The sequence below is a fragment of the Sciurus carolinensis genome, chromosome 10 (assembly GCF_902686445.1).
Source record: "Sciurus carolinensis chromosome 10, mSciCar1.2, whole genome shotgun sequence".
Lineage (NCBI taxonomy): Eukaryota > Metazoa > Chordata > Mammalia > Rodentia > Sciuridae > Sciurus > Sciurus carolinensis.
The window spans coordinates 28,895,809-28,967,658 of NC_062222.1; the positions used below are offsets into that span (position 1 = coordinate 28,895,809).

The 71,850-nt window shown below is 42.0% G+C and overlaps 2 protein-coding genes across 5 annotated transcripts; both read right to left on the reverse strand.

Annotated features, from left to right (window-relative positions):
• Positions 1-519: 519 nt before the first annotated feature.
• On the reverse strand, positions 520-45,899 carry Rnf175 (ring finger protein 175). Of its 4 annotated transcripts, XM_047565710.1 has the most exons (10): positions 45,480-45,899; positions 44,996-45,222; positions 35,148-35,185; positions 32,139-32,280; positions 21,822-21,976; positions 17,457-17,564; positions 13,838-13,958; positions 7,961-8,094; positions 4,233-4,334; positions 520-2,674 (listed from the first exon to the last, which is right to left on the reverse strand). In XM_047565710.1, the coding sequence occupies exons 4-10, from the start codon at positions 32,262-32,264 to the stop codon at positions 2,554-2,556; spliced, it is 867 nt and encodes a 288-aa protein (XP_047421666.1). In that variant the 5' UTR covers positions 32,265-32,280; positions 35,148-35,185; positions 44,996-45,222; positions 45,480-45,899; the 3' UTR covers positions 520-2,553. The 4 variants fall into 4 exon arrangements, with proteins under 4 accessions (XP_047421666.1, XP_047421665.1, XP_047421667.1 ...); XM_047565709.1 differs by lacking the exon at positions 44,996-45,222; XM_047565711.1 differs by lacking the exons at positions 44,996-45,222; positions 45,480-45,899 and adding an exon at positions 41,506-41,598.
• A 17,236-nt stretch (positions 45,900-63,135) lies between these two features.
• On the reverse strand, positions 63,136-71,305 carry Sfrp2 (secreted frizzled related protein 2). Its single transcript, XM_047566990.1, has 3 exons — positions 70,576-71,305; positions 68,186-68,266; positions 63,136-64,228 (listed from the first exon to the last, which is right to left on the reverse strand). The coding sequence occupies exons 1-3, from the start codon at positions 71,075-71,077 to the stop codon at positions 63,924-63,926; spliced, it is 888 nt and encodes a 295-aa protein (XP_047422946.1). The 5' UTR covers positions 71,078-71,305; the 3' UTR covers positions 63,136-63,923.
• Between the last annotated feature and the right edge of the window lie 545 nt (positions 71,306-71,850).

Consider the following 71,850-nt stretch of genomic DNA (forward strand, 5'->3'; position numbering starts at 1 on the left):
GCCTTGAACTTGTAATCCTCCTGATTCACCCTCCCAAGTCACTGGGATTATAGGCATGTGCCATCATATTATAATTGACACTTAATTGTACATATGTATTGGGTCCAGCATGATATTTCAATATGTGTATATAATGTGCAATGATCAGATTAGCATATAATTGGAATATCCATCACCTCAAATATTTATTATTTCTTGGCATTAGAGGAATTTAAATCTTCCTTACTGTTTTTAAATATACACAAATAAGTGCTGTTAACCATAGTTATCCTACTGTGCTACAGAACACGAGTCATACAGATACCCCTGTACCTGCTTAACCATCCTCTCTCCATTCCTCTCTCCTCCACATCCTTCCAGACACTAATCTCTCTGCTTGTATGAGATCAACTTTTTTTTTTTTTTTTTTTTTTTTTGTGGTGCTAGGGATTGACCCCAGGGCCTTGCACATGCCAGACAAGCACTCTTCCATCAAGCTATACCCCCAGTTTTAGGAGATCAACTTTTTAGCTTCTCTATATAAGTGAGAACATATGGTATTTATCTTTTTCTTCCTGACTTACTTTGCTTTTAACATGATATTCTTCAATTCTGTTCATTTTGCTGCAAAGGACAGAATTTGATTTTTGTGGCTAAATAGTATTCCATTGTGTATATGTCTCACTTTTTCTTTATCCATTTATCCATTGATGGACACCTTGGTTGATTCCACATTTTGTCCATTATGCATAGTGCTTCAGTAAACATGGGAGTGCAGTATCTTCAACATACTGATTTTCTTCCCTTTGGCTATATACCCAGTATTGGTATATAATCCAGTGGGATTGCTGGATCATATGGAAGTTTTGTTTCTAGTTTTTTGAGAGGAGCCTATCATTTTTAATAGCTGAGTAGTACTCCATTCTATGAGCAGGCAATAATTTAATCGGTTCTATGGCGTTGAAATTTGGGGGAGGGATTAAAATTTTTATGGGAATATTCATACATAATTGTAGAATAGTATAATTCTGCATACACATCAATATAGAACTTTGAATAACACTAAGAACACTACCAATATTTGGATGAGGAAAATAACAGTTGATGTGTTCCTTCCTCCTTCATGCAAGTGATGCATGAGTAGGTGTTCTCAAGTGTTGCGAAGTAGGTGTCTAGTGTTCTATATGCAATGTTGACTGTTTAACAAATAACAGTAATGTTAACAATTTTGGGAGTTCAGCCTGTCATTCTTGGGCTAATTCTTTCCGACTGTTGTTCCATGTTCAATTAATTTTGTTCTCTCCTGTCAAATTGATAGGGAATAAGACATATAAAATTCTCTGCCTTCATGGAGTAGAAGAAAGTAATAAAAGTATGCTGTGATTTCCGGTATGAAAAAAAAATAACAGTAGGGTACAGAAACAGAATGATGGCCTCTGTCTGCTAGGGTTTGGATTTGGTGTGTCCCCCAAAAGCTCATGTGTGGAAGACGTGGTCCCCATGCAGTAATGTGCACAAGTGGTGCTTTCAGGAAATGACTGGATCATGAAGCCTCTAACTTCATCAGTGGATTATCCATTGGGTGGATTAATAATTTGAATGAACTAGCCAGAGGAGGTAGGCGGGGCATGGTTAGGGGAAGTATGTCACTGGGGGGTGTCCCAATCAGGACTATATCTTGTCTCTGGCTCCTTCCTCTCTTTCTCTCTGATTCCTAATTTCCGTAAGATGAGTACCAGGCCGTGCCCTTCTACCATGTATTCTGCCTCATGTCGGGTCCAAAGCAATGGAGCCAGCCAACCATGGACTGAAACCTCTGAGACTGCAAGTCACAATAGACCTTAGTTATGCCAGGTTGTTTGTGTCAGATATTTTGGTCACAGGAACACATAAGCTAACACCAGTGTCCTTGTGTATGTGCACACGTGTGTGTGGGCGAGCACGCAGAGAGTAACACTGAAGCCGAGTGACTCTTTCCCCTGTAGAGCAACGCTTGGGTGGTTCAGGGCATTTGGCAGCCCCGAGGATCCCAGGGCAGCTGTGGCCCACTGGGGAAGCGTGGCAGCAGGTACGCCAGCTTTGGGAGTCGTGCCTTCTGTAAGTGCTCTGTGGGTGCAGAGCTGCCACATGGGACAAGCACACAGCAGAGAAGACAGAATCCCTAAGCCACAGATAACTAGCTTATTTGAAGACACTGAACTGATGAGATGGCACTGATTCTAACTCCATGCTCTATGTGACAAGTACTTTGCAAACATCTGAAACACTTTACAGGTGAGACTGATATCAACCACAGGCAGGGTGTAACCAATGTGTCGCATGCATGGGTTTCTAGAAAACAATTATAATAGGGAAGATGTGAAAGCACACTTCATTTGTTCCACCATTAAGCTTCTCTTTAATTCTCTGCACAGAGATAAATTGCTTTAAGGGTGATGCCAAATTTTATTTAGTTTTCTGAACTTTTGGGGTCATCTCTAAAATTAAAAAGGAGTATCAATATTAAATGCAGTATCAAGGATTTTAAAATATTTCAGCCAAGCAGTACACTGCTGCTGGGGTAAGTCCGCTGCACTATTCCAGTCCTAGTGAATAGTTAATGCCTTGAACTACTCCTATGACCACAGGTTGCCAGGCCACCAAATATCGAAGCCAATCCAGGATTTGTCCATACAAAAAATGCGTGCGTTCCCAGCTGAGACTCTGTTAAGGAGGCTGTTCTATATACAACCAAGTAACAGAAATAGTCATAAATATAATATATAATATAATAATATAATAAGCAAACATAATATAATAAGCATAATGAATGTTTGTTTCCTTTCTTGTTAATTCTATGTGCTCAATTAAAAGTTCTTCCTGTGCTGTCATGGTGTTGTGTGCAGACCCAGCTGCTAAGAAGTCTGCGGCAGGAGGATTGCTTGAGCCCAGGGGTTTGGGGCCAACTTGGGCAAAATAGTGAGGCTGTGTCTCTTTATTTAATTAATTAATTTATTTTTGGTACTGGGGATTGAACTCCGGAGCACTCCACCACTGAGCCACATCCCCAGCCCTATTTTGTATTACTTTAGAGACAACGTTTCACTGAGTTGCTTAGGGCCTTGCTTTTGCAAGGCTGGCTTTGAACTCGCGATCCTCCTGCCTCAGCCTCTGGAGCTGCTGGGATTACAGGCGTGCACCACTGCGCCCAGCTATTATCAATAACTTTATAACCAAGGTTTGCGTATTGCAGTCTTACAAGTTATGAACTGGAAGCTGTTCTGGACTCTATCTCCTCATCTACATCAGGGACAGTGGATGGAAAGGAAGGAGGGGACAGGGTCTTGTGCCCTCAGCCCTGAGTTGGCTGCAGTGGCACTGATTTTCAGCTGCAGGCCGGGCCCGTGAGTGGATCAGGTGGCTGCTGAGCTGGTCTCTGTTGCACAGCATGGCCTGAGCTCCAAAGGCCCGGATGCTGCCTCCTGTTCTCATGCCCAATGTGGCAGTCTCCACCTTTGCCGTGCCAGGGATGGTGCACTGCTGTCGGCAGCCACCCTGAGACCACACATTCAGGGCTGCTGAGGAGGCAGGAGCAAGGAGGCTGCTTCCTTAGCTTGAAAGGGTTAGGCGACAGTTAGCAAGTGTGTCTTGTGGAAAGAGAGTATGTGGCAGAGGTCCTCAGTGCCCTTCTGCATAAGGGGGGACTTGCCATGAGCTGAGTCTGTTTCCTGTCAATGTCATTATCACCAGGATCTAGCCTAAGAGATTAGGCATGCTAAGGAATCTAAAAAGCTAACATCCAGGGTGGGGAGAAACCTACTCTTTTCTGGTGGTAATCAAGTTTGGTACACCCTAAAAATATTCCTCTATAGTCTAATTCACATTTGGTGCTTTTAAATTTCCCAGTTTTCCTATTGATAAAGGTGCCCACCTATTCAGCCCAACCATTTAAATATCAGTCCATCTATTCGTCCATCTGTCTGGATTATTCTTCCGTAGAATTTACTTATCTTTTACATTGTCTCATCAGATTTCCACTAAATCCCTTAATGTGGAAAAGATGAAACACAAAGAGTAGGATACTGGGGAATATTCCCTCACCAGAATATTAATCATGTAGGCACAGACAAGAAAAGAGATTTTAAAGGTTTTGAAATAGGTTGCTAGAGACAACGAAAAGTTTTCTGCTGTAACTACAAAGATAATGAACGTTAGATTGAAGAGCACATCCCTAGACATTTAAGATACGTGCATAACGCTTTTTAAAAGGATACGGGTTACTGATCATCCTCTTCAAGTCGACCTTCTCTTTGCAGTAAGGGCAGGTCTGCTTCTTACCAACAATACACCAACCTCGGATGCAGAATTCATGAAAGCTGAAGCCTGTTGTTAGGGAAGCTTCTGGATATTCAATGGCAACATCTGGCTCAGGGAGATGTGGAAATGATCCACCTTTAGAGGCCAGCGGTGGAGGACGAGAACGGCTGTCAGTCACGGCTGGATCGTGCACAGTGCTTCTGCAGGGCCTTCTCTAGGACAAGGCGACCCCAAGGACAAAGAGCCTGGTGTGGGAGCCGCCTTAGCTTTCTGACCCTGAGGAATCTACTCAGGTGCTTGCCTTGCTTGTTCCTGCCTCACTTGATTCTGGTAAGAGTCAGATAAAGGATGTGAGGATGCTTTTTTACAGAGGTGTCTCATGTGAACCTATTGTATTTCACTACCTTCTTTATTTTCCGTTTCTCATGGGATCACCACAGCGTCTCCCGATTCTACTTTTTGTGCATTACTTGTGGTTTTCTGTGCACCCAGCCTTGTCTTAGACACTTTGGCAAGTTTAAATTATTTGTGGACATAAACTTATAGATATATCTTTTCTTTTTCCCCCTGTTTTGGTGCCAGGGATTGAACCCAGGGCCTCACACGTGCTAGGCATATGCTCTACCACTGAGCCACACCCATTTCTAAACTTACATATATTTTTATTGACTTTTAAGTTTTTCTCAAATTTTTTTAAATTACTGATAAGGAGCTAATTATTTTTAATTGAATATAAACTCAATTATCTGAACTTCTCAAACTCTAGCCATTTACAAATTCATCTGCATACGTCACCCTTTCTAGAAAGTCGGACTCTTTGCTCTTAAAGCTGAGAGTGAACCCTGTGTTTTTGCACAGTGCAGGGACTGATTCCAATGGATCATGACTTTCTGTGTACATACATGTCTCTCTTAGGCCACACCTTACCTGTGGGACTATGACTCACTCATCTCTGTATCTCCAGCACCTTAAGGTCCCCAAGAAATATTGTCTGAATGAATATCTGAATGGATCATTCAAAATCAATTATTTTTGGAAAAAAAGCATTTCAAGGTTCCCCAGTATTGCAGATTTGAGCAAAATGATGAACTACAGTGAGATCCATCCTACTGATTTATTTACTGCTAAAATCACTGTTTCCAGTGTGATTTTCTGAGCCAAGATTACATGGTCTTCTGACCAGGCTGCTACACTCCCATGTTAATAGCAATGATGTAGAAGGTCCCTCCCTAACAAGGGGAGGACCACAGAGGAATAACCCCTTGAGGGTCATGTACACAATTCCTCAATACTAGATGTCTGTGCAACTCAGAGTTTCCACTACTTTATGTTCTTGGAGTTGGGGTCATCTTTGCAATATGCTTGGATTAAAAAAATGCTTATATTACAACAAAGATTTTAAACCAAAATCCATATAGCTCTTCATTTAAAAGGGACGGAGTAAAGGTCTCATCTTTCAGATGGGTTTGAAGGTCAGGGGTCATAGAGTCAGTACCAAAATATCCACTTCTCTTAACATGCTATTTCATCTTAAAAATCTCCATCCTGAAAAACCTGCTCATGGCAGAACTGGCACAGAGCAATACTTAGATAACCCCTGCTTGTTAATATGACTCACGGTTGCCCACTCCTCACTAATATGACTCATGCTAAAATGGGCCATTAAAAATACTCCCTGCAAGCACATTTAAAGGCGACTACATTTTAGATTACATATACACACATGTACCATACTCTCTAAGGACTTTTAAAGGTGGAAAGAGAAAATATTTCCACTTGCAAATGGAAGAAGGGGCTCTGTTCCAACATTTGCAAAGTAAATCATATTTAAAACTAAGGCCAGACTTGGAAAATTTTGACTTAGAATGATAGTTTTTTGGGAAAGGTAGCATACTGAAAAACCACTATAGAATTCCATATGGGATATCTTTGTGTTTCTTCCCTTAAAATTTTAAGGCTTACATGTTGGAGAAAAGGCTCCTATTACATTTGAGATGCATTTGGACCAGTTTCTGATTCTATTCTCAGGATTGAATAAGTGGAAACCATCCAGATTAAACAGAATTGAATCACAGGCCCTGCACATCGAAGGCATTAGGTATTAGTGACTGAATTAGGCGGGTGTCAGTGCTAAAGGACAGCTGGTGTAACCGTCTCACGATGCCAGAACTTTGATCTGACTGGGTATACAGAGATAATGTTATAAAATTGATACTGTATTATAAAATAAAGATAAATGATTTTTTTTATTTAGGAACAAATTAAAATATGGACTGTTGGCCAACCCAAACACAACTTAGATATCCATAGTCACATGCTTGGATGGCCCATGCTTCGTTCGGGGGTCTTAGTGCCAGCATTTTTCAATGCACTGAGGCCCTTCTCAGGGGTGCCTGGAGTTCCCAGAGAATGCTGGTTTCCAGGTCCGGCTTGCCTGATACCTCCCACATCAAGATTCCTCACTCAGTAGCTCTCTGATGGGGGAGGAAACCATAGGCACAAGAGTCAAACAATTAAAGAGCAAGATGTCACATTTGGTCCTTCCTTTTGCAATCCAAGGTGTCCTGCTGCTTGTGGCATTATTATTTTTAAGACTTCTTCCCAGGAAAGGGCTTGGTTTTCTCCCTTGGCCACCCCTGTGATTCCTGTTTCTACAAGGGTTCCTGGGATTTTCTCTAGGCAAAGCACACTTTAGATTTCTTGATCCACCAAGTTTCAGACAACAGGCTGGGTGTAGTGGCACGCACCTGTAATCCCAGCAGCTCAGGAGGATCGTGAGTTCAAAGCCATCCTCAGCAACTAAGTGAGGCCCTAAGCAACTTAGTAAGACCCTGTCTGAAAAAAAAAATAATAAAAAAAAAATAAATAAAAACCGATGGGGATGTGGCTCAGTGGTTAAGCAACCCTGGGTTCAATCCATGGAACAAACAAAAAGATTTAAACACTGGTCTCCCCTTGAATAGTCTTGAGTTCTTCCCTTCATCTGACACTTTGCTTGTGTTTTTTTTTTGTTGTTGTTGTTGTTGTTGTTTGGTTTGTTTTGATTTTGGTGCTGGGGATGGAACCCAGGCCCTCATGCATACTAATGGTGCTCTATGCCTGAACTATACCTCCAACCCCCAACATTTTACTCTTTTCTCACCCTTTTAACCCCTTCTTTCCCTGGTCCTTCTTGGCTATGGCTCACTTGGGGCTTCTACCAGCTTCCACAGGCAGCACCCTGCTCAGGAGCTGCGGCCTTTCTGGCCGTGTGGTATTAAGAGTCCTCTTTAAAAAGAAAATTACTGGCCAGGTGTGGTGATGCACATCTGTAATCTAAGTGACCCAGGAGACTGAAATTGCAAGTTCAAGGCCAGCCTCAGCAACTCAGCGAGACCCTGTGTCAAAATAAAAATAAAAGGGCTAGGGATATAGCTCAGTGGTAAAGCACCCTTGGGTTCAATCCCCAGTACCGCCACCCACCCCCCAAAAAGGAAATTACTGGAGTTCTTTTAATTGGCAGTTCCTTAATCAGCAGAGATTTTCAGAAAGTCTCTAAAGACTGGGCTGGAGGACAAAGGTCTGGGATTTGGAGGTGGAAACTAAGCAAGACAGAAAAGACAGAGGAGATGGGGACAGGAGGAGGAGAGGGAGGGAAGACAGAGGCCCGGGGAGGAGAAGGCCACAGGTCCCTAGGGAAGGATACACGTGATTACACGACAGCTGGTAGGTGTTCTCAATGAGCCCCTCTTCATCAAGCTCCACGATGATCCTCTGCCCACAGACGGCGCAGATGTCGTCAGCCAAGCTCCTCGTGGGCATCCCGCTGACGCTGTAGAACTGGTGGGGGAAAACAGAGCACCGCTGGACAGGAGAGCAGCGGCCACCGGCTGCAGGGCAGCCACGCCAGGTGCTGGGACAGGCAGCCCTTGGTGCGTGGCGTCTTCACAGCTTCTAAGTTGTTGAGAACTTGACATCTTTCCCTGAGGGAACCATGCTGCAGAGGAGTGAACGCTGCCAGGTGGAGCCCTGAATCCCAAGTGGGCCCCAAGTGATCATCACCTCTAACCACCCTGTGAACACTGGCATTTCGGGATGCCTTGAAATGGATTGCTTTCATCCAGAGTGGCAGTGCAGAATCCTAAGGGAAGTTTTCAGTTTATCCTTCAACTGGCCCTTCTCTTTATTCTCCTGGAGATTCCCTTGCAGGGATCTGGAGAAAAATCCTGGCATTTTTTTTTTCTCTCCCTGATTCCCACATTCTGATTGGGACACACAGACTACTCACAACTCTAACTTGGAATACTGTGTCTCCTAGTACTGTGGATGGGAGGTGGTTCTCAGCATTGGCAGAACATTAGAGTTCGTAGGAAGTACTTATTTAAAGAAATAAAATATTCATTTTATAAAGTTGATTTAAAGAAAACAGCACAGACCACCCATGTGCCACACACCCCATTTCCTCTAGTATTATTTCTGATTTATTTTAAGGACTTGACCCAGACGTTTGTGGGACCTGGCGTGTTAGAAACCTGCAGGGAAGGCTAGCAGGCTGGAGACCCTGGTCAGAGTTGGTGCTGCTGTCTTGAGGCAGGTTCCTTCTTCTCCAGGAAGCCTCAGGTTTTGCTTTTTAGGCCTTTAATTGATTGGATGAAGTTCACCCATATTATCAAGGGTAATCTCCTTTGCTTAAGTCAGCTGATGACAGAAGTTAATTATATCCATAGCTTCCCTTCATAGCAACATCTGGACCAGTGTTTAACAAACAACTGAGCACCACAGCCCAGGTGAATGGACACATAAAGTTCAACCATCACAACCTCCATGAGGAGCATCAGTTATGTGGAATTATTCCTCCTGGATTTATCTATTCTCCATTTATTTATTTATTTATTTGGTCACTTATTTATATGAATATGGTCACATGGCTATTTATTTTATACTTGGCTCTGTGGGACTTGGGATCTGTAATGTCTCCCAAGGCTCATGTGTTGAAGTCTTAGTTCCAATGCAGCAATGTTTAGAGGTAGGGCTTTCAGGAAATAATGGGATCATGAGGGTTTTAGCCTCATCAGTGCATTAATCCATTTGATGGATGTTTTAGTCAGTTTTTTTTTTTTTTTTTTTAACCTGATGAGAACAATTTCAATGAGGAAAAGTTTCTTTGAGACTCTTGGCTTCAGAGGTTCAGTCCATGACCAGGTAACTTCATAGCTTTGGGACTGAGGTGTGGCAAATCATGATGGAAGAGCAATAGAAGAAAGTGGCTTAGGACATAGAAACTAGGAAGCAAAGGGAGACCTCTGCTCACCAGGGACAAAATTGAACCCCAAAGTCACATCCCCAGTGACTTGCTTCCACCAGTCACACCCTACCTGCCTTTAGTTAATCCATCAGTGAATTGATCCACTGATTAGGGTACAGTTCTCTTAATCTAATCATTTAATCTCTGAAAATTCTTGCATTTGAGCTTTGGGGGATGATTGACATCTAAACCATAACAATGACTTGGTAATTTGAATGCACTGTTGGGTGGTGTTGGAAACTGTGGGCAGGATGGGCAGAGCTGGAGAAAGCAATTCACTGGAGGTGTGTCTTTGGGGATTGTATCTTGTCCGTTGCCTCTTTCCCCCTCTCTCTGTTACCATGGGCTGAGCAGCTTTCTTCTACGCACCTTTCTAACATGGTATTCTGCCTAACTTCAGGCCCAAAGCAATGGAGCCAGCTAACTATGGACTGAAACTTCTGAAACCCTGCGTTAGAATAAACTTTTCCTCCTTTAAGGTGTTTTATTAGGTACTTTTGTCACAGTGATGAACAGTTGACTGACAGTGTTATAACCCAGCACTGTTACTATTTTGTGGTTCAACTTCCAGCTTTGGCTACAAGGAACGCTTCTAGTTTGCTCCTGTGGCTCTTTGACATCCCCGTCCTTGTGGGGAGTTTTGGTCTTGGTCTTACTTTCTAGTACTACAGGATGCTCCAGGCTCTTGCATATTCCTTGTTCAGATCTATAATGAAGTCATTTCCCCAAGGAGCCCTGGTTCCTTTTATTGTAGAATGGTACTAGAAACCAACACCTGGGTACTAGGTGTGTTACTGGAGTGTCATTGCTTCTGGAACCTCTTAGCTGACAGAACAAGGAAATATATCTATGTGTACCAGCTGTGTATGTACACATACCTATAAATGCTTCTATATGTATCCATCTGCGTCCTCTTTAAGCTAAACAGGAATTCACACTAACATCTCTAATTCATTCTAACTCATTACTATACAGATCATTCTAGCCTCTTCTCTTCGCTTGGCTGGAGTCTCTCATTAAGATGGTGAGAAACCTAGCTTCCATTATTAGCCATCCACTTACTGGTTCACTTTCAGAATACATGAATAGTAGTAACAAAATTGTTAATCCATAGCCTTAGGGCAATGGGCAATGACTTTATCAATTAGAGTACAGTGCTTATTCACAATTTCTTTTGCTTTTAGTCTTATAATCTCCATGCATTACAGTTACTTGGGATATCACATTCTGCCCCCCTTTTCAGTGAGGTAATTTCACTTATTTGTAATGCATGTAGATTCTTTTGTCACACTCTACCCTGGGTTTCTCTGACCTCTGATATAATTTTTAAATTTTGCATGCATAAAGGTTCATCTTTTCTGTGACATAGTTTTATGGGTTTTGAAAAATGCAGTGTCATGTATCCACCATTCTAGTATCAAACAGAAGTTTTCCACTAATATAAAAAAATTCTCTGTGCTTCACCTATTAAACCTTGCTCCTTCACTAAGGCCCTGGCAACCCCTGATGTGTTTAGCAGTTCTGTAGTTGTGCCTTTTCCAAAATGTCATATAAACGGAATCATACAGCATGGAGCCTTTTTGGACAGGTTCCTCTCCCTCAGCAATATGCATTTAAGATTCATCCCTGTTTTTGGATGGCTTAATAGTTCATTCCTTTTCCTAAGGAGTCTTTTAAAACAAAGCAGATGCACTGGCTTCACTCCCAGAGATTCTGACTTAATTGATCTGTTGTGGGCTCAGGCACTGGTATGGGAAGAGCCCTTGCTCCCCCTTTGCTTCTTTCTTCCCTCAGTCCCAGCGCGCGTGCACGTGCCTGCACACACACACACACACACCATTGGTCCAAGTCATTGGTGGCTGTGCCAATAGCTTGGGGCAGTGACTTTTACAGATCTGGCAAGTGGAATGAAGATGACAGAGGATGACAAGATGTTGAGGACCAGAGGTGTGAGATCAGGTGAGAAGTCTGCAGAAAGTTGGTGCTTAAACACTTGGCTGCCTCACCAGGCGAAGTCCTGGAAAACAGAGCACATGCGATCCTTCTCGTCCTCTCCTGAACAAGCACAAGAGGCTTTGGGAATTGTCATGGGGGAGTGACTTCTTGCTTTTGCTGGAAATGAGAGTGGAAAAGCTCCTCCGGTGCTCACCTTGGACCTGGTAAGAAATGCAGTCGACCCACAGAGGACACCCTGCAGAGGAATTCCGAAGGTCATGAACTACACCACAGCAGTCGGGACGCAGACTCCAGAGGAGGGTCTGATTGAGCCTTTGGTGGAGCAGAAGGACAAACGGGTGAAGATGAAGTCGAAGTCATGTCCATTTAGGTTCTGCCCCACAAATGGGAAGAGGACAGTCAAGAAGTCCACTCCTCTCTTGCTATGTACACTAATTTTGTCGCTGCCCGCAGCAACAATCCTGTGGATATTTGTTACCACCTGCAGCAACAATTGTGCGGGTATTTATTGGAGGTGGACTGGAAATAAACTACTTCTATTCCTGTGCTGCTTCCTTGCTTGCTTGCTTATTCTCTAGCTTATAGAGGAAAAGAGGCTTACTTGATTTTAGAGGAAGAGATGCTTTGAGAGGAAGATAGGCTTTGCTTATAGAGGAAGTTTTAGAGAAAGACAGGCTTCTATGCTTATCAGAGATCTCTTTCTTCTTAGAGTTCTGCTGCTGCTTCTTAGAGGTGCGTCCTGCATCCTGTGAACTAAAGGTGTATACTAGAGGTGCGTGCTAAAGGTGCTGTCTATCTGAGGTGCTTCTTAGTGATGCCTCCTGCGTACTGTGATCTGTGATCTGCAACCTAGAGGTGTGTTCTCAGTTCTCTGCCCAGCGACCTGCCATCTGCCTTCTGCCTGCTGCCTCCTGCTTGCTGCTTACTGCTGCTGCTTTCTGCTTGCTGCTCCTTCTTTCTGCTAGCTGCTTCTTTTTATCTTCTACCTACTGCCTGCTTATATTACCTCCAGGAGGCGGAGGGCGGGGCCACACCAGTTGAGATCAGGCGAGGAGCCAGCTGCCCTATCACGGCAAAGGTTAAAATGAGCAGGCACGAGCAGGAGCACTCGGGAACACCTGTGCATGCGTTGTGTGCGTGAACTTAATTGAATACGGCCAATGATAAATCACCTGGGTGTGCTCGTATTAACCTCCTTACCGCCAATGTGATCAAAACAACTTCTGGCTGGCTACCAGGCGCCATCTTGGCACAGCCCCCATGGCATAGCCCCCAACAAATTTTTCCATTTTGCATCTGGCTGTGTACCCAGAGACATGTAGAGGACACGTTGTGGAATACCTGAAACCTGAAGCCCTTTGTTTGGAAGCACATGTGCATGTGCCAGGCACAGATGAATGTTCCTAAGATTTGAACCTGGAATCCATCTAATCAGAAAGTATATCCATTCCAAATTTCAATTTTCAGAGAGTTTGGGAAAAAACCCACAAGTATTTGAGATTTAAAACAAATTCTAGTCACCAACATACAATATACAGTCAGAACACATTTAGCACATTTTTCTATCTTCTATTTCTTCAGATGCTGTGTTATAACAACCAATCTTTATGATAAGTATTACCCTATGTTATTGTTGAGTGTGAAGTGTTTTATGTAGTATCAAGTGTGATTTGATTTTCAATGATGGGGATCAAATCCAGGACCTTATGCTTGTTAGGCAAGTGCTCTCCTACTTAGCTATATTCCAGTCTCTCAAATAAGATTTTTATTTGCATTAGGCAGCATATTTTTTCCAGGCAGAGATACAGGGTTTATTTTTTTTATGATTGATCTTTTTTTCTTTTGCACAGGACTTGAACACAGGGTTGCTTAACCACTGAATCACATCCCTAGACCTTCTTTACTTTATTTTGAGACAATGTTTCACTAAGTCCTTAGGGCCTCACTAAGTTGCTAAGACTGGTCTCAAATTTGCAATCCTCCTGCCTCAGCCTCCTGAGTTGCAGGAGTTGCAGGTGTGCACCACTGCACCTGGCAGGTTGATCTTTTATTAATCCTTTAAATGTTGCCAACTATAGGATGCTAGATATGACGACTCAAATAGTCAGCATATTTCAGAAGATGCCTTATTCCCCCACCATTCTGTATATAAAATGTACTTTCCAATTAATTTAAAAAAGAATTTTTTGATGCAAGGAGTATCCAGGGAACAATGAGATTAGAATAATCAAAACAGAACCAAAGGAAATTTGGCAGATATGTAAGATGAGATTATTTCTCCTTGTGTCATAAGTGGTTTTAAACAACAAAAGCCATACTTACCCCGATAGTAGAAGCCATGTAATCCGAGCAGATCTCGGCAAAGTCTCTCCCCATTACTCCATAGTAGAGGCCATAGAACAAGGATACAATGCCAAAATCCATGGAATCTCTAGCTTTGATTCTATGGAAACAGTAAAAGGAAATAATGAAGTGGCCTTGGGGGAACAGAGCAGGGCTGGAGCTTGGAAAACATCTCCTGCCATAGTGTGTAAAATGAGCCCTGTGGATATATACTTTTTTGTTTATTTATTTTGTTTTTCTTTTTTTAAATGAAAGATTTTTAAATTCTCTAAATTCCTTTCCGACTGTACCACTCAGTGCCAACGGACAAAAGAATCCTTGAATAGTCCCCTTTATTCTCAGGTGATATGTTCTGAGATCACCAGTAGATGCATGAAATCTGGACTAGTGCTGAACTTTATATGCACTATTTTTTTTCCACACACATACTTAAGAGAAAGTTTAATTTATCAATCAGGCACAGTAAGAAGTTAACAATGATAACCGATAATAGAATAAGTGCAACAATCTATTATAATAAAATTTTGTGCTTTGAGGTCATTATTAAATAAAAGAAGGATTACTTGAACACAAGCATGGTGATATCATGACAGAAGATGGGGTAACTGAGTTGATTACTAAGTGACTAATGTGAGGGTAGCATATATAGCATGGATACACTACACAAAGGGGTGATTTACATCCTGAGTGGGATGGTACAAGATTTCATCAGGCTACTTAGGACAGTGTGCAATTTAAAATTATTTATTTCAGGAATTTTCCATTTAATATTTAGGATTACAGTAGACTGTAGGTAACTGAAACCAAAGAAGGTGAAACCACAGGTCAAGGGATCCTACCAGAGTTCTTCAGTGTTTCTTAGGTTTTCGATGTCAGATAAGCCCATTCTAACCAGGAGTCTCAAGGTTGGTTGAATGTATAAAAGTCTCCATGTCTAGGCCACACACAGCTCAATTACATCAGAATCTCTGGGGATGGGACCTGTCAGCAAGGATTTTTAAAGCTCCTGTACATCAGGTGATGCAAACAGACAGCTAATGTTAAAAACCATTAGAGAGATGCTTTGCACCATGAAACCCAGATTAGAATCGCCTGGGGAAATCTAAAAATATACTGGTGCATGAGTGGCCCATCACGAGGACTCCAGCTTAACTGGTCTGGGTGGGGTCTGGACAGTAGTGTTTTTCAAGATCCTGCAGGTTACTATCGTACAGGAAGAGTATAGCCCTTAGATTCTAGAGTGCCTTCACATACTTCATATACAAATGTTTTAAATATTATTCTCATGTGAAAACATGCCGACTTAGAGAGAAACATTATTTGCTTCACATGACAGTTGGCCCATAACAAAGCTAGGAATTAAGCTCAGATTTTGAGACCCTTTACTATTATGCCATTGTTGCTATGCATGAACAACAACAAAATTTCCTGCAAGTTGAATTGTATTTTAAATACACTAGGATTCTTTGGGATGATGACCCTCCTTTTTAAGGGAAAGAGATCTTTCAACAAGTGAATAATTAGCCTTTATTAATTTAATTGATGAATCTTAATCCTTGCACATTTACTCCATTAACTTTGTAAGACAATCTCCAGTGCCTGGGTGACCTGCTGGGACTGACTGACTCAGGAGACAGTGGGGCATGGAGCAGGGTTGGGTGGTCTGTGTCTGGAATCTCTTTTTGATTGCTTTTGTACTCTGTTAATTTAAGGAGAAGATGGTAAAGACAGAGAGCTTTGTAGATTAGGAGATGCAGATTTGTGTGTGTGTGTGTGTGTGTGTGTGTGTGTGTGTGATGTGAACCAGGATTTCCAATACAGGCGATGGTTTATCCTTTCAGGATTTGCCTGGGTGCATTTGTGGATTAGGGCAGTGGAGGGATAAGAACCATCTTCCCTCCACCTGCAGGGCAGTTTGGATTTAAAAGGTCGTTGATAAAAAGTATAGTAACAGACCTGTGGCTCATAGAAAAGAATCTTAATACCAGAACAACCATTAGCAGTGAAAAAATAGCTCCCTCCCAATCTGAAGAGTTCAATTCTTGCTATGCCTTATTGTAGGAGAGTCCACGGATAAGGATCTTAAAAATCTTCTGAAGCGATGGTCTTGGGACAACCTTAGTCCCAAGTGATTTAATGAAAATCTTTAGGAATATTTTTACATTCACAAAAATAAAGCATTATAGATATATGCTTTTAAAAAGTGTCTTTCTGAACTATCTTAAACTATCGTAATAGATCTGGACAATTACTTGCAGTCCTTTTCTTCTACAAAAGCTAGGAAGCCCCTTTCAGGAGGTTCCATAAAACACTTGTAAAACCATCTTAAAAAATGGGCTTTTCCGATGGCAATGCAGGGCTGTTTTCCTTTTTTGATTTTATAAGTTGAAGTTTGCTGATTTCTGCTTTAATTTCTGTTATGCTCTCAGATCAGAATAACTTCTGTGTGCGAGGCATTCTGGGGAATTTCATTTGAGCTTCTTTCAGAGCTGTGTGCTGTGCAGGTCTCTGCTTCAGAGCACAGGCTGGGCCCATGGCCTCAGCTCTGCGTGTGAGAGCATCACAGCACAACCCGGAACTCGGCAAGCCCCTTCCTAACGAAGCACAGATCTGAGTCACAGACGCCATTATCCCAGTTTCCATTATTTCTCGAAAGCTTTTCTCTTCTGTTATTCCTTTACTTCTTTTTCTTTCTAAGTACTCACTTCTTTCTTTTTTCAACTGTCACCAACAAAAGAGATTTCATGATACCAACAACAAAATTCTGGCATATCTCCATTGGAGACCAGTGTTGCCCAGTGGAAATATAGCTACACACATGCACTGCATAATGGTATTTCAATTATGAACCTCATGGCTCCTGGTGGTTCCATAAGAATCTATCACCTGGTGACATGGTAGCTGTCTTGTTTGTGTAAATACGCCACGTGAGGGCTGTACAATAACGAAATTGCCTCACAACACTTTTCTCAAAACGTATTCCCATTATTAAGTGATAGATACATGACTGCAATTTTAAATCTTTGGGTGTCCACATTAAAAGAGTAAAAAGAAATAGGTGAAATTTGTCCCACCTGCATTTAAAGTACTATCATTCCAACATGTATTCAATATAAATTTTTTTCATACTGTTTTTCAAATCCAGTGTGGGTTTCACACTTAATGGAGCATTTTATTTCATCTTTAAAATGCTTGGTGGTCACATGACTACCATATTGGCCAGGGAAGTTTTAAGGAAGAAGATGTGTGGAGGAGGTCTGGACTCCAGAATTTCAGAAGGGAAACTTGTAGTTCAGTCAGGATTACTCTACCACCACTGGAGACCCACTTCCTATAGTAAAGTTTTAAATATGTAGATCAGGTATATAGATTCTCTTTAAAGGACCTAGTTTAATTTTTTTGTTTTGTTTTGTAGAGTGCTCCTTTTCTTGCTGTTTTAGGAATTCTCCTGATAATTAGATGATGTGTGGATATCTACTATAAAAATTCTGTGCATGGAGCATGAGAGGGCCAGATGCTTCCAGATGAGAGGACACAGTCAGGTGACTGTTTCAAGTGAGTGTTGGAGACAGCTGTGCTTTAAAGTGGACACACTTACTTGAAAAATAAGTTGAATCCACACATTGTAAACATGATAGCCAAGTAACCCACAACGCCGAACGCATAGCTGAGTTTATAGATTAGAAGAAACCATTTGTAGACCAATCTGTGAATGAAAAATAGGGAGAAATATGGAACGTGACGTATTATTTTATCTTTTTCAAACATTGTTAAAAATCCATTTTTAGTTTCTAGAATTTGATGTAGTACATACTATACAGAACCTAAGTATAGAAGTATATACATGTAAATCTACCTGTGTGTGTGTGTGTATTGAGTTCTAGAATAATCTGCAGTTTTAATCTAATAGCAGCAAGTAGATAAATGCTACTATCAGGCTCATGTGTTTCTTTGTGTAAACATTTTAGTTTCTTATGTCCCTTGTGTAAAAAATGAACTTCAGGAAATGATCCTGAGCCTGGTACCCTGGCTTCCCCTCCCCATCCTCTCGTGTGGCTAAAGGCTCAGCTTAGAGTGGTTTTGGCAGGAGTGCTTTGAGGCAGGCAAATTATCCTGGGAGAAGTCCAGAGAGGAGAGCTCCCCTCCAGCAGCCCCATCCTCTGGCCCCGAGCCCTTCCCTTCTCGGCTGGCTCCCCGTTGGGGCCCAGGTACCGAAGGCTGCTCTATGGTGTCACTGTTGCAAGCTTTCATTGTCGTTTTAAAAGATGCTTTGTCTTATCATGTTCCAGTGAGACGGGCCTTTCTGTACCCTTAAGGCTTAATGGGGCTTGCGGCCAGCCTGAGTTGTCACCTCCATCACTTCTGCAGTGAAGTGCTTTCTCCTTTTCAAGTCACTGACACCTGAGGGCCTTGTGTGCTGGCACTTCCTCCCTGGGCGCTCTCCTGTCCTGCGGGAGTGGCAGGCCATGGTGGACTCTGCAGAGTCAGGCACTTGGCTGCACTGGGTGGGCTTCAGGTGCTGTGAGGTGGGGCAGGCAGGGAGGGCTTTTGGGGTCTGGAGGCCACGGGGACACTTGAGCCACAGGTTCTTTTGATTTGCTTGTGTTGTGCAGTTTGGATCGCTGCTCAGTGCAGCTGGATCAAGGTGGGGGTTTCCTAAAAGGGGTGATGATGGGGAAGTGGGCAAGGTCTGAGGGGTCCTCCTGCCTGGTCCCCACAGCCAGCTGGCACCAGGCTGTGTTCCTTGCACCCACATGTACTGGGCACGCCCTCTTCCTGCCTTGAGGGGCCTCTCTCAAAGTTGTGCCCAAATGCAAGAGGTTCCAGAACTAACAGCTTTTTGAACTGCAAGGTCTGTCTGTGCAGAGTAGTTTGTTGATTTAATGAAGCCACCCCCAGCTGCTGGGAGCAGTAGCTTTGCGGTTGAGTCATCTTTGGTTGACCCTGGGCTTGCCCCTCACCACTTGTGGAGTTTGGTCAACATACGGCTTATTCCTATGACTGCCTTATTTGTAAAGTAAGGTTGACATACTGCCAGCTCTTGACATCCGAGTGAAGATTATGTGAGATGATGAATTCGTGTTTAAAAGATCTCATATGAACAGATAAAGAAATCATAGTATAGATACACAATGGAATATTACTCAGCCTTAAAGAAGAATGAAATTATGGCATTTGCCAGTAAATGGAGGGAGCTGGAGAAAATCATGCTAAGTGAAATAAACCAATCCCAAAAAACCAAAGGCCAAATGTTTTCTCTGATATGCAGATATACTAATTCACAATAGGCTAGGTGGGGGGCGGCTAGGGGAGAATAGAGGTACTTTGGATTAGGCAGAGGGGAATGAAGGGAGGGAAGGGGGTCTAGGGGTAGGAAAGATAGTAGAATGAATTGAACATTAATACCCTATGTGCAGATATGATTACACAACTGATGTGATTCTACATCATGTAAACCAGAAGAATGAGAAATTATACTCCATTTATACATCATGTGTTAAAATGCATTCTTCTGTCATGTAAAACTAATTAGAACCTAAATTTTTAAAAATGTTAAAATAAAAAAAAAGACAAAAAGACATGGTGAATGCTTGTAATCCCAGTGGCTTGGGAGGCTGAGGCAGGAGGATTGCAAGTTCTAGGCTAGCCTTAGCAACTAGGTGAGGCCCTAATCACTTACTGAGACCCTGACTCAAAAGCAAAATTAGAAAGGATTGGAGATGTGGCTCAGTAGTTAAGCGCCCTGGGTTCTGTCTCTAATAACAACAACAATAAAAAGGCCTAGGACATTAATGCTCAATGTGCTTCATCATTGTTATGGACGTGTTAAATTTTCTACCTCCCAGGCTTCATGCTTATTGGAATACAAGTTTCCAAAAATAGTAGAGTCCAGAACTTCCTCTCTACTCAAATGTACACCTCTGAAGCTGTTAAGCAATTGTGTTATTAGAGGCCAAGCAGCATCCAAACGAGAGCTTAACCTCGGGTTACAACCGATGTGGCCAACCTCAGTTCTTTGTGGCTTGTGTGGCCTGTTTTTTTGAGCCTAAACTTCCTTGCTTGCCAAACAACCCAACTACAACCCAACTAAGTAGAGAGGAAATACACTTCCCCTTCTCTGGTACTCTGTTCCTCAGCAGGGGCTTGGTGTGCTCTAGAGGAGGAACAGCTGAGTTTCAAACTCTGTTGGTGCTGCAGACCACACTTCTTGGGTTTGCCTTTTGCACGAATGTTGATTTGCTTTGCCTGCTTTCCTAACCTGGAAGGAAATCCTCTGCTTCCAAGGGGAAGGCAGCTGAGATCTGAGCCCTAAGATGTGACGCTGGGGCCTACTACCACTCACAGAGAGGGTCTCCTTCGTCTTGCTGCTTTTCTGGAACAGGCCCTTGTGAGCCTCTCCCATTTTTGTCTCTTCCAATGGCAGCTGGATCTAATGACAGCTCTTGGCTCTCAGATGTTACTCTGGCGGGCAGAGCTGGGCAGGCAGGAAGAAGCTGAGGTGGATGTGCCGTGTGCAGACGGTGTGGAACCTTGGCCATGTGAAATGTCAGCCATGAAGAATGATGCAGCGGCATGTGGTGTTTCTTGTAATGAAGTTGCTCCTCTGCACTGGGTGAGCCGATGTGCCCGGAAACGCTGCGTTTAGCTAGGGTGACCCATTGTACAGCGGGAACACGGGTCTTCTCATTCAAATACAATATGGATCACATTCTGTTCCATGAACATATATAGATGGGTACATCTGGATACATCCAAAGCTCAGAGCACTTTCACAAATCTTAATTAACTTACAGCATATTGTAAGAAGGAGAAAGGTTTCTGTCTCCATTTTACTGATGGGTGATGAGATGGTACAATGGCTGCAAGACCCCGACCTGGCCAGTGTTAGAAGACCTAACACTGCCACAAAGCTCTTCCCAAAGGGGAATTAAAATAGTCATCAACCTGAATTGATGCATTTGAATTTCAACTTTTATCCTCATATTTACTTCTATGATTTATCTCACTGTTCTAGTTCTCCAAACTAGAAGGGAAGGTTTAATGTTTATCTCTTCTGCTATTTTAGAGGATAATAAAACATATCTAAATGGCTAAGTAATCATGAAAGTATTTCACAGAAGCTTATGATTTATTCTCCACAGAAAGTCAGAATTGGACATCATCTTGTTGCAGTTTTATAGACTTTTTCATTATCTCCTTGTAGTTTCATCTTGGTGATTTGTATCTTGCCCACAGAACAAGCATAGCAAGAACAAACCTGTAGGTACATTATAAGCTCTTAAGATCTGTGCATGATAAAACAATTCTATCACTCTGAAGAAGTTAACCATGGCAATCAAATGATCTTTATGAGATGGGCACAGTGGTACACACCTGTAATCCCAGTGGCTTAGGAGGCTGAGGCAGGAGAATTGTGAGTTCAAGGTTAGCCTCAGCAACTTAGCAAGGCCCTAAGCAACTCAGTGAGACTCTGTCTCTAAATAAAATATAAAAAGGGCTGGGGATGCGGCTCAGGGGTTAGTGCCCCTGGGTTCAATTCCTGGTACCAAAAAAAAAAAAAGAAAAAAAATCCTTATAAGAGTAATGTTTGCCTCTTACTTATGATATATTAGATATTTTCAGGTTGAAACATAAACTTTCAACTCTTCTCTAGTTGCTGAGCTAAAACTAAACATGCAAAACGTGCTCTAGAAAAATTTTTAAAAGTTTCACTTCTCTTTCTCCTGACCTTCATGAGCTAATATCTGAAGTTATACATTTTACAGACATGTCTGTATCACCATTAGATAACGAATGTGAATTAACAGTAGTATAGCTAATTTCCAAATAGTTTTGATACCAAAAGTAAAAGTTCAGAGAAAGTGTAATGACCCCAACCCTTCCTAGGGAAAAGGAAGTCCAATATACCTTTTAATTTTTAAAATAAAGGGGGTTCTGGGGAAGGAATGAATGGAATACATACCGTGGTGTTCTCCCTGACAGGGGTTTTCGGGTCGCTCTGAAGAGGATATAACTGGTGACAACTGAGAACATTCCCCACATGGATAGAAACCGCCACCAGTAAAGCTTTATTGTGAAATACAAAGGGACGACCCACATCTGCAACAAGGTCACCAGCTGTCAGAGAAACAAATAGAAAGTCTCCTTCAGTGACTGAGGATCTGAATGACATCTCCATTATTGCTTTTCTACAGTTGTCTTTTGGTACTGAGGATGGAACCCGGGCCTCTTGCATGCTAAGCACCAGCTCTGCCACCGAGTTAACCTTAACCCCAGCATCTCCGTGACACTCAGAATCTGCTCTGTGGGGGAACTGCCTTTACAATAAGGCTGCGCCATGCAACGGGTTCACCATTCAACCATGAGCTGCTCCTGGACATGCCAAGCCATGGAGTGAATTGGTGCAATCATCTGACATTCAAATGGGAGCCCATTCAGAATACCCATCTTCTGTCACCTCCCTTCATCTATTTCAGGCAAAAGCCATTTGGGGCCTCAACAGTGATATGATTTTGGACATACAGGTCTCATTAGAGATATAAAATTAGGGATACTGATGCCTGTGCTGATCAAAGGAGATCCTGGGCAGGAAACACTGAGAAGCACGCTGTATTACACAGAGCTCTCATGTGCCCATGTGAAAGTGCACAGAGGTGTCAAAGGAGGAAGTGGCGGTCAGTGACAGCAGCTCCAGGACCCGTTCTGGCTGCCGTCCCGGGGTGCTCTGCAGGCTAGCCACCTTGCTTTTGACCACTGGATCTGCATCTCACCAGTTTCCTTCTCTCTCTCTTCTTTAGTTGCTGGTACCTTTTCCAGGCAGCCCAACCTGTGGATTATGCTCTTTTCCTTCTCTGAATAACCCCTTTCTGGCATTTGTGGACTATCATTGACCTGAGTTCAAGGAGCCTCCAGAGGGTCCTTTAACCTGGCCCCCATCTCATGCTTAGGAAGCTGATGGGCTGTGTGGGTCACTGACTTGATAAGGTGCCATAGCAATAATCCTTTTCAGAGAAGGCTAAGACCAGCCGGGCGCCTCTCTTAGGCGAGGGAGGCAGGTTTGGACAATAGCAGTAACCTCTGGTCTTTCATGTTGTTACCACATTCAGACTAACTACCAGTTTTTTTTTTTTTTTGCTCAGAAGGAATATAAAGGGAACTGCAAAGAGGTTTTGTCTCCAAGTGTATTAGTTAATTAATTTTTAGTGGTACCCTGCAGTGCTCTGTGGAGGGTTCTGAGTCTGGATCCTGGTTTGGCAGTGAAGAGGCCCAGGACTGGTAAAGGACACACCTGCCTGCGATGTGGGAAGGGTGCTTCGCCTTTGAACATCATCCTGAGTATAAAAAAGACTGATACCATTTGTTTCCTAAAACATCTTAACCTTTGTGGTGAAAGGAGAAGGCTTAGGAGTAAAGTCTGTGTGTATATTTTTGGCTTCTTTAAATAAGGGCTTGACCTTGACTTGTAAGGTCAACAACAGAAACTACTGGACAGGTCTTCAAGATGTGAGCTGAAAAGACAACATCACGGCCGTCTGCTTTCATTGTTAGACCAGATGTTTCCCAGGTTCTTTGTTCTCATTTTGTTGCCCCATCCCTGAAAACTGAAGATCATGAATCTTCGAATAGCTTTAGTCTTTCAGAGAACACTAAGATTGTTATTAAACATACGCATTTGAACAAATCTGATATGAATATGTGGAGAGTTCAAGGGGGAGAATCCTAAAACCTAATTTTTGTTTTGATTTTGAATTTCAGGAAATATTTTCATGGGAAAAGAAATATTCTTTTACTCTTTTCTGAATTAGTCAGATAATTGCTTTAATTTTCCATCCTATTGGGTGGGTGTGGTCCAAGTTAATGACTGAGTTACACTCTTTATTTATGACACCAAGATAAGTATATTTATACAAGTGGGAGAATTTTTACTCAAGGAGGCAGAATAGTTTTCATGAAGATCTGGAAACACATCTAGATGAGTAGAATTCAAGATATACTGACCTCACACTCAGCATTAGCAATTCTCTGCTATTGGTAATAAAATTTGCAGCCCCTTAGAAAGATCTCATCAGTATTTTTGGTCATTTATTTCATGCAGATGATTACAGAGATAGTTATCTATCTTAAATTATACATGCTCTAACTTTTTAAACTCTATTACTTTTGATATTAAAGGAGATAAGCATGATAAATTTCATCTTTCAAATTGGATCATCTGTCATTTGTATTTTTCATCTAATAACTTGATTCATTTTTATCTTTCCCCCATAAAAATGATGAGTTCTTTGAATAAAAGTTGAGTCAGTTCAATTTAATTCAGCAAAATGACTGTGCTCTTGTATTTTATGCTTTGGATCATGAGCCAAATTTTATAAGACAATCAATTTCTTCAAATCTAGAGAGTTACAATCTATACAATAGTTTGGAGCTACAGTTGGACTATACTTTTATAAAAACAATTTCCCTCCCTGTGGATTTATAAGAATGAACCATTTCTAGAAGATTCCAAATTGCTCTTAGTTGATATCTGGATTTAATTAACAATGAATAACAATGTTCAAAGTATAGGCACACTACTTTTTAAAATAGGCTTTGGAGATCAAAATGAAAGCTAAAAATCATTATAATGCATTAAATATGCAAATATTGAATTCCTCAACTATCTTTAAAGTGTATACCCAGCACCATATTTTCTCAACAAGCAAAGGGTCAGAAATTTGCATTATGGATTCAATAGTTGTATGACAAGTCATTTTGAAATGAGGGCCATATTTCATAGCAATTGCAATGATTATCAATTTCCAGAGCAGTTAAAACTTCTCATTTTTAATAGTAACTGCCACATATGAAGTGTAGGAATGCTGTGCCTCATAAATAAACACATGAAAATGTGAAATCGAGGCACATACATGCAAAGGAGGAAGCCTGGCATCTGGAACATATTAAAAATGCCAGAGGGGTCACCATCTGGGCATGTGTGTATAAAACACATCTGCATTACTGGCGAAGGGCAGCCTGTGCATCTGGATCATATCACCCACGTTCTCCCCACCCATACATCATAGTGGGGGGAATTTCCTGACGAATCAGATGGTGCCCAAAGGTACCATGTTTTTTTCCCCTGTTGCCATGCATGTGCATGTGAAAAGGATCGCAGATCAAGTCAAAACGAAGGTATCTTTCATTTGTCTAATCGTACAGAATGATGAACGCCATGCAATATCAAAAAGGGAAAGGAAGAATTTGTGCAATGCTCATTTCCTCTGCACTGCAAATAGCCAACTATTTGCAACCATTTGTGTGTGTGTGGTTGGGGTTCAGGGAGAGCAGGGGGGATGCTCAGAGGTAAGCGGAAAAATATGATGGAAGTACACGACTCCAGGAGACATTGCTGCTACCAGAAGAAAGGTAACAGATTAAAGTGTGGACCTAAATCCAGCAAGAAGAACGTAAGGAATCTCTGTGCCCTTAGAAATTCAGTTGATCCATACTTCTATCTCCAAACCAATCCCCATAGTTGATTTTGCCATTTAACTCTTAAAGAAGATTCTGTAATCTTGTGTACATATATAAGCACATATGTAAGAATGTATATATTTGTGCCTTGCCACATTTAAAAAAGATTTCCTACTGTTTCAAGGCTATTAATAGACAGGAAGTTTGATTTAAACAGAGCAATGTTTCAATCTGTGACAAATTATTTGCCTGTGTATTGAGGCAAGTTAATAGTGTGTCTGAAACTGAAATTCTGTGGAGATAATTGTAAGGCCTTCTTTTGATTTGAAGAGTAATAGGATTTCTTTCTTGGCACCTTGCTCCCTGCTTCCTGCAAATAGGAAAAGTAGGTGCACTTAAGGGAGGGTGGAGAGAGTGGTATTGAAATAAATTTTATTTTTAATTAAATGCTATTAAAAGCATTTGGAAATAATTTAGCTTTGAAGCTCTGCCAATGTCTGTACCATATCAAGATTACCAGCTGGAATAAGAAAAATTCAAATATTCAGATGGTTGGTCTACATGGTGCTAAAAATGCAGCTATTTGGAAAAATGCAGGTATTTGGCTGTATCCCAGGCAAAATACAAATTTTTCTCCTTCTACTCGCTTTCTATCTGCACTTTTTGGCATCACAAAGGAACAGTTAATATATTTTTAAACTTTATTTTCTAAGTAAGTCATTTCCTTTGCTTTGGGTATTTATAATAAGCTGCTCCGAATTACACAGCTCCTACAGACCACAGAACATAATCTTTCTGGACAAATTCAGTGATTGCTTTAGAAGGGGGACATATTTGTGAAAAGTTGTATCTGAAAATGTTCTGAGCTTTATGAATTAGTGCCTCTCTTCTTAAGTATGTGGTCTGAATTATACTTGAAATAATGTGAAAATAATACCTTCAGGTTATAAATAATTTGTACCAGTGGCAATACTGTCAGCATACAGAGATATTCACATGTGTGCATTTCTTACTTTTTTTCCTAATTTCCATCCTTGTGTAAATATAAACTCTCACTCTATTGGCAAATAAGCTGGCTTCCATTATGTGTCATCTATTTACTTAATTGTTCCATTCCAGTATACACATACAGCTCTGTTAGGACTGCTAAGCCCTTCTCCCTTGGGAAATAACTTTATCAACTAGAGTACAGTGCTTATGTGCAGTTCCCATTGCCTTAATTTTCAGATGGTTCATTTCCAAAGTTACTTAGATCTGTACCCCCACCCCCACTTACCATCCTCTTTATCAAAGTTGTTTCAGACCCTTGTAATGCAGTTAGATTCTTTTGTCAGGGTCTGCATTTCTCCCAGAGATTCTCCAACCTCCTGCCTGACTTTTTAAAAGTCCATACTTTAAGGTCCACTTTTGGCAACATATAGTCTATGGGACTTGACAAATGCATCATGTCTCATTCCACAATTACATTATCAGACAGAATAACTTTACTGCCCTGCTTACACCCCTTCTTCCCTATGAAACACTGGCAACCACGGATCAATTTACTGTATGGTTTTATTTTTCAGAATGTCATATGTTTATTTTTCAGAATGTGCAGTAGGTAGCCTTTTCATACTGGTTTGGATCCCTGAGGTTTCTTCATGTCTTTTCATGACCTGACAGCTTCTTTCCTTTTATTGTTGATGAGTATTTCACTGCATGGTTGTACCCTAGTTTCTTGTATATTCAGCTTTCAAAGGACATCTTAGTTGCTTCCGTTTTGAGTGACCATGAATAAAGGTGCTGTAAGTATTTGCATGCAGGTTTTTGTGTGCACATAGACTCTTCTTTTCAACGGGGTAAATATCCACTACAGTGACAGTTGGAACATATGGTAAAACTATGATTAGCTTTGTAGGAGAGTATCAAATTTCCTCAAAAATTGCCTTCCTAATTTTTTATTCTCAACAAGAGCTCCTGATGTTCCACATTCTTATTACCATTTGCTATTGTCAGGTTCTTGGATTTTAGCCATGTATTTGTATCTCATTGTTTTACTTCGCAATTTCCCATGACATATGCTGATGAGCTTCTTTTCATATACTTACTTGCTATCTGTACATCTTTTTTGATAAGGTGTCTTTTCAGATCTTTTGCCATGTTTTAAATTAGTTGCTTTTTTTAGGTGGAGTTTTAAGTATATTTTGGATATCAACCTGTTATTTAAAATGTTTGACTGCAAATATTTTCTCCCAGTTTGTGGCTTGTTTTTAATTATCAGTATCTTCCACAGAACAGTTTTTAATTTCAATAAAATCCAACTAACCAATTTTCTTTCATGGATTATGCTTTCAATGTCATGTCTAAACACTTGTCACAAAACCCAAGTTCACCCAGATTTTTTTCCTGTCATCTCCTGTAAGTTTTACATTTTACATTGAGATCAAAGATCCATTTTGAGTTAATTTGTGTAAAAAATATTGATTTCATATCAAGATTAATTTTATTTTTTTGCATATGGAAGGTCAATTGTCCCATCACCATTTGGAAAGACTCTTCTTTGTCCATGGAAGTATCTCTGATTCTTTGTCATGGAATGAGTTGACCATGTATGGGTCTATCTGTGGGCCCTTCATTTTAGGCCAGCAATCTAATGTCTATTATTTGCCAATACCACACTGATTACTGCTGTACCTGTGCAGTAAGTCTTGAAGTTGTTTAGTGTTATTCCTTCCACTTTACTTTTCTTCAGTGCTGTATTATCTATTTTGTGTCTTTTACTTTTCCATATAAACTATAGAATCATTTTGCTATGTTTCATATACACAGACTAGTTTACCAGAATTTTGATTTGGTTAATCTTGAATCTATAGATCAATTTGGGAGGACTTAATAGCTTAACAGTACTGAATCTTCCAATTCATGAACACAGAATATCTTTCCATTTATTTTAGAACTTCTTGGTTTTCTGCATATAGATCCTGTACATATTTTGTTTGAGTTATACTTGAGTATTTCCCTTTTATAGTGTTTTAATACAAATTCCAATTGCTTGTTGCTAGCAAATAAGAAATTACTCGATTTTTGTATTTTGATCTTGTGTCTTGTGACTTTGCTATAATCTCTTCTTAGTTCTAGGAGTTTTTGTTGATTCTTTGGGGTTTTCTATGTAGACAATCATGTAATCTGCAATGAAAGATCTTTTTTCTGCTTCATTCCCAATCTGTATACTTTTTATTTCCTTTTTTTATTGCACTACCTGTTCCCAGTACAATGTTGAATAGAAGTGGTGAGGAGACAGTCTTCCCTTTGTTTTTCACCAGTAAGTATGTTATCTGCAGGTTTTTTGTAGGCATTCTTTATCAGGTTGAGGAAGCTACCCCTATTCTCAGTTTGTTGAGAATTTTTATATAAATGAGTGTTGGGCCTTGTTCGACACTTTTTCTATGTCTATTGATAAGCAATATGACTTTCTTCTAAAGACTTTCAATATGATTGATTACATAAATTGATTTTTAATTGCTGAACTAGCTTTTCATACAGGGGATAAATCTCATTTGGTTCAAGTGTATAATGTTGTTATACATTATTACATTGGATTTGCTCATATTCAGTTGAGGGTTTTTGAATTTATGTTTGTAAGAGATATTGGTTTATACTTTCCCTTTCTTATAATCTGGTTTTGACAGGAGAGTAATTCTGGCATCAGTGAATGAGTTTGCTTCTAACTTCTGGAAGAGAATGTAGAAAACAAGTATTATTTCTTCTTTAAATGTTTGGTAGGATGGCTATAATACTAATTTCTTTAAAAAATGTTAATATATGGTAATTTTATACATTATATAGTGATAACTAATAATTATGAGTATTATTATGATATATATTAATACGTTACTAATAAATTAGTGGGGGCTATAATATCAAATCATGGAAATAAACTTTATTATATGGCCCATCATAGAAAAGAGCCAAAAACTGCATGAATCATATTACTAATAAATTAGTGGGGCTACAATATCAAATCATGGAAATAAACTTTATTATATGGCCCATCACAGAAAAGAGCCAAAAACTGCATGAATCATAAATGTGTTCAGAGTTCTCAGCAGGGCTGGGAGGTCCCACATAATCTTAGGTGCCAAGAGAAATAATTTAAAAGATGGATGGGCTTTTTAGGCCACATTTGTGGAAATATGTCCATTGAAATCCAGCCCAAAGACATTAAACTGGGTAGTACCTTTGGTAAGGTTTTTAAAAAATATTGTTCATGTGGAGTACAATAAGAAAACAGTGTTAGAATAAGCTGCTGGTGCTCTGGGAACTGTTTCCAGCTCAAATGGTTGCAGATGTCACTGAGGCTTCCTGAAATGGCTGTGCTCGGATGCCTGGCCCTGGAGGTGAATTTCCAAGAAGGGATGCAAAATGTAAGTTAAAGTCAAGGCTCCATCTTGGGAAAACTTGGCCTCACATACTGGCTCTCAGCTTGAGCAATGAGTATCACAGAGACATGCAGAGGAAAGAGGCTACTCAACTTACTCCTTTGGGACAATGTCAATAATAGATGGGCTCGTGGGCAAAGGAGTGGAAAATATTCCAGAGTCTGACCAAGTCTCTAAGCTAATGCAGCCGTGTCCCAGTAGGGCCATCATGAGACCCAAATCTGTCCTTGACTACTGTGGAAGTACCTCCTGGCTTTGTCAAAGTGCCAGACAACATCATCTCAAGAGAGGCCATGATCAAGTCACTTGGTCATCTCCAGGGTGATCCTTAGGATCACAGAGTCCTCTAGGTAGCCACAAAACAGAGGAGCTGTGCAATACTTGGGAGCAAAACAGGGGTGATGGAGGGGGTCTGGGAGGCTGCCAAAAGCAACATCTGTGGGAGACATTCCAGGTGGTACAGCTGGCAAGTGACAAGGGGAAATGACTCACATGCTCCAGAGAACTGCTGTGATCAGGTTCCAAAATGTCAGCCTGGGTCCAGCACAGGCGTCATTAGGGTCAGGCCCAATGATGGCCACGTGTCTTCACAGAGGTCTTGCCTGCTGGGCACATCTGCCTGTGGTCAGGTGTGAGGTCAGTGTGTGAGGTCTACACTTACTGGTGTAATGACACATCCTTAGAGGTGACACAGGAGCAACTTCTTCAAACACAAGACAAGGACAGAGACTTTTTGTCTGTCCATTCAAATGCCATCAGATAAGAACTGCAGAGGAGTGGTGTGGCACTGTAAGTCAACTGGATCATGTGGCATTGTTTCCTTCCAAGGGCGGGGGTTTCCGAGGCCAAACTCACACCTGTTACCATGGAAGAACTTTTTTTCCTATTTCTAATCTAGAGATGATTATCAGTTATAAAGAAAAGATAGAATACAGGTATGAACTAATTTCTCAGGAATCTGGTTCCTTTTTACATAAGACTTCCAGAAATTGTACCTTAGTTATTTTGCAGATAGGGAAACTATAATGAAGATATATTGAAATAGCTTCTCTTTGATATGAGAATGAATAACTAGCAAGGTTTGATTCTAAGCTCTTTCATTTAAAAATATTAGCCAAGTGCAATATGAAGGGTGATTATTTTAATTGACATGACAAAAACAAAATGAAATGAGATTTCTGTTCAATAAAATATTTAAAATTTCCTAAACTTAAATTTTATACAGTATAGAGAATTATTTTAAACCCTGTACTTCACAGGAAATAATGTTTATGCTGGGTAAAAATACACAAAAAATCCTGGTCTCGGCTAAGACTTCATATTTCACAGGGATGTCTTCTTAATGTAGTGATCAGTGTGAGATCCACTGTCATGAAGTGTGTTCTTTGAGGACCTTCTCCTTTGTGAGGTCTCCATTTAGGCCATGCTTGAGTCTATGGTTCTCAAAGAATGGTCCCAGAACCAGCGGCAGCTTCAGCGCCACCTGGGAACTTGTTAGACATGTAAATTACTGGATCAGAAACTGGGGGTGGGACCTAGGAATCTGATTTAACAAGCCCTGCAGGTGATTGTGATGCACCCCAGGATCTGAGAACCACTGCTCTAGACCCTGCAGTGGCAAGGTCTCAAGTCCAAGAAGGACCAGAGCATGACTCAGGCCTGAAGTAGGAAAGTTCCAGTGGTAATGCCGCAGTGGGATGGTTGTGACAATGAGATACTTCTTTGTGTTGATGAGGTGTTTGCTGTGGACACATTTCCACAGATATGCATAAGGACAAGAGAGCTGCTAATATTTATTTATGACTACTTATTTATTGCTGATGGAACAACATGAGAGGGCTGGGTCTATAGCTCAGTGGTAGAGTGACTGCCTTGCACGTGTGAGGCACTGTATTCAATCCTCGGCACTGCATGGAAATCAATGAATAAATAAAGATATTGTGTCCATCTACCACTAAAAAATTATTTAAAAAAAAAAAAACATGAGACAGCCTCATCAATCTTTCTTTTCCTGAGTCGTTGGCAGAAGGCATTCATACACAAAAGAAAAACTGGTTTTACTTAAAGCAGGTTGTCTCAACTTGCCGTGATTGACATTTGGGTCAGATAAGTTTTACTTAGGGGAGCTGTCCTACCTTGTAGGAAGTTGACCAGAATCCTTGGACTCGACCCACCAGATGCCAGTAGCAGTTCCCCTCCTCCACCCTGATCCCCCATCTAAATGATGACCATCGGGAATGTCTCCAGACACTATCAAATATCTCTTGGGGGCAAAATCGTTCCTGGTTAAGAACCACTGATTTAAGCCAAAGCAGTCCCTCAGAGTGGTCACAAAGGAGCAATGTGGCAGTGCAAAGACAGTCAGTTGACAAGCTGGGGCAGGCTTCCAGCAGCCAGGGGCGACTCACATTGTAGGACCGGCCGTGCCTCTGTCTCCACTGCACCAGCACTACCTGGGCGATGACCAGGGTGCAGAGGAAGATCAGGATCATCTCCACGTGCATGGACTCATGGCCCCGGTGCATCTTGTACATCCTCTCCTGCTGCAGACTGGAACCAGCAAATGAGGTTATCTGAAAAAGCCCTCAACCTTTGCACATTTAGCAAAAGAGAAAATAACAGGTTGGGCTCATAGGAAGACGAGGTGGTAAGCTTTGGTTACAATGCCTCTCTCGATTTCTCCCCTTCCCCTTCCCCTTAGGTTTGGGAAAAGGACAGTGGATTCTATCAGCAAAACCAGTTCCTCTCAGCTCTTTGCTTTCCCATGTGATTTTGAGATCAGTTTTTTTTTTTTCAAATTAAGTAATGAAGTTGAAAAGCATGATGCGCCTTGGGAAGACAGGTTCTAGTCCCTTATGGGCCCCTTCATTGATTCTTATCCTTGGAAAGTTATTTATCCTCAGTTTCCTCATCTGTAAATTTAAGATAATCCCTCTATACCTCATGGTACTTATGATGTAGGACTGTAAAGCACATGTTATTTATAGCTGTATGAGGAAAAATAAATATTATCAGGTTGAGTCATATGAAACTGCCATTTTCTGAAAGTCAAAAGCAGTAGAATGTTTGTCATTTCCATCATTTTTTGCTAAAAGGATATTCTGCAGAAGGAGCCGGTGCCCAAATGGGAGCATATTATCCAGGGGGCAACTGAAAGATCCAGAGCGAGCTTGTGTATAAATTATTATACAACTATTATAGGAAGACAGAATAGGGGTAAGCATTTTCTTAGAGTGCACAAACATCCAGATGATAGCTGGATTTTCAATTTTAAAAATTTTCGAACACTTAATTTTTCACAGTGCTAGAGAAAGTGACTAGAATCATATGGCATCTGGTTTGAAGTCCTAGAACAGAAGTAACTTTGAAGAAAACCTACAGCAGTGGTTCCTGACTTTTACTGTCACTTAAAATCATTAGGGAGTTCTAAACATCCCAGTATCCCGGATCAATCAAGTGATCTTTGCTGGGTGTTATGAGCTGAACTGGGTCCTGCACTCCAGAACTTATGTGTTAAAGGTACATCCCTACGTCACCCTGCCAGTCCAAACTCACCAATGCCTTGATCTTGGGCTTGGAGGCTACAGAACTATGACAAAATAAGTTTCTGTTATTTAAGCCGCCCAATCTGTGCCATATTGTCATGGCAGCCTAGCAGACTAATACAGATGTTCAGGATGGAAACTAGCCATTGGTGATTAATTTTTTAAATTTAAATTTATTTTGAACTGATACATAAGAACATAAAAATGTGGAGAGGAATGGGGTACCATATGATGTTTTGATAGACGTCTGCACAGTGTGATGTTTAAGGTACCAGTAATTTTTAAAGCTTTCCACAGGATTTTAAGGGGCAACCAAGATTGAGAGCCAGCCTCTGGCCTAGAGGAAGAGAGAGGCCCAGATCGAAGGTTAGAGAAAGAGGGAAATTTATGAATAATGCCATTCATAAATTCCTCTAATTCATAAACCTTCTATTCATAAACATTCATATTAATTCCTATTAATTCATTAATATTAATCCTATTAATATTAATCCTATTAATTCATAAACATTCATAAACCTTCTCTCACCAGGAGTGGAGCAGCACCATAGTCACAAAATCTCTTAAAAGTGAACCTTTCATTTAAGATTGGTGATAGCGTGCAATTAGTGTCTCAATCTGCGAACACTGCAAGGGACTATTCTGTGCCAAAAGACTGGTTTTTTTAAAGGCACTTGATAGGTGAGCAGTTGGGTCGCTCCCCTATCAGCATTTCTATGGAGCCTGAAGTAAGTACCCTTCAGAAAAAGTACCCATGCAAATCCCAGGGGTGCCCCTGCTGGAGAAGGCATAGAAATGAATCAGTAAATATTCCTGCTTCACTCCAGCTCTTAGACTCTTTGAATGTTACTGCTGGAAGGCATAAATAGGTAGACTGAAAGCCGTTCATTCATCAATAGAAGAAGCTGGAGTGTAGATCAGGGAATCGACTTGAATAAAATGACATGACTTTTAGTTTCCGTTGAAAGCTGCATTCAGGAGACAGGAATGATTTCTAGAAACTCACATAAAAAAAGAAAAAATGCATTTGTTCCTCAAAAGAAATGAAAGTGAAAAAAAATTAAAAGGGTGCAAGAGGTTAGTTATGGTTTTTACACACCCGGATCCAAAATAAATATTAATATTCTATGTAATTAACGGACTTCCAACTAGGTCATGTAGATAGAGGAGTGAATTCATCATTGATCTAAAACAGGACTTGCACAGATAGACAACAAAATATGCTTTATGATATTAATTCATTTTTGTGAGTACATGTGTATATGTACATACAAATATACACATATATTGAAAGCACATATCAATGGGTTAATCTATGTGAAAGAACTTTGAAGATCATAAATTAACATGCAAATGTAATAAGTATTTCCTTTTTTTTTTTTTGTGGTGCTGGGGATTGAACTTAGGACCTTGTACTTGCAAGGCAAGCACTCTATCAACTGAGCTATCTCCCCAGCCCCAGTATTTCCTGTTTTGAGTAGGGATACATTCATAATTGATTACTATAATGCAAAAAGGGAAGAAATCATTCCTTTTCTCTCATGTGGTGTTCACAGTGCCCAATAGTCCCAGCACATAAAGAAATTCATATGTATCACATGCCTAAAATAAATAGCCCCTCGATATTTCCATATTTTGAAGGCTATGTTAATCCAGCTTCGTGGGACTGCGTGGATCACAAAGCAAACACATGAAATCCTTGCAGACTTGGTTTCAAGTACCTTTTTGCTGTAGACACACAGCTGCCTTAGTCCACCTTCTTTGTCCCAGGGAATATACAAATGAAATGATGCCTTCATTCAGTTTCTCAAACTGTTAAGATAGGAATCTAATTTATTAATAAAGCAATTATAAAAAATACCAGTCACTTACTTCCACTCATCATCCGCAGAAAGTTTTGTGTGAGAGATCTGAAAAACATAAAAAGCACCCTGGTTAAAAATCTCATTTTCTCAGCTTTTATTTTACAGCTTATATTTTAAAGCATTATATGAGAAACCCAAACTGTGAAAACCAGCTATATTCCCTAGTACTGGAATAATTTAGGATGAAAATTCTAATAAAATAAAATACATGTTACATTGTACACACAGTGTAATATGTATCAAAACATCGTATTACCCTGTTAATGTGTACATTTATATTTTATGTATCGGTTCAAAATAAATTTAATTTAAATTTAAAAAAATTACTGAAGGCTAGTTCCCACCTTGGAAATCTGTATTAGTCTGCTAGGCTGCCATGATAATATGGCAGAGACTGGACGGTTTAAATAACATAAACGTATTTTGTTGTAGTTCTGTAGGCTCCAAGTCCAGGATCAAGGCATTAGTGAGTTTGGGCTGGCAGGGTGAAGTACTAGGGATGAAGCCTTTAACTTTATCTGGGGGTGTTATAAAACTGAAACAAAACAAACAAATGAATAACAAGAACAAAACACCAGTGATCAAGTCATTGTTGATAAATATTTGGTTCTACTCCTAAGTCAGAGAACAAGATGCAGTTCCACTCCTGCCCATGTGTTCTGGCAGATCACTCAAGGTTGCAGAGAGTGGCCTCCCCATAGGTACAGCCACTTTGGTTCCTAGGCTATGATGTATGAATTCAGTATCCATAAAAAAAAAAAAATCTATTTTGTTGATGTCTTAAATAATGCCAGTGAGGGAACATGGCTCCAAGTTCAAGGTTTTAGAGACTGAGCAGAACAAAGGCTTCTGTGTCCTCCTGAAAAATGAGGCATCATTTTGAAGGGGTGACTCTGGCCTTGTGCCCTAGCTGATTGAGCTGGCAGCTCCGAGACCATTCCCAGGACAGAGTCCATCCATGTGCTGCTTCCCTTGGTTCCTGCTAACCTACTATATTTGGTTATTTGAAATCCTGGGCAGTAGTCACCAGAAAGACACAATCTTACAACTATCACAGAGAGCACAGACAACCTAATCCCTAGTCCAGCAGTGTTAAAAGATACTGTTTGAAAGCCCAAATCCCCAAAGATGGCAAAGAAAAGGGAAAGCAAATAAAATACCTGTTAAACGAATCTCATATTAACCAAATTTGTCCCCTATTTTTTTCCTTCAAATGGTATAAGCAATCTGGGAAGACAGAAAGAAACAAATACCATCTATGACTCAGTCTAGGATTTCTCTGATTGGAGATAAAGGCTCCATGAGAACATCTATGCTTCTGTCAGAGGCATGAAGACAGAACGAGGCTTCAGAGGCTTCAGATGACATGGGTAAGAGTCACAGACAGGCTTAGGAGAGACTTGGACAATGCCAGGAAAAGAGGACATAGGTGGTGCTGTGACTGAGGCTGGCAGCTTCTCCGTGGCTCCCTACCCACAGGTGATCCCACAGGTGGGTCTTTACTACTCAGATGGAGGTCACAGCAGTGGGGCTCACGTGAGAATAAGTGAATTAGGATGATGGTGGTGGTGGTGGCGATGATGATATTCTTAGACAGCTCTTGTCTAGTTATAGTTCCCAGTAGTACAGTATTTTCCCCTTGGGATGGGTTCCAATTTGGGGAAAATATTTTGTGATATATTACTTTACAAGTCCATTTGAAATCCTATGAGGATTTACTTTGGAAATGAAAAAATGACACTCAAGTTCATCTGGAAATATAAGCATATAAGGATACCCAGGAAAGTTTGGAAGAATAAAGACTAAGGCCTTGGCTTACCAGACTCTGCAATCCAGAATAAAGCCTTGGAAATCAAGTGAAAGCAGAAGATGAGTGAACAGAACACAGAATCCAGGAACAGACTCAACTGCACATGACAGATAAGTTACTTCAAATCAAAGAAGGAAAATGTACTGTTCAATACACAGCGCTGGGACAACTGGCTAGGCATTTGGGAAAAGACAAAGCTGGATCCATCTATAACACATTCCTTGCTTCAGAATAAATTTCAGATGGATCAAATATTTAACTATAAGGAAGAAAATCTTAAAAGCACTAGAAGAAAATGTGGGTAAACATTTTTATAATATTGCAGTGGAGAAGGCATTTCTAAGTATGATGCAGAGTCCAGAAATGATAAAGTAAAAAAAAAAAAAAAAACAGATTTTGAGGACATAAAATTTGAATATGATCATCTCTACTTGAAAGACAAATTCAAAACTGGGGAAAATGTGACCTATGAAAGAAGCAGAAAGTCAATAAATTAAATATAAAAAGAGCTTTTCACAATATAATAAGAAAAACATTCCAAAGAACAAAGTACTTGAATAAGAAATTTGCAAAAGCAATATAAATAACCAATATATTTAGGGAAAGATGTTTAAACTCACTAATTACTATGAATTAAAAAAAAAAAAAAGCAAGTACAAACAAGAACTTCTAGTGAAACATGATAAATTTTTATGGTTTAATATGAGGTGTCCCCAAAAGCTCCTGTGTTAATGCAGGAATGTTCAGAGGTGAAATGACTGGATTATGAGAGCTGTAACCTAATCAGCGGATCAATAGGTTAATAATTTGAATGGAATGCTGGGTGGCAACTGTAGATAGGTAGGGTGCTGCTAAAAGAAGTAGATCATTGGGGCATGCCCTCGGGGATTATATCTTGTTCCCCTCGCTTCTCTCTCTCTCTCTTCTTCCTAGTCACCGTGAGCTGAGCAGCATTCCTCCATATCAAGGTGTCCTGCCTCACCCTGGGCCCAGAGTAATGGAGACTGCTGACCATGAACGGAACCTCTGACACTGAACCAAAATATACTTTTCCTTCTCTAAGTTGTGCTTGTAGGTATTTTGTTCACAGGGACAAAAACCTAATACAGAAACCACATACATGCATTTACCTCCTTTCCTTCCCCAAACATCACTAGAATGACTGCAAAAGAATAAAAATAACATAAACCAACAAGTACAAGAATAGGTGAAGAGTCTAAGCAATCTCTTTTGGAAACTGGAAAGCGGATGGTCTTGTGGACAGTGACTGCAGAGCAGAGGGCTCTGGCACGTGCTGGCAGCAGGGGGTGCAAGAGAGAGCCAACCATGCCAAGAACTTCAGGAAGGCAGAGGGACACAGGGTCCCAGGACTTCTGGAGGTGGGTTCAAGTGGGATTGATAACAAAGTGCATCTGAGAATCAGTTTAAAGTCCCCACACTGGCAGGCATGGGCTCAGAGGTGCCCGGCATGCAAAGAGGGCAGATGGCACCAGAAGTCCTCTGAACAGAGTCCTCTGTGGCACATCATCCCTGATCAGGCTGCAGGGTTCTGCCCTGCTTTAGAAGACAAACCCAGAAACACAGAATCATGTAAGCTTCTGTTTATCTTAAGTCTTTTCTGTGTCTTATATTTCAAAAGTTTGGTAATTGAGTAGAAATTAGAAATAACAGGGGGATGATACCCCCAAGGGAATTGGGATGGGGGAGGGGAGATAGCCTGTGCTCTGGAAAATGAGCTGTTGTTTGGGAATAGCTTAGAACTGCCTGGAAATCCTGAATCTCAAATGAATGTGTGGCAGATCCTACCTGCCATTGGTCTCCTGGGAGTCAACGGGGTCAGTCCTCATCCCTGCTTTAGGCACTATCATGTGTCCCGCCTCCAAAGATATATCTGAATCCTAACTCCCATTGCCTTATTTGAAACTAGGGTCTTTGCAGATGTAATTAAGGATCTCAGGATGAGATCATCCTGGATTCAGGGTGGATCCTTAATCCAAAGACTGGCTTCCTTGTAAGAAAAAGGAGTGGGAGATGTGCTACCCAGAGACGCACAGACCCTGGGAGTGAAGACTGGAGTCATGCGACCTCAAGCCAACAGCACCTGCAGCCACCAGAGCTGGAAGAGGTAGGTAGGGTCTCTCTAGAGTCAGGGTCCTGCCTGTACCCACCCTCTGACCCCCACAGCTGCGTGACGTTTCTGTTGTATGGCAGCCCTAGGAAACGAATATAGGCACCTTCAAACTTCTACCGTCCAGTTCCTTGCTACCACCCAAGCTTGCAGTCAGCAGTGCACACCGGAAGAACGCGGCCCCTACGGCCTCTGGTCAAGAACACTGTGAGGCCAGGAGAGGATGTGCAGCAAGGCTGTAAGCGCAGACTGGTTTGTAATGACGAGCCGCAGGGCACACAGACCTCCACTCGTGCTCTTGGGGGCCTGGGTATGCCAGACGTGGACTTGTCTCGGAGGCCTGGATCGCTGATGACCAGACTCATGCCTCGTGCGGGGAAGACTGGATTTACTTCTGGAGAACTATCCAAGTCAAGAGACAAGAACTCTAGATATGGACAATCCTTGATCTCCCTATGAAAGGCCCAGCCAGGTCAGCCGTCAGCCCAGACCGCCTGTCAACAAGCCCTCCCTGCCAACAAGAGCTTCCAAACCGTGCGCAGTGTCTCCCCTAAGGAGAGGCTAACAGCTAAAGATCACTAGAGGTTTGAGACAGAAGTTTCTGCACCCATAGCAACCAGAACACCGAGCTAGTCCACCTTCTGTTGCTGTGACCAAAGTTCCTGAGGAGGAATGATTTATTTTGGCTCACAGTTTCAGAGGCTTCAGTTCATGGTCTTCTGGCTCAATACTCTGGGCCTGAGATGAGGCAGAATATCATGAAGAAAGCTGCTTAGCTCTTGATGGCTGGGAGGCAGAGGTGGGGGAGAGGGGGACAAGATAGAGTGCCTAGGGCACGTTCTCAGTGACTGACTTCCTCCAACCATGCCCCGTCCTCCTACAGTTTCCACCCAGTAGTCCGTTCAAAACATTAATCTATCGAATGGATTAATCCATTTATTTATTTATTTATTTAAAACCTTCTTAGTTGTAGATGACACAATACCTTTGTTATTTTATTTATTTATTTTTATGTGGTGCTGAGGATCGAACCCAGTGCCTCTCACGTGCTAGGCAAGCGCTCTACCACTGAGTGACAATCCCACCCCCTGGATTAATCCATTTATAAGGTCAGAGTCCCCGTGATCCAATTGTTTCCTAAAAGTCCCTCCTCTGGACATAGCTGCATTACTTAACACATGAGTTTCTGGGGGCCATTCCGGATCCAAACCCTAACAAATACCTTGCTTTATAAAGAAACCAACAAAAGTTCTCAAAATTAAAAACAAGAGGACACAAATAAAAAATCTCATGAAAGGATTAAAGGTAAATTGAAGAATTCTCTCAGAAAAAAAATGAAAAACTCTAAGAGAGGGGACATAGGAAAGAAAGTACAAATTCTGCAAGAAAATTTCCAAGGACTGAAAAATACCTGTTTCCAAAATGAAACACTCACCAACTGCCCAGCACGATGGATGAGAAAGAGCCACATCTTTGTGTTTGCTTTTGAGAAGTCTATAACATTTTAAAAATGATAATGCAGATCCATATTTACTGACATAGAATTCCATGACTCATTGTTATAAGATAATGCAGCCTTCAAAGTAGTTGTCCATAGTATGAGCCCATTTATATAAATGCATAGTTTCATAAAGAGACATCAGAAGAAGACATGCAGAAGACATCACCAAAATGGTACCAGCAATGCTCTATTGGTGGTGATATATATTGAAATATTTACTTTCCTTTTTATGCTTTTCTATGTCAAATACATTCTACATGAACAGTGACACCTAGACAGAACAGTTCAAAAGTGACCTTTTACTCTACCCTCCTCAGTTCCTTCTCTTTTCTAATCAGTCGCCAAGTCCTTTCTTCCCAATCTCCATGCCATCATTTGATCTACCTCACCTCTTTCTTTTTATTCAGCCAAATCTCACTTTTGAGCTTACGTGCTTCGTATCTCCTCACGGATGTCCCTCAGATATGTGAATTAATCTGCCTCAAACTGAACACAGTGATTTTCCCCCAAAGTGCACTCCTGATGATGTCTCCAATTTCACTCAGTATTCCCACATCTTGTCTAACAAACAGAAAAACCGGGGCACCATTCTTGTCCTTGTACCCCAACCAATCACCTTTCTGTTGACCCTATCTCTAAATACTACCTCACACACATGTCCACTTCTTTCAGTCCCCTATGGCCTCTACCCATACATTTTTCATTCATTCGACAAATACATATTGGCTGTCTCCTCTGCGCTAGGCACCAGGTTGAGAGGTGGCACGCAGGTGAGGACAGGTGAGCTTCCTGTTCTCATGAATTCAGCCTGTGTTCTAGAGAAAACAATGGGCAATAAACAAAGAAATAGCCTAATGTAGTAACTTCTATGAAGAAAATAAACAGAAAGTGTGATAGAAAATAGCACAGCAGGCAGAGGGACCCACGCTCTTCAGCTCGGACGACTAGGGAAGGCTCCCTGGGGCCTCAGGGCTGCACACAGTGACATCTCCCTGGGATGTTGCCGCCATGGTTTAGATGTGAGGTGTCCCCGAGAAACTCATGTACGAGACAGTGAAAGAAGGTTCAGAGGAGAAATAAGTGGGTTGTGAGAATCTTAACCCAATCAGTGAATTAATCCCCTGATGGCATTAACTGACTGGTAACTGAAGTGGTGGGGTGTGTCTGGAGGAGGTGGGCATTGGGGGCGTGGCTTTGGGGTACATATTTTGTGTCTGGTCAGCAGAGTCTCTCTGCTTCCTGATCACCATGTGAGCTGCTTCGCTCCTCCATACTCTTCAGCCATGATGTTCCGCCTCCCTTCAAACCCTGAAGAATGGAACCTGCTGTCTACGGACTGAGACCTCTGAAACCATGAGACCCCAAATAAACTCTTCCTCCTCTATAGTTGTTCTGGTCAGGTGGTTTAGTCACAGCAGCAAAAAGGCTGACTGAACCACTGGTCTTCACTCTTCTCTTCAAATTGTAAGGGAGACTGCATGAAAGCAAACTAATCCATATTATTACCTTCCTGCTTGAAGTTCTTGTTGTTGACATGATTCTGTTAACAGGGTCCTGTGATTTCTCTCTACTGTCCCTGCACATCTCCTGCTCTAGCCAACCAGAACATTCCTGTCCCCTGGATGCATTTCCTCCAGCCCTAGCTTCTATGTGGGGGCGCCTCACTCCTGCTTATCCTTGGGCCCCACTTCCTCCAGGAAGCCCTTTGGGTTCCGGCCCTCCCATATGTCCATGGCACTCTCCTGAATACTGTTTCCAGACTGTACCCTTGATAAATTATTTACTTATCTGAATCGGCAGGAGGGCAGGCTGGGCCTTACCCACCACTGAATCCCGATGTCTGGCACGGCACACGCTCAGTGTATTTGTGAAGGTCACCTTGCTGGCACTACCTTTCAACATCTGAGCTACTGTCTCCAGGCTGATTTTCTCACTTTCAACTCTTCCCTCACAAAATCCTTCTGTTAGAAAAACCTTTCTGAAACAAGTGGCAAAGCCAGAACAATGAACTTAGAAACTATTACTGTTCCTGTGCCGTGTGTGTGTGTGTGTGTGTGTGTGTGTGTGTGTGTGTGTATGTGTGTTGGGGTGAGGGGGAGAGGAGTGCTGTACTCACTGATGAGAATTCAAGTTACAGGGTATGGAACTCAAACAGGTAAAGGCAGATTGAGGTATCCCAAAATACTAGGTGAAGAGAACATGAAAGACTTGGTCCTGTGCAAGCTGCTATAGCCTGCTGTGGACATCCTGGGTTTTCATTTTCATTAGAGTAGAACATTCCAGTCCTATAGACAGCTACCAGGGTCTTTTCCCAAGAATTTCTTTTTTGTTTTCTTTCTGGTGCTAGGGATAGAGCCCTTCTTCCTTCTTCCCTTTCTGAGAACTACTTTATATCTATATCTATATCTGTATCTTCTTTTTTTTTTTTTTTTTCCAATTGCTGGGGATGGAACCCAGGGCCTCGGGCATGCTAAGCAAGTGTTCTTCTCTGAGCCCCACTTCCAGCCCTAGGTGAATTCTTTAAATCACTCAATCCCTTTCTTATAAGATAGCTTGCTATGCTGCCTACACCAATCTAAATTCTTGAAAAATAACTGATATATAATTCCTCTCTCTACTTGTGGAATATTTGCCTTTAAAACTTGTTTAAAATCTGTAAGACGCCATAATATATTTCAGCCAGTCTGAAATTTGTTGTCTCTTGAGCTGTGACTCTGATCAGTACAAATAAACTCGTTGTTTCTTAATCAATTTGTGCCTCGTTTTCTCTTAAGAAGGTCAAGGTTGCCAACGGACAGACATATTTTACTCCAAGGCAGGGAGCTGATTTTCTCCTTTTGGTAGAAATCAGAGCCTGGAAAGCAGGCCTCAGACAAGTTCCTAAACTCATGCTTTCCACTCTCTTTGAGGAGTCTCAAAGTTACCTAAGGTGTAACTGCTCAGCAGACTGCAGGATGTGTGGCTGAGGAGGGAGGACGGAGAATAGGGAGCTGGTGTCTAAACAGGAAGGTACATTGGGAGCTGGGGCACCAGATCATGAGATTGTATGTTACTATTCATTCATTCACCCACTTATTCATTTAATAAATATGTAATTGAGGTCTTGCTATTTATCAGACTAGCTTCTGGGTATAGCAGCTAATGAGATAGAACATGACCAGCTCTCCTGGAGCTTCCAGGTTGATGAAGGCTCTCAGACAATCAAATGTGCAAGTAGACATTCTTCAGGTAGCGTGAAGGGTGGTGAAGGAAAATAAAAGAGAATGAGGTTTAGAGTAATGGAAAGCTATTACCTATTGGCTGGTCAGTAATGACACTGCTTTGCCTTTTATTATCCTTAGCTCTTGTAAAGTCTGGTTGAAACCAGTTCTTCTCAAACTTTAAGCGCACAGTAAAATCTTGGGGTCTGGTTAAAATGCAGATTCGGATTCAATAGGTATAGACTGGGGATTGAGACTGCATTTCTGACAGGTGATGCTTTGACTGCTGGTCCCTGGGCCACATTATCTTCCAACATGGGATTACAGGAAAAGCTGCAAGTCCCCCTTATGGCAGAATTAACGGGGGTGCACACCTCCTAAGTGTTGTGGATGAGGTAGAGATGCCAGCTTTGAGGGAGGGCAAACATCAGCAGCAAAGTTGGCACTGTGAGGTCCTCTGCCTCTCCTGGGATGCAGAGTTCTCAATTCATAGTCCCTTTGGATGATACTGGTTTGAAATCTGCCAGAAAGTCATGGAGTTTGCCCAGAGGCTCCCTCATTTTAGAAAAGTAACCCCACACGCACAGTTTGGTACACACGGTCCTCCATGGCCTGGCTCTTCCCTGGCTGCTGTGAGTCTTCATGAACCCTGGGTTTCTGCCAACATACTGTATGGTTCCCGATTCCCATCTTTTCCTATGGCCAATCCCCCAGCAATTTCTTCCCCCCATTCTCCAAACAATTTAGTACTTCTCTTGGTCCATCTGGAATTCTAATTCCCTCTCAACACCACGTGGCCAGATCCTATTTGTTCTTCAAAGCCAGTTCAAAGGACACCCCCTCTGCAGCCCTACCAGAGTCTTCCCAGTCAGAAACAAAGCCTCACCAATCAGAAATTCTAGAACTCTTTGCCCCAGCCTGTTTTGAGGCACTAATGTCTTCCTGTGAGTTACTTTTGTTCTTGTTTTAAGGATGTGAGTTCCTGAACAAAGGCCCACCTCTGGATTGTGTATCCCCTTTGTCCACCCCAGCACAGATCCTGTATCTGGTCAGAGCCTACGAACTGTCCTATGAATTAAAAATAAAGTAGGAATGGATTTGTAATCACCGGTTGGAGGAAGAAAGGACTAACCTAGAGGTTCTCAAACATAAGCCGCACCCAGAAGCTAATCAGACAAGTTATTTAATGATCAGGCTGAAATCCAAAAGTACCCACCAGAAAGCCTAGGGGCAGAGCCCATTAATCTGTCTTTTAAAGGGCCCCAGGGTGATGCTGATGCACACTCAAGTATGGGAACCCCGGCAGTCCAGCCAAAGGCCTGAAGTCCAATCTTCACTCTCCCTTAGTCGCCCTCTTTCAATGACCCTTTACTCTAGGTCCCCGGGGGCTGTTGCCGAGGAGAGAGGCAGCCAGTTTGGAGCACAGGAATGGATGGGGTCATCCTGGAAGCCAAAGGGAGAGGATAGGGGAGAGGGATGGAGAGAAGGAAGGAAAGCAAGCGGGCACCAGGGAGGAGAGGAAGAACGCGGAGGGGATAGGCAGCCCGGGGTAGCACCTTCCAGAAGGTCATCCATCCCTCTCCAGGCCCGACTCTCACCGGCGGGCGCGGGGGGCTTGGAGACGTGCCCGCGCGCCCCGCCCCGCCCCGCCCCAGCGGCGCCCCAGGACCCTGGCCGCGCCTCCCCGGCCGCGCCGGTACCTGCTCCTGCTGCGGAGGCGCCGCCATGCCGCCGTGTCCCCGCGCTGCCCGGCGGCGTGCGGCGCACCGAGACCCACGCGCCCTCGGCCCGGGTGGGGACCCAGCGGGCTGCCCGGCCCCGAGCGGCGCGGGGCGGATGCGGGCGCCGGCGGCCGCCGCCTGGCCCTGGGCACGCGCAGCGCCTCCTCCGCGGCCGGGCGGCTCACAGGGGCGTCTTTGGATCCGGGGCGCCCTTTGGGCCTTGAGGCGGAGAAGCTCTCCGGTCAGCCGGGTCTGCAAGGAAAACGTCCAGCGACCCGCCCCGGGAGCTTGGCACGAACCAGTGGTTTGGTTATCAGGGGACGCGGCTGGAGGAGGGGTCCGGGACAGGTAGGTAGCAAGAGAAAGTGTTGTAGAGAGAGTGAGAAATAGAAGAGAGCGGAAGAGGAAGGGGAGGGGGGAGGGAGAGAGAGGAGGGGGAGGGGGAGAGAGGAGGGGGAAGGGGAGAGAGGAGGGGGAGGGGAGACCTAAGAAAGAGGTAGAGGAGGGAGAGGGAGGAGCAGGAGGCTGGAGAGGGAGAGAAGAGGCGAAGCAGCGAGAGGGGCGGGGGAGGGAAGGTAGAGAGAAAGAGGTTTTCGCTGCAGGTCTTCCCCAGAAATGACTTTTAGTAGGCAGGATTTCCCGTGGTTGTCCAAATTCAGAGAATGAACCTCTTCTGCGTCCCCCGCCTCGTTAAGTTTCTTCAAAGATGACAAAGAGCACACAGACCTCGGTGACCGCCGTGGTGCTCCAGAGCCTGCAGGGCCTCCTGGGGAATGGCTCATAGCTGTCCTTTGCCCTCTTCCTTTCACTTAGGCCTAAGCCTGCAGTCAAGGCTGGGAACAAGCTGGAATTATTTAGGTAAGCCTTTGGAAAGACTTGACTCTTAATGGAGGGAAACAGACAATGAAGGAACACACAGTTAAATCATCTGGTCGACAAAACAAGGTTTTCTCCGTTTCAATTTGTGGTGGCTCTTAGTTTTCAGCATCCACAAGGAGCTGCCAGTGAAGATTAACTGGTCAACAAGCTGCAAGTATCTCTGCTGTGGAGGGACTTACAGTCTAATGGGGTAGAGACAGATAAACATCTAAGGACATATACTGTGGTAAATGAATCAGGTTTCCAGCTCTGTCTGTGCATCAGACTCCCATACAGGACTGTTAAAACTTGGATTGCCCACCCCAGGTTGATGTTGGAGGTCTGGGCTGGAACCTGAGAATTCGTGTTTTTTAACAAGCTTCCTGGTGGGATGCTACTACTGTTGTCCACTTCCAAAGATTACCTTCTAGCGTGATCAGGGTTTTGGAAAGAGTGTTCCAGATGGAGGGAACAGGAGATGCCAAGGCCTGGAGGCTGGAGAAAGCACAGTGAACTGGAGAAACTAAAATAAAAGGACTAGTTGACCGCTAATAGAAAGCTCACTATGTGCCCTGTCTGTTCCAAGCACTTTACATGCATTAACTCATTCAGTTCTCCCAACAACTCCCTAAGGGAGCTGTTGTTAATATCTCCATTTGACACATGGGAACACTGAAGCAGAGAGGTTCTGAAGTTTGTTCAAGTTTCAACGCTAATAGGCAGTGCCATGGGAATTTGAATCCAGAGAAGTCTGACTTCATGGTCTGAGCTCTTAATCGCTCAAGAAAGTGACTGTTGGATCCAGAAGGACTCTGCATATGTGAAACAGATTGGATGGTGGCCTTGGGAGAGTGGGAAGCCCTTACAGAGTTTTAAGCAAGGAAATAACATTATTAGACTTGCCTTAAGGAGGGGGAAGGGGAGGCTCTGACTGTGACTCAAGACAGAGACCAGTCAGAAAGCCATTGCTGTCGTTCCTCTAAAGATGACCGTGGCCTTGGTGGTGGTATGTGAGTGTGTGCAGGGATGGGGTGGAGGAGAGATGGAGAGATATGGATGGAGCCAGGAGATTTAGATGGTAGAATCAATGAGACTTGACTGATCTTCATTGATGATGCCGGGGCACAGGACTTGAGCGCCATCCCTGAGAAGGGTATGTGCGGATGGCAGCCGATGTGGGGAGAAGAAAGGTAGAGAGTTCATGTGGACAAGCTGCGTTCCTACCTAGCTTCTGGTGTACCTTTATGTGGTGGTAAAATCCAAGGTTTTATCTAGCCCAGGAAGTCGTCACATTTTATCTGTATTCCAATTCAGCCAAAGAAATAATGAAATAAAATATTCCAGGTGGAAATGGCAGTTCCTTTTCCTGTGAAATTCTGGCTCATTAGCACTATAAAAGATCTGTCTTCCTGATAGGAGATACTCTTTCTTGGTTGAAGGCTGCCATAAAAACCCACATATGTTACTATAGATACATCCAAACACAAAAGTAGGCATCCATCTTCTGGCTTCAGCTCAACAATCATATCAGAATAAAACTCAAGAAGTCTATTTCCTCCTGTCACCAATACGATGGGTTTCTTCTAATCTTTTCTCATACCTACTTCCTTTTGCAATCAAATTCCAACCAACCAGAACCAATAGCTGATTTCCCTGTAGGTTAAGTTCTGCTTTATGCAATAGTTCATGGAGTCAAAGTGCTGTGATTTGGTTAAGGTTTCAGCGAGTCCCCAAAAGGGTCTTGAGCTGGAAGTTTGGTCCTCAGTGAGGCAGTGTGGAAAGTGATGGAAACTTTAAGAGGTGGGTAGTGGTTAGGTTCTCTGGGAACCCTGGAAAAGCTTCTAGTTACAAAAAGGCGAGAGTCTGGGCCCTGAATCTCAACATCTGGACACGTTGCATTCCTACCTAGTGTCTAGTCTGCTTTTCTGTGGCAAAGACCAATGTTTTTATCCAGCCCAAGAGGTCCTCAGATTGTTTTTTGAATTCTTCCAAGTTAGCCAAATAAGTAATAAAATATTCCAGATGCAATAAAAGTTCCTTTTTCATAAAATTCTGGTCCTGTCTCACTATTGTGAAGCTGTCCACCATGAGGCCTTCACCAGAGGCTGAACAGATGGGACTGCTCAATCTTGAACTTTCAGCCTCTAAGACTATGGGCTAAATAGCCACTTTTCTTTATAAAGTACCCAGCCTCAGGTATTTTGTTATAGCAACAGATAATGAACTAATATACAAAGTTAATTAATTTGTAACTTTGCTTCCCAAATCAATTCTAGAATAGATGAACTGTATTCCTGTTGTTTAGTACAAATCTCTTCAGCATATTAGCTGCCACCTGTGCTTCCTTCTTTCGTCTTCTATAGTCCAGAGCTCTGAGGTGATTGCATTAATGTAATGGAAGAAATGGGTAAATGTAGCAGAGGTGTTGGGAAAATGCAGAGGCCAAGAAGAGCTAACCAATTAAATATGGTATTTGGTATAGTAATGGACAAATGGATGCATGGAACAGAGTTGAAGGTCCCCAGATGGGCATGTGCATTTATGGGAAACAAATTTTTATGAATGAAATGGCTACTTGATAGTGAAAGGATGAGCTTTCCCCTCCCTCTGCCAGTGGTTGGCTTATTCATATGAAAAAAATTTTACCATACCTATTTCAAATAGGAGGCTAGAAAGCAAAAGTTTAAGATGATTGAAAAGAATATGATCTCAAGATAGAAACAGATATGTCAAATGATACTCAAAAAGAACAAGAGTGGGGGATGTAGCTCAGTGGTAAAGCTCTTATGTAGCATATGTGGGACCCTGGGTTTGATCCCTAGTGCTGCAAAACAAACAAACAAACAAACAAACAAAAAAACCAAAACAAAACAAAAAAGGAAAAAATTAATAACTTAGTTTATGTTAAAACTGAAGATTTCTGTACAATTAAAGTTTTTAATGTTACCATTAAAAAGAAGAGAGAGACAAGCCATGGACTACAAGAAAATATTTTCACGTATCTAAATAATGAAGGATTAATACTCAGAACAAATATATCCTACTAGAAATTAATTTTTTAAAAGCCTAAGTCAGGGCTGGTAATGTCACTTAGTATTAAAGTGCTTGCCTAGCTTGCATAAGGCTATGGGCTCAATCCTCGGCACTGCAAAAATAGAATAAAATAAAAAAGCATAACTCAACAGAAGATGAATAAGGGACATAATCTGATTTGAAGAAATAAAATTAGGAGATTTTTGTGATTATTTTTGAGGGAATTAATAGTTGCATTTATGTATATGTGCATTAAAGTAGAGTACATTTCTTAGAAATGTGTGTCAGTGATAAACTGTTTATTCCACAGTGACTCCTTTCAGCCTTCCTGCTCACACCCTCTGCACTTACTTTAGATTTCTGCTTTTCTTCACTTTCTGGTGCAACCAAACTACTTTGGGCTGATGATGCCCCCTGATGTTTAGATCTTGCAAATCTAAGATCTTGCTCTACATGACAACTGATTCCCCCCACCCCCAATTTTTCCTTTCCTTTCCTTTCCTCTCTCTCTCTCTCTCTCTTTCTCTCTTTCATTTCTTTCTTTCCATATTGACAGACAAAATGTACTTTTGATCTTCAGCATTAATTAAAATAAGTGGTTCAAAATGTGTTCACCCAGGTGCAGTGCTGGCCACCTTTGGAGTATGGTGGCAGAGGGAGGATCCAGACAAATGACTGGGTGGAGATGGCTCTCCTCTGTAAAGGGGGAGACAAGCAGATTCAGTCTCAGTGGGGACAGGGGCCTATCAAACTCAAAACCATCTAGGTAGTGCAAGTATCCAAGCGCTTATCTGATCTTGGAAACGGGTACATAAGAGACTCCCAAAGGTTCTAGACTCTATCCATTCTTGGGGCCAGGGGCAAACTTGCCATTGATGGAATTAATCATCTAAGGGGGCCAGGTGCCACTGAAGTCAGGGCCCAATGAAGGCAAATCTCCACCCCCCCCCCCCCCCCCCCCCCCCCCGCTGCAGACCCCTCTCAGGCCTGGTTGGGTCTTCAGATACAGACATTCGCCTCCAAGTTGTTCTGATCACCAATGGTTCTTTCCTGTAGCCCCTCAGGCTACCTGGATAGATATTTCCATCCACCCCTAATTAAATAGTCTATGACTTAAGCCCTAGTTTTCAGCACAGATACTCAACTTTATTTTTATCTCTTTAATTATTGGCATCGTAAACACTGATTTCTACTTTTTTCTTTCTTTTTCAGATAAAATGTACAGGGTTTTGCCATATTATGGTCACATGCTTTTTGTGAGCTGGCCTGTGGCCCTAATTGCCATTTGTAACCTTGCTTCTATGGGAAAATGCATTCTTTCTTCCAAATGCACGTTTGGAACACAATCCGTTTGTAAGCTGGGAACTGTCTGTGTTAACGGTCTCTTGGCCCAGGGCAGCCCTACCACCAAATGACATGTGGTTTAAGGTTCACTTAACAGCCAGTTCATTTAAATAATGTTAGCTAGAGCTCAGCTTTCAGGTTCTTGGGTTTCTGGTTAATTTAGAATAGAGGGGCAGCAGAGTGGCAGTGGTCAGACCACAGCGTGCATGGTGTGCCCCGCTCCCTACGGAGAAATGGCACATTCCTGCCTTTAATGATTTACCCTGCAGGTTTTAGGACTGAGTCTCTTCCGAGGGCAAGCTTTTCATTTCTGTTGAACAATTGATCTTGAGAAAGAAGAACTCCTTTTAAAAAGCAACCATACTTTCAAGCCTGGAAGTTCAGCTAGGGTCATTCTAGTTTATGGAGTGCAGGGGCCCTCTCAGCAGGAGGGAAAACCACATTCAGTCCTTGATGGCGCTTCTCCCTCTCCCCTCCCCTTGATTTCTTTTTGCCAGTGCTTCTTTTAAAAGTTCAAGTCTTTATAAGTTAAAAGCCAGACAGCCCTTACCAGGCATGCCAGTCCCCACTGTCCGAGTTGTAAAAAGAATTCATTTTTATCAAACATGACCGTGTGCCAAGGCATTGGGCTAAACACAAATTATGTGTGATATCATTTAATCCCCAAAGTCGCCCCCAGTGAAGGGTATCACCATGCAATGTACAGAGGAAGACATTTAAATCGAGATTGATTGCTCTATCGAAGAATGTACAGTAGTGCCTGAGGCTGTTCAGCTCCTTAATCTCTAGGTTGCACGCACGCCTGTGTGTGTGTGTGTGTGTGTGTGAGAGAGAGAGAGAGAGAGAGAGAGAGAGAGAGAGATGAGTGAGCACGCTTCACTGGGGAGCCTCTAGGAAACCCCTGGTGTGCTGTCCTGTATTTTTTATTTCTAGTTAAAGCCAAGGATTTGCCAGCATAGTTCTGTACTTGGGGTTAATGATCAAGATCATATTGTATCTCTGTTCCATCAAAGTCCCATTCTCGTGACAGAAAAATGCCGATATTCTCATTTCTCTTGACTTTAGATTTTTGTCCTTCTCAGGGGCTTGGAACAGTTTAGCTATAGAAGCACCAACAAGAGGACACAGTTATCTTTGTCCTCCAGTTGGCACTTTGGGCTTTATTTCTTTATTTCTTCCTACCCATGAAAATAGCTAAAACTTCTTATGGTGCCTATTAATTCAGGGACTTTACTTGTATTTAATCCTAAAGGCAACACTGTGAGAGATAGGTGTACTCTCATTGTTCTCACTTACAGAGAAGGATGATAAGGCTTTCTGGACCATCCTCTCTCTGTTTGCAAAGCTCTCTTCCTTTCCTAAGTTGAACTGTGGAGGTCCCCTCCTGCATCCTAGAACCTGCCCAGCTCTGTTCCTTTACCAGGCTTTTTCAGACTCCAGTGACAATATACCTCTCTCAGCCCTTTCTCCTCTGGGTGTTTTTGCTTCTGCCTGTATTCCAGACTGCTTGATACTCAAGGTATAAGTATAGTTGTCCCCCCTTATCCTCTAGGGATATGTTCCAAGACCTCGGGTGGATGCTCCAAACCACAGATAATACCAAATCCTCTGTACAATCTCTGTAGTACCTCAACAATAGATCTGTTAACTGACATGGCTACTGTGGACATAATGGGGGGAGGGTAGTGTATACAGTATGGATACACTGGACCACGGAATGGTTAATATCCCAGGTAGGATGCAGTTTGAGATTTCATCATGCTACTCAGAACAGCCCACAATTACAAACTTATGAAATGTTTACTTCTGGAATTTTCCCCTTTAATAATTTCAGACCACAGTTGACTACAGGTAACTGAAACTAATAGAAGCAAACCATGGCTAAGGGGGGGGGGGGCGTTAATGAATGTCTCTGTCAGTCACCCATTTCAGACCCCTGGAAAGCAGAAACCCTCTTCCTCATTCCACCATGGCATCTAGCACAATGCCTGCCCTGGGGCTAAATCAATTGGATGGTGCTCCTGCCCATCCCTTTCACTGGCTTGTGGAGGAGGAGTGAGGACAGAGGGTCTCCTCAGCCCGTCACCTGCAGTGGTTCCTCCTGGAGGGAGCGGGTAGCTGCACCATGGCCGTAGCCTTTCCCAGTCTACCCAGTGTGGAACCACTGAGAACTCTTCACACGTATGACTGCAAAGAAGAAGCCTAAAATGTGCCCTTCACCTAATAAAACACAGTTCGGAATAAGCGTATCTTACTTCTTATTTTATGAGCACATAGTACTCCTATATATAGCACTTTCTTACTTTATATAATAGTATTTATATTTTATAATATTTTATATTCTTATTTCATAATGAGCACATCCTACAGTCATATACCACATGTAATGATATTTTGGTCGTCAGTTAACTGCCTGTACAATGGTGGTCCCATAACATCCCTTACTGACTTCAGAGCTGTCTTAGCTGGTATAAGCATATCCTGTGTTTACTCTCCAGTGAAATGGCCTTATGATGAGTTTCTCAGCACATATTTCTGTTGTTAAATGATTCATGACTGTACTTATTTTGTAAGTATTAATCAGGAAGGGACTTATTTTTCTGGGATGCTCTGAGGTGGTTGGGAGAAGGAAAGCAGAATAAAGGGTGCAGCTCAGGTCACTTACCTTCTGTTTTCTTATCCTTGACTTGAATGGAATGTACATTTTTGTGCTCAGCCACAGAACTGCTAAGAAAAAAGTGGCATGAACAGTGTTGGAGACACAGATGCTTTTAAAAAATTATTCTATAAATTATGCAATTAATCTAGCGCATTACACAATAGCTGGGATAGTGTCCATACAGTAATGAAACACATTTGCATTATTTGGGAATATCAGAGAAAAGAATGTTTGTGGCTAGTTTCACCTTTTCTTTGGAAAGGATTTCAAATACTGCAAGTGACTGAATATTTATAAAAAAAATTTTGTGGGGCTGGGGAGATAGCTCAGTCGGTAGAGTGCTTGCCTTGTAAGCACAAGGCCTTGGGTTCGATCCCTAGCACCAAAAAAAAAAAAAAAAAAAAAAAAAAAAAATTTGTGCTGAGCATGCTGCCTAATTATGACTTTAAATAATTTTAATATTAAGTATAAAATTACTTATGTATATTAAATTAATTAATTAAGTTAGTTATTTTGGTACCGGGAGTTGAACCCAGGGGTATTTAACCATTAGACACATTCTAAGTATATTTTACTTAGAAACAGGGTCTTGCTAAGTTACTTAGGGCCTCACTAAGTTGCTGAGGCTGGCTTTGAATACATGGTCCTCCTGCCTCAGCCTCCTGAGCCACAGGGATTACATGTGGATGCCACCATGCCCAGCCCCGTATATTTAATTTTTAGAGTAAATATTTTGGTGGGTTTCAAACAAAGGAAAACTTTAGAAGCTATCCTGGATATGATGGTGGGTGGGAGATTTAAGGAATAGTGAGGTTTCACAGGGTTGAGACTTTCCTGAAGATCGCATGACTGTCCTTTAAAGTAGCCATAGTTTGGGAAATGACTTTATGTGAGCATCTCAAAGAAAGCTTCATCTTGTTCTAAGCGTGTGAGATCACTGTGTGCGCATGCCTCCCCTGCCCTCTCTCTGCACTGTTTTAGAGACAGGGTCTCTGTTTTTTCCCTTTGGTCCATATAGTGTGCATATTCTAAGTATATTTTTAAGGAATTATTAGTAATGAACTGAAATAGAAAAATCTCATGTCAGCTGAGGAAAGAATCTCCAAAGAAAATGGTCAGAGCTGGTAGCCTGAGCATGGAAAATTGGATCATTGACTTAACTTGGGGTAGATTAGTTATCTTTGCTCTCTCCGGGGCCTGAGAACGGGGAAGGACACCAACCAGGGAGTAATAATTACCAATAAGAATGTTCCTAAGTGGAGGTGTATGTTTGGAGGGTGAAGCTAGGTTTTGTTTAATAAGTGTTAATTTTGTGGCATCCCAGGCCAGACAGGCAGAGTTGCCCACTCTTAGAAGACAGACAGACACTCAGAGTCTGAAATAGGGAGAGATTTGGTGTTTGACGGTGGTTAAACGATAACGTTGCCCAGGAAGTCTCTTATGTGAAAAAGGCAGGTCACGGAGAATAGTTGGTAGTCAAGACAGTGGGATTTAGAGTCAAACAAACTTGGCTGTGAGTCTCAGTTACCATCAGCTCATCTGTGTGATTTAAAGCCTTGGGACTTCTGGCCTTGAACCAGGTGAGGTGGTGCTCAACTGTAATCCTGGTGGCTCTGGAGGCTGAGGCAAGAGGATTGTGAGTTCAAAGTCAGCCTCAGCAACATAGTGAGGCCCTAAGCAACTCAGTGAGACCCTGTCTCTAAATAAAATATTAAAAAGGGCTGGGGATGTGGCTCAGTGGTTAAGCACGCCTGGGTTCAATCCCTGGTACCAAAATAAACAAACAAATGAATAAATAAATAAATAAATAAATAATAGACTTGAGATATAATTCACATACCATATGATTCACCCTTCTCAAGTTTATGATTCTGTGGTTTTTAGTGTATTTACAAACTGGAGCATCCATCACCACTACCTAATTTCAGAACACTTTCATCATCCCCAAAAGAAATCTCATATGTGTTACCAGTCATACCCTATTTCCCTCTTCCTCTATCTCCTGGTAGTCACTAATCTGCTTTCTGTCTCTGTGGTTTGTCCATTATGGATATTATATATAAATGGAATCCTATAATATGTGACCTTTGTGTCCGGCTTCTTAGCATCATACTTTCAAATTCAACCATGTTTTACTATGCATTAATACTTTGGCCCTTTCTATGGCCAAATAATATTCCATTATGGGAACACACCACATTCTATCTGTGTACTCATCAATTGATGGAAGCTTGGGTTGTGTCCACTTTTAGACTATGATACATTATGCTTCTGTGAAAAATTTTATGCAATGTTTTTGACTACATATTTTCAATTCTTTTGAGTGAATATCTGGAAGTGCCTAGATATCAAAACACAGTTCAAGATTCATGTTGGAGATTTAGCTCTGGTAGGCAGGTTTGGGAATGACTTTTTTGATATAACTTTCCTTTTCTGTCCTTACATTGCCGTAAGCTGGTGCACACGTTCTAATTCTCTGTGGAATAAGAATTTAATGGAGCCGGGCTGGGAAATGTGATGGGGACCAGGCAGCACTCAAGACCTCTCCCCTTTCACTTTCAGCAGTGAGTGTTAAGATTTTTAGAAGTTTAAAACACTCAAAATATTATTATGATCTCACCATACCACCCTATATTTTTATTCTGAATGCAAAAAGACTTGTAACTTTTTTAAAAGTAAAAGTAAGTGTACCATAACCTGGTTTCTCCCCTGATGCTCTAACAAAATTAAAATTTAAAACATATGCTTTCTTCCCTTTATGTTCTTGAAACCTCTGCTTAGCACACTAAATAAAGTCCTTTGTCCATCATTGAATTAAACGCTATAAGAAAGCCTCCTTTGTGCTATTGGACCTGGGTGGCAAGTGTCTGGGACATGGCTGTCATCCCCTCCTCCCCTGCCCTTGGCAGACACCATCAAGACCCTGTCTAACCAGGGTCTGGAGGTGTAGTTCAGTGACAGAGCATATTGCTCTGGGTTCAATCCCCACCATCCCCTACCAAAAAAGACCATGTTTATTCTCGCCTGCAAAATATCTATTTATGCCTTTTGCCCATTTTCTAAGTGCATTGCTTGATATTTTTTTTGTTGAGTTTTGAGAGGCCTTTGTATACTAGACACAAGTCCTTTGTCAGATATATGGTATGCAAATATTCCCTAATAATTTTTTTTTGTCTTCTTACCAGCAATTTTTCTAGAAAACTCCTAACTTCCTAGCTTTACATTTTGCATTTAAGTTGATGGATTATTTCAAGTTCATATTTGTATGTAGTGTGAGGTTTGGTTTTTTGATTTTGTTTTTGCCTATTGAATATCTAATTGCTGCAGCACCATTTGGTGAAAAGATTATCCCCACTCCATTGAATTGCTTTCACATCTTTGTCAAAAAATAACTGTTTATATTTGTGTGAGCCCACTTTTGGGTTCTCTGTTCTGTGCCATTGGTCTATGTGTCTATTCTTCCATACTGTCTTGATTACTGTAAAGCTATATTATGAGTCTTAACATTGGGAAAAATGATTTATCCCATCATTCTCTTTCAAGATATTTTTGGCTATTCTATGTTAACTTTTTAGAATAAAGTTGTCCATGTTTGTAAAAAAGCTTACTGAGATCTTGTTAGCAATTGCATTAAGCCTATAGATTAGTTTGGGAAGATTAACATCTTCATCATGTTGAGTCTTCCAATCTATGAACATAGCATGTCTCTCCAATTATTTGGGTCTTCTTTGCTGTCTCTCACTAGGATTTTGCAATTTTTGGTATTTGAGGCCTATACATGCATTGTTAGATTCATACTTAAGTATTTTGTTTTTATTGGAATACTTGTAATGGTGTGGTGCTTTTTATTTCAGTTTTCACTTGCTAGTTATTTGTATACTTAATACAATCGATTTTTTGTGTGAATCTTATTTTTGGTTACCTTGCTGAACTCACTTCAGTATGGGAGTGGTTTTTAATTTGTTTTTTGTTTTTGTTTTTGTTTTTGTTTTGGTAGCTTCCTTGGAATTGTATGTAGATAAGCATATCTGTAAATAGATAATATTGTATTTCTTCTGATATAATCTGTAGCCATTATTTTCTTATTCTTGTTTTATTTACCTGTCTAGATCTGCTAATATGGTGTTAAATAAGAGTGGAAAGAATTAACATCCTTTTCTTGTTTCTGATCTTAGGGAGAATAAACTCAGTTCCTTACCATTAAGTGTGATGTTAATTATAGGAGTTTTGGTTGATATTCTTTGAATTCTTTGAAATTCCCTTCCATTTCTTGCATGTTGAAGTATTTTATTATTAACTGAGTATTACATTTTGTCAAAAATGTTTCATCAATTGATATGATCATATAATTTTTCTTTGATTGGTTGATATGGTGAGTTACATTAATTAACTTTTAAATATTGAAATAGTTACACATGCTTTCAATAAATCCAGCATGGTTGTAGTATAATATTCTTTTTAATACATTGCTAGATTTCATTTGCTAATATTTTATTGAGGATTTTTGTCATGAGCGAGATTCATTTTCTTTTTTGTGCTGTCTTTGTTTGATTTAAGTATTACTCTCCTAAAGTAAGTTGGGAAGTATCTTGTCCTTTACTGTTTTTTGGACAAGATGTATAATATGGTGTTAATTATTCTATAAATGTTTGATAAAATTCTCCAGTGAAACTTTGGGGCTTGGAGATTTGGATTTTTAATATTTTAAACAGGTGAAAGATGTAATTTGAATCAGAGGGTTCCCCCAAAGCCCATGTGTTGCCAGGCTTGATCCCCAGCCTGTGTTGCTTTTGGGAGGTTGTGGAACATTTAGAAGATAGGTCCTAGTGGAAGGAAGTTAGTAGGTTACTGGGAGACATTCCCTTGTAGGGGATACTGAGACTTCAGCCCCTTCTTGTCTCTCTATTTTGCTTTCTGACCACCTTGACGTGAACCGGCCTCCTCTACAGTCTCACTGAAGCAACAAGGCCATTTGACCGTGGACTGAAACTTCAGAAACTATAAGCCAGAATAAAGTTTTCTTCCTTTTAAGTTGATTATCTCAGGCATTTTGTCACAGTTATGGAAAACTGACTTATATGGTGAACTTATTTGTATCTTTAAGAATTAATGGGGCAGAGGAAGACCATGTTCAGGATGGTCTGAAAAAATGTGAATCTTGGTTTCTGTTGTCTGTTCCTTGCGTATGTGTCATTTTAGACCGTGAGTTTCTTGAGGGTAGCCATGGTCTTTAGTCATCATTGGACCTCCAGCACCTAGGACAGTGCCTGGCTCACAGTGGAGGTGCCTACCAAGTGTGAGGTTGTTGAGTGAATAAGTTGATTCTCTGTACTCTCACTCCTGCAGACTGAAATCCTGGTGCTGCTTAGCAAACCCAGTGAGAAGAGGGCAGCGCACAGCACAGCCTGAGTTCTCTTTGGGGGTAGGAAAATCTCCTTGGAAGAAGGGAGGAGCAGATAGTCTTTGTGGTCCCTTTTCTTCCCCTTATCAGCCCCTAATTGACCAAACAACCTTAAGCAACCCCATTGTGCTTAGTAGCTGAACTGAGTTGGGAGCTGGTGATGGTGGGAGGAGACCAATTGCAGACTGGTGTTCTTTCCTACTGTGGGTATCTTCAGACACAGAAACAAACCTGAGAATTACACAGAAGATGGGAAGGAGAGGAGGTGAGAATGCATTGAACTTGGGCACGACCTGCTGAGTAATGATTCTTAATTGTTTAAAGATGAGCAGATTCAGGCTTGTGGGAAACATGGGCTTGCCTGTTCTCTGAGTTTCAAAAGTGACGCCAAGGTGCTTGCTACTTTTACTGCAGTTTCTAATGTGCTAAGTTATACAGTTGTACCTTAAGTTATATGGTTTATATGGGTTACATTTGTGTGTAGATGCACATAAGTGCATGAGAAATTGCATGGATTATCAGGTGTATTTCTACTAGGATGGACCCAGTTACTGAAATTAAATTTTCATGTTTTTCTGGCTTGATTATACAATGGAAAAAGTTGATGACTCTATTATTCTGTACTAGAAGATCTTGAGTCAGTTAAATCCTTTGATTTGTCTTCCTAACACTATGTGCATTAACTGATGTCTTTATTAACTTAATTTTTAAGTATTTACCTATCTGTATCACTCTCTGGACAGTTATGGACTACATTTAAAAATATTTTGTTTCATTATGTTTATTTACTATTTTTTCTGATCTCTATGTTAGTTTGTAATTTGAGAATTTTTAAATAGTACTGAGTAATATAAAAGCTATGGGCCTCGTGCTAGATTTATTTGTAGTATTAGAACAGAAGAACAGTATCTGCAGGATGCCAGTTGCACATTCTCATTGTCGCTGTGAATATGTAAAACTGATGATAAATAAGTTTTAAGACTCTGTCTTAATAGAAAATATTCTGGTGCAATCCATTGAAAACTTTTCTTGTAAGTACCCTGACCTGATCCTAAACTCAACCTGAACCAAACATTGTATTTTCTACGTAAGTTGACCATTCTCTCCTCTGGGCCATGTACACACCTCCCTTTAACCTAGAGTGTTGGGATGATCTGTTTGCAAGTCTTTCTCCTGTATTAGATTATGGTTGGATTATGTGTTCCTTTTGGAAAAGCTCTAACCCCTATATCACCAGAGCCTAGCACAATTCCTTACTCTAGAATAAGACCAAAGAAAGGCAAGTACAGCCCACCTATAACAGCACCTGGTTTGTGGATAAGCTCTTAGTGCATATTAATTGAATTAATAAGCCAGAGTCAATGATTGGTGCTTAGTAAACATGTGCTGAGCTAATGAATTCCTCTGTACTTGTGCAGCGTGTTTCATAGGCGAAAACCATACTGTTCAAATCCAGATGCAGAGACTGCATAAGGGTTCACTGCCTAGATTTGCTTTTCAAGGTAATCCTGCCCCCCAACTTAAGAACACTGAAAACCTGATAAAAACAACAATGAAAGTTAAAACGTACGAGATTAAAAAATAGAAGGCACTTTTTTGATAAAACATTATTATTATTATTATTATTTTGGTACCAGGGATTAAACCCAGGGGTGCTTAACCACAAAGCCACATTCCCAGCCCTTTTTTGGATTATATTTAGAGACAGGATCTCACTGAGCTGCTTAGGGCCTTGCTAAGTTGCTGAAGCTGACTTTGGACTCTAGATCCTCCTGCCTCAGCCTCCCAAGCTGCTGAGATTATAGGCATGTGCCTCTGTGCCTGGCCAAAACTGATTATTTTTAATCCTGTAAGTTTCAATATACTGTTTTGTGCATGTAGACTGTGTTTTTATCTTTTGTGCAGTTAGGAAATGTTACTCAAAAGCCTTATAAATTTATTATTGTGGAACAATATGTGGTTTTCATATTGTTTAACTTTTCTGTTTAGGCTGATTCCCTATTTGGTGCATTTTAACTTTATTAATAGATCACAAATTATTTTAGTGAATTCAGAAACCTATTACGAGGTCCTATTACTTGCTTTCTTTGTGCAATAATGGATGGGCATTCATGTTTTCATCTGCCTACAAAAGAAATCTGAGAGTTGAAAAAGTAATTAATAATACAATCACGATTATTTCAAGAATCAATGAGCTATGTTTATTTGAACCATCATGGAAAACAAAACCAGAAAATAAAATAAAAATCAAACAATAGCTTACCTGCGCTGCCTCATGCATGCAGTATTGTACTTGTACTCTTGGCCAAGATGGGAAGAGGCGAGGGGCCTCAGTTGAGAAGTCCACATACCTTGCAAGAAGCAGATGTTGGCGTGGTGCCAGAGCTGCTAACTCCTCAGAACATGACTGTAGGAGGCCTGTCTGGCTGTAACTTGTTCTCCAGGGCTGAAGTTTTTGCATCCTATTATGTAAGCTCATATCATTTGCCTTGTTTGGAGAGGGAGCATTCAGATAGGTCAGTTTCTTCCAAATGGTTTCTTGCTTTTTCCCCATTGCATGATTTTCCCCTTTCTGATTCCTTATCCTTTTTCATGAAAATGACTTTTTGTTGTTGTTGTTGTTTTTTTTTGTTTTGTGGTGCGGGGATTGAACCCAGAGCCTTGTGCATGTGAGGCTAGCACTCTACCAACTGAGCTATATTCCCAGCTGGTAATTCCTTATCCTTGATAAGGTGAATCCTTGATTTACTGTCCCCTTTCTTTTATCTTTTCTCTTTTTTTCCTGCCTTTCCCAGGATCCCTCATTTCCCCTTTCAAATGTTCAACAGGAGCTTTGACCTTCATCCATGAGCTCCTCCCTCTTCTAGTCTGGTCCACAGGAGCTCCATGGGACAGAGTGTGCCCTGCCTTTGTGGAATCAGATGAGAAGCAAGAGTCAAGTGGCCATGGAACTCAGGCCTGGGACCCCTCCCCAACTGCAGCCTGGGTAGTGAATTAGTTAATTTGGGGTACCAGATAAACTTGAAGTGCTATAGAGACATGATCATGAATGTAGTTAGGAAACTTTGTTTAGGAAACTTTTAAGCTAAATATAAAAATGCCATCAAGTGAAGACTTCTTATAACTTATCAGTTACATAACTGTGGCTATTTTTAAAATTTTCCTTCACTCCCTTACATGAGCTAAAACAACATAATGCTACTAAGTGCTTCCCAGCACTTAGAACAGGGATGGCACGTTGCTCAGTAAATATTTGCTCAGTAAATATGTTAAATAGATGAGTGACTTCATGCTTCTCTAACCCTCTCAAGTTGAAGGGAAGGCAGAATTTGTCATCTGATAGGTCTGATTGCAATCCTGGCCCTATCTCTTACAATGCCTAAACTTTCTGAGCCTGTCACCTCATGTGTCTAATAGAATTTCTGTGAAGTCTTCATAGTAAAGTAAGAGTTTGGATGGACTCTGCTATGGTCTGAGTGTGTATGTCCCTCTAAACTTCTGTTAAAATCTACTCCCCATGACTTATCATTAGGAGGTGGGGCCTTGAGGATGTCACTAGGCCATAACAGCAGAGCCCTTGTGAATGGGATTAATGCTTTCACAAAAGAGGCCCCAGGGAGTTGTTCACTCCCTTCCACATGTGAGGACAGTGAGAAAGCACCATCTCTGAAGCAGAGCCCTTCCCCTTGCCAAATCTGCTGGCAACTTGACCTTGAATTTTTCAGCTCCCAGAACTGTGAGCAATAAATTTCTGTTGTTTATAAATCATCCAGCCTAAGATATTTTGTTGTAGTAGTCCACAGGGACTAAAGCAAACCTTTTGTGGTTGTCTGTCTGTCTCCTCCTTATCTTAATGCTAGTGTTTGACCGTACTCTCCCAATTCCTTCTTTACATGACAGTCAGAGCTGACACAGGGGAGGAATTACCACTTTTTGTCGTGGTCATTCTTTATCAGTATAAAAATCTCAGGAAATGAAAAGCTCGACTGTACAGCTCATGGATCTTAAGTTTAGAGTAGCATTGTCCAGTAGCTGCAGCTGAACTGCTGAGAAGGGACAAAAGAAGCCTTCAAGCCTCTGCTTCCCACAGGGTCAGCAGTGGTGAAATGTGTGAGCTGTGAGGCACAAGGTGGGAGGGTGGGGGCATGTAGGGGGAGACACTGGAGAAGCAGATAACTTCAAACAAACGGACCCCCTGAGAAGGAAGTGACCACTCATGCGTAGCCCCCTTCCAACTCCTTGTACTGAAAAGACAAGACAGAAGACAATAGGTAAAACAGGATGTCAAATTTATATACAAGAATATAATGTTTATCTGAAATATTTACAGTGTTGGTTAAAGCAATATTTTTACAACTTTTTTCAGGTAAACTACTATGTATATTACAGTTAAGCTACAATGGTTTAATCTGCAAAAATTAAGTAAAATAACGTTTTACACACGGCTGAAAGTACTCAAGTCAATAATAAAATTTATTTACTTTGCCCTTTATTTGAAAAGATCATGCTATGAAGAACGGTTAATGTGCTTTTTATAAATGGAAGTTCTGCAGCTGGAATGTGATACATGCAACAGTCTCAAGTTCCCACTGAGGGTGTAAAATGACAAATGAAATGTTAGAAGACTTAGATGCTGAGTCTCAGGCTGGAGCCGAGGAAGATGTTGAGATAACAGCCAGCTTTATCTCAACAGAGTGTGAACCACAAGTTTGGGCCACACGGAAAAATGAAGCAGCTCGCATGCTATGGCAACATCTGTGGAAAGTAAAAAAATCAACCGACTCCCACCAAATAGGCGGAAACAAACCAGACCCAAGTCACCGTTGTACCTATTCAAAAACTAGCCTTAAACTGAACTATTTTAAAACTTCATAAAGATATCCACAATTTTATTAGTTTGAACATTTCCACATGATTTGAGTGGGTTTTACTTTATGTGAAAACATCTATCCACTCCCGAGGCCTCCCAGGGCCTTGTAACTCAGGTATGCTGGGGATGCAAACGTGCAAAAGGCAGCTGGGGCTGGAGCGCGGGACTGTGCTTGGGAGACCGGAAGTGACATCCCGGAGCGGAGGTGGTCAGCTGAGCCCTGGAGCTGACCAGTCGGGAGCCATGCGGATGCCAGAACTAGCACTGCAGCTTTCGGATGCTGCGCGAGATGCGCTTGAACTCTCTCTGCCCCTTCTGCCACCGCTTCACCGAGGTGATCACCAGCTCCCCGCCCTGTTTCTGTCCCATGACGAGATAGGGCGCATTGATGTCGTTCATCTCCTCACAGGTGCACTGCAAGCTGTCTTTGAGCCACAGCACGGATTTCTTCAGGTCCCTCTCGGACACACCGTTCAGCTTGTAAATGGTCTTGCTCTTGGTCTCCAGGATGATCTTGGTATCTCTGTTGATGTAGGTTATCTCCTTCACTTTTATTTTCAGCGCTGTGAAGATGAGAGGGGCAGAAAGAATCCCATCAGTTACGCTGAGACCATATAGTATAGGTTGGGAGCTTTGGGCACTCCGTCCAGCTGCCTGTGTGTGCCTGGGCCTGTGGGAGGGAAGAGGAGCTTTCTAGAACTAATGAGACTGTCAGGGGTTACAGGTAGGGGGTTGGGAGCTGGGGGCAGCAGGTGGCTCCATTTCTAAAGCCTCAAAGCGTTTGCCAGGCACTTTGTTTCAAATCAGCCACCCTTTCAAAACGGGCTTTCTCTTTGCAGGACTCAATTAACTTTTCTTCTGGTTTCCTCGCTCTTGTGTTTGTAAGTAGGTTGCATGTGGTTCCTGCTCTCCCCAACAAATGACTTCCCCTATTGGAAACTTCAGCATGAAAGAAATGCCTGACTCTTAGGTGAAACATGATCCTTCTGTGGCCGTAAACTTTAAACTCAATTTATTATGTCGGAGAGGTTTTTGGACAAACCTGTAAGGAAATTGTATCACACAATCATTGTTTTCTAAAGAACAGATTACAGGGAAGGAGAATTGATCTTACAGCTGCATTTGATTTGGTAAAGTAACTAGGAGAAAAAATATGCAAGGCTCTTTTTAAGAGCACAACATGTTTAGCCATAAAAGTGTTTTTCTGAAGACCTCATCCTCATATGCTCTCATTTGTCTGTCCAAGGCCAAGGCGTTTACAGATCATATATGTACTGTTTCCAAAATGTATATGTAGACTCATTAGAATGTTAAGACCTAACGTAAGTGGTTTACTATAAAAGACACATTTTATAGTCATGAACAGTATGCCTTGGGAAAGAAAACCCTACAAACATACATGCTGGATTTAAATTTCAAGACTCCATGAAGGCAGGAAAAGAACAGAACTTTAAGGTTGGAAGGGGTCATCCCATTAGAATCTCTTGTTAGTACATGAAAAATCTGAAATCCAAAGTCGTTTAGTGAGTGGCTCCAGGATACCCAGTTAGACTGTGTCCCACTTTAGTCTAGTTCTCAGAACTCTTGTCCCCAAACCTCCTTCCAAAACATCACTGTGTTCTCTTGAGGGAAGGTCAAATTCCCCATCCTGGTTAGAGAGCACTGACGCTGATTTGCCCAAGTCCAGTGTGTCCTCAGACCCTTGGTGCCACTGAGAGCTGTTCTGTATAGAGGACATGCAGGTGTGACTTCCTGACTTTGATGGGGTTTAATGCATTGTTTAAATTAGTAATAAAGGAAGAGTTTTCTGAGTGTTTCTAACTATTTGAGGGTTTCTCTTTCTTTTTTAAAAAATCTCAGGGAATTCGACTGACTATGGCTTCCCAGTCAATCAGAAATGAGAAGCTCAACCTCGATCAAATCCTGGGTATTGGACATGCCTTTGAAATAGCACTGGGTTCTCAGACTTTGTGTTACTAAAGTCATGGAAATATTACATGTGGCCTCTGTAAAGTCGGTGGGGTGCTGGAAGACCCCACCATGAACTGATTACACATTATCTAGGAGCTGGTCTCTAGCAAGGATGGAGTGTGTGCAAGACTTTACCTGGTCAAATAAAACATTCTTGAGCTGGGAGATCAGAAAAATCATCACTTTTAACCAGGAGGAGATTTATTACTCATCCTCCTCTAGCTATATAATAACCAACGTGGCAAACATGTATCATGAGAAAACATTAGGGGTTTCCTCTTTGCATTTTCAGCTGAGACCAAACATAGGGAATTAAAGCTCCAAAATAACTGTTCCTGCCCTGGAAGATGTGACGGGGATGTAGGCTGTGGTAGGAGGCAAAGGTGATGATATATTCATATAGATCAGAAGGCAGTTCTGAAGTAAGGAGGTGTTCCATATTTTCCCCATGTTTAAGGAGTGCAGTGGGGAAAAGTTTATGCCTCCCCAGATGATTCAAGTTCAGTAAATCACATTGGTATGCTTGATCCTTCTGCCCTTAACTCCCCAAAGAACAGAGCAATATGGAATACTGCTTGTGAACTAAAGGTACATGATGCTTTCCTGACATTCCACTTCATTATCCCTTAATGGGTCAGAAGGAGAGTGGGAGATAGGAAACAAAGTTCATGAGGTACCTGCATGTGTGATACCCCAAGTGTGATGACTTCCATGGTATTTTGAAAGGACTTCTCTAAGGAGACAGACTGCAGGGCCCACAGACTACAGAACTTGATGGGACATCCTCAGAAGAGGATCTTCTGTTAAGTTCAGTATGTGGAAGCAAGCAAATCGTACGTGTGTGTCCCCTACACTCAAATGTTGTAGACTCCCATGAAAGTCAGGAGAGGGATCTTATATGCAGTGCAAAGGAAAAAAGACTGCCAGGAGAAAATGATATTTTATAGAATTTTTAATGTTTTACTAGGTAGTTATCTATCTTGTCTTTAATCAAGTCTTAGCAGCATGGAAACTAAGAACTGTGTTTTGGTAAGGCTCTGGTGGTTCAGAATTATCTGCAACTAACATGCCTGACCCTTGGAAAGTTTGCAATTAGTAGATGTTTGAATGCAGATGTCTGAAATCCTATCAGCCCCACCACTTGTGGCTCTTCCTGATGGGAAGGGTTGGTTAAGAACTTGAACTACCTTCTTTCTCTCCCCTTCCTCAATGCTGGTGGCCATGGTTGTTCTGGGACCAGCCAAGTTAAACACAGGCTACTTCCTGGAAGAGAGAGCTGGAGCTGATGAAGGATGGTGATTGGATTGTTTTCATAATCAGGGAGCTGGCTGGGTCCGAGATTTTGGGGATGGCAAGGGAAGCAGAGTGGAAGGCTACCAAAAGCAGGAGCTGGAATGGTATCCCTCAGTCTCAAGAATTTGTTGAATCGGTGGAAGTGTTAATACAGATCTGTTGGAGCCCATTATTGATTGATAGCACAGAGACTTTACCTGTTTACCAGTAAAGTCAGGCTTCTGCCTGAATACTTTTAAGGGTGCCAGTTCCTCTAACACAAAAGGTGCCTGCTCTTGGAATAGGATTAAAACCTTAGGACTCTGGGTGAAGTACTTGGTCACTTCCAACTGATTTTGCACTGCGTCTGTGTCTAGCTGGGCTCCCCGCTCAGCAGGAGTTCTTTGCAGAGTCAGCCTCCCACTTTCTTTCCTCTTCTAATACTCTCTTAAGGGGAGTGACTTAGACTTTGTGGAACTTGGGCAACATATCACATATGTTTTTTATTGGCCTTAAGCACCATGTCATCATGGCATCTTTCATGTATCTTGCTAAAGTGAATTTCTAAGCTTTCTTCTTCTCTGCCTCCCCCCCCCAACTATTTGCATAAAAGTGTGGCAAATGTGTCTAGACTTACTCATAAAAACTTTACAAAAATTTTATTTTAAAAAAGGAATTCAAGATGGTAATTGGGGATCGTGCAAAAGCCCATGTTAGGTGTCTTCTCAGGAAGCCATTTTTCTTTTTAAATTTAAGGAACTTCTCCCCCACAAATCATTAATCAGTGCCTTGGATATATTCACTAATGGTGGAACATAGAGGAACAAATCACTATGGTTATAAATAAAAGTATTTTTATTCAATGTCAGGGTAAATGCTTATTTGTGGTCAATTTAATGCCTTGAATCTTCTTTACTGAGGATAATATTTGCATTCCTATCCCTGGAACATATGCCAAGGGAAGAGAATATGGTTGGGATTATGTTGGTTGGCACAAAAAAGTCAAAGTGAGATAAAAAATGTGCCACCGATCATTGATAATGTCATTTTCAATATTTGTTGCTTAAGGAAACTGAGAATCTCACTAAAAAAATGTAATTCAGTACATAATAGTGTAAGGAAACTAAGAGCAACTTAAAAATGGCTTTAGGAAACACGAGCTATGATTGTATTTCACCCAGTCTTTAGCAGCATCTTAAGGATTGTACTTTCAAGTCTGACTGGTAAATAAAACTTTTGAATGTGAAATCTGTTGGAGCTGGTAGTGTATTACTTACCAAAGTCGTTTTTACAAAGCGTTTCCATGATGTCGTTGTCATCCTCATTTTTACTTTTGCAGGCTTCACATACCTTTGGAGCTAGAAATGTGAAAAACAGTCTTCAGTAAGTTTGCCTTAAAAGGGAACAGCAGGTGGCGTTTGTAAACAACCCAAAGGGCCTATCCAGGCAAGAGCAGCAATTGTCCTAGATGACCCCTGCTTCTGCCTCCTCTATAAAAGTTGGATCACTCATTCCTAAGAAAGCCTCCTTTGCTCCTCATTTTTGGTTGGACAATATGAGAATGCACAATATGTTGAATTTAACCAATAATAACTCCCAAATAAAAAGTTGTGGGCAGAGTGTGCACAGTTGTGTGCAACTAGTTAACTTGGACAGGTTGTAGCTTTTCAGCTTGTCCTTCCCACCCCTGGGACAAATTTGGTCTACAAACATTATTCCCAAAGTCTAAGAAGAAAGCACCCAAAGAGTCAAAGACCCTTGAGGGACTTGGAAAATGTGGTATCCATAAAATACAGTCCAAAGATCTTTCTCAGCTTGAGGACACCAGGGTAGCTCATTCTAGTCAGCACGACTCAGCATCCCAGGGAACCACTGCATGGTATTTTCGAGCCTGTGCCAGAAGGGGCAGCTAGTGCTGTGCTGTAAGGTCCACGTGTTGGGCTGTTTTCCCCCTGGGAAAACACACCTCTCTCATTATAACAGCCTGCTCTTCCTGGGTCTGTCTCACGTTGTGCTTTCTGCTGTTTGTGCTTGAAGTTAGGCAGCATTGATTTCATAATTATCTGCGAGGTTTCTTGGTACAGGTTCTTCTTGCCCTTCTTTGTCTGTTTCAAACTCCCCAAAACCAAATCTGTTCCTGAAGCCAGTCAAAGATGAGGCAAACCTGTATGGGGGTGGGGGGAGTCTAACAAACCTAGGAATTCTGTGTTTGCACAATTATCAAAAAGTCTAGAAGGCTCTTCTAAAACAGTTGGATTTCTGGAGAAAGGAAAAAACCTAAAACATTCTCTTTCTCCCATTTATAAATATGCTAATGCTCACTTGAAAGTTTAGGTAAAATTAAATTTTCACTAAGGTGGAATGGAAAGAAAACTTTATGTGATTTCATAATATAAGACATTTATCAAACCCCCCCCCCAAAAAAAAATCACAAAGCGAATTTCAGAGCATAAACTTTTATTTTGAAGTAGGAAAGTAACTTTTTGGAGAAATGTACAGTGTATAACGTTAGTGCTGATTGATAGTGGGGGAAAACAAAACCCAAACCAACCCACAAGAAACTAACGCCCCCTCACCTAACCAAAATGAAATATTTCCAATTAGGAGCTCTCAGAATGTATATAAAATGTTACTAACCTGTATTGGTTAATCTATGGTATATGTCGGACAAATGTTTGAAAAATGCCAAACATTTGCAATAAATTAGAAATCTAACCAATAAGATGATTGCAAACTCATGGTGCCTGCCAGGAAAGATTGCTAAACAACTTTGCATTTTCTTTAACTAATGATGTCTGTAGGAAAACAATTAGAGACTGAAAGGGAGACACTGCTGAAGTCCTGAAAGGGATTAGGAAGCCCCCTTTCTATCCCAGGGGGACCTAAATCAGCCCAGACACATTGTATACGTTTTCCTTTCAGGAAGAATATCAAGAGCCCATGAGGTTTTCATTGCTTTGATGGTTTTTGCCCAGGAACTCCCCCTCTGTTTTCTAAAAACTTGGGAAACTCGTTTGCATGATTTTCTCCAGTTAATTAAAACCACTCCTAAGATAAAAGCTGATAGTGATAGAAAGATGATTCCTGGAGATTCCTTTTATGCCCCTTTTCTCAAACACCTGGGCAATTAAAATCAATACTCAGTTTTCCAAGTGCTCCCAGTCAGTCCTGGTTTTCTCTCCAAAACCTAAACTGGTAAAGGACAAAAGGTAGCTTAAAGGGTCATACGTTTGTGCATTTTGGTTATCCTGACTGGGAAATGTTCCTGAGACTAGTATCCTGCCCAGAGGTAAGAACCTGAGGAATAAGGATGGTCAAGGAACCTTAGCTCCCCACCAACCAATTCCTCCACACAAGACCACTCCCAAGGCCCTCGGAAGGGCGCCCTAGTGCTAGCATCTTCAACAAGAATTGTGGATCTATAAAGAAAAGTTGCCTTTGTTGTTCTTTGTTTTCTTTCTTTTTCTCTGCCCTTAATTGTAACTGGTATAATTCGCGGGTGGGGATGTCTCAAATCTGATAGTCTTGTTGCATCCTAGGAGGGCAAGGAGAGCGCCTGCCCTTCGCAGGACTGGCACCTCCCGCGGGACAAACCTGGTGGCTGCGGGATCCTACGGGAGGGTCTTAGGCCAGTTGGGAGGAGGATGAATTAAGAGGGAAGGCTTACCTTCCTCAGTGGCCGGCAGGAGGTGGTCGCTACTAGCAAGCGGAATGCAGAGGTCGTTGTCCTGTGGGAAACGATCGCACTCGAGCATGTCGGGCCAGGGGAAGCCGAAGGCAGACATCACCGGAGCGCAGCGGTCCTTCACCTGCACGCAGAGTGAGTGGCACGGTTGGATGGTCTCGTCTAGGTCGTCGAGGCAGACAGGAGCGAAAAGCGAGCAGAGGAACTTCTTGGTGTCCGGGTGGCACTGCTTCATGACTAGCGGGATCCAGGCGCCCGCCTGCTCCAGCACCTCCTTCATGGTCTCATGGCCCAGCAGGTTGGGCAGCCGCATGTTCTGGTACTCGATGCCGTGGCACAGCTGCAGGTTGGCCGGGATGGGTTTGCAATTGCTGCGCTTATAGGAGAAGTCGGGCTGGCCGAAGAGGAAGAGCCCTCGCGCCGAGCCAAGGCAGCAGTGTGAGGCGAGGACCAGCAGCAGCAGCGAACCAGGACCCTGCGGCATCGTGGGCGCGCGACCCCCTCGGGGCGGAGAGAGCTGAGCCGGGGAAGCGCGAGGCAACCGGAGCTCGAGCTCGACCCGGGCCCGCTCGCTCCGCTAGGTGCGGCTCCTGGGCTTGGAAAACCCGCGTCGGTGGTCTGAGCGCGCGAAGCCGGGAACTGGGAAGACCGCGCGGGCGAGGCGCTGCAAGCCCGCGCGCAGCTCCGGGGGGTTCCGACCCGGGGGAGCAGAGTGAGCCGCTGCTGGGGCACAGCCAGAGTTTTCTTGGCCTTTTTTATGCAAATCTGGAGGTGGGGGGGAGCAAGGGAGGAGCCAGTGGAGGGTAATCTGAGGAGGGCTGGTCACTATTTTCTTGGTTTGGTTTTCGGTTGAGAATGGCCCTCACGCGCTCGTTGGAAGTAAATTCTGGCGGTGCCCCCTCCCCAGATGCTGCTGCTGCGCGCGCGCCCTACGACTGCAACAACAATCAGACAGGCCTGGCCGCTGCGTCCCGCAGGGAGCGAGCGAGGCGCGGGCTATGGGAGTTAGGGACCAGCGCGGTGCACAGCGAGCCGCCTCGCAGCCAGGTCCAGGCCAGAACGCACTCCGCCCCTCGTGCGTCCCTGGCCGGAGTGCATTGTGCCACAACCCTAAGTTTCTGTTCGTGCTGTGGCACTGCGCGGCGGAACGGAGTCCCAGGGAGCCACCAACCAGCAGCCGCCTGGCTGTTTGTGCTCCAGGACCTGAGTGCCCGAGGTCGCCTCGGCGAACTTCGTTTGTTACCAAAACTCTAGCTA

Bases quoted from the DNA above. Each gene is read 5' to 3' on its own strand.
- Rnf175 (XM_047565709.1), bottom strand. From the start codon at position 45,506: ATGGCGGCGCCTCCGCAGCAGGAGCAG. The intron at 32,281-35,147 runs GTAAGTGACTGG...TGCTGGTTCCAG, and splicing joins TCTGCGGATGATGAGTGGAA to TCTGCAGCAGGAGAGGATGT. The intron at 4,335-7,960 runs GTATCCTTCCCT...AACAGGCTTCAG, and splicing joins CAGCTGTCGTGTAATCACGT to CTTTCATGAATTCTGCATCC.
- Sfrp2 (XM_047566990.1), bottom strand. From the start codon at position 71,077: ATGCCGCAGGGTCCTGGTTCGCTGCTGCTGCTGGTCCTCGCCTCACAC. The intron at 68,267-70,575 runs GTAAGCCTTCCC...TCACATTTCTAG, and splicing joins CCTGCCGGCCACTGAGGAAG to CTCCAAAGGTATGTGAAGCC. The intron at 64,229-68,185 runs GTAAGTAATACA...TCATCTTCACAG, and splicing joins GCTTTGTAAAAACGACTTTG to CGCTGAAAATAAAAGTGAAG.